The 71,046-nt window shown below is 47.3% G+C and overlaps 2 protein-coding genes across 2 annotated transcripts; both read left to right on the forward strand.

Annotated features, from left to right (window-relative positions):
- The first annotated feature begins 15,471 nt into the window (after positions 1 to 15,471).
- Positions 15,472 to 37,675, forward strand: DET1 (DET1 partner of COP1 E3 ubiquitin ligase). Its single transcript, XM_075007082.1, has 5 exons — positions 15,472 to 15,604; positions 16,401 to 17,496; positions 23,861 to 24,051; positions 26,330 to 26,521; positions 32,210 to 37,675. The coding sequence occupies exons 2-5, from the start codon at positions 16,414 to 16,416 to the stop codon at positions 32,397 to 32,399; spliced, it is 1,656 nt and encodes a 551-aa protein (XP_074863183.1). The 5' UTR covers positions 15,472 to 15,604; positions 16,401 to 16,413; the 3' UTR covers positions 32,400 to 37,675.
- Positions 37,676 to 56,260: 18,585 nt separating this feature from the next.
- On the forward strand, positions 56,261 to 65,769 carry MRPL46 (mitochondrial ribosomal protein L46). The gene is made up of 4 exons (XM_075006978.1): positions 56,261 to 56,620; positions 59,809 to 60,001; positions 61,629 to 61,802; positions 63,114 to 65,769. The coding sequence occupies exons 1-4, from the start codon at positions 56,276 to 56,278 to the stop codon at positions 63,359 to 63,361; spliced, it is 960 nt and encodes a 319-aa protein (XP_074863079.1). The 5' UTR covers positions 56,261 to 56,275; the 3' UTR covers positions 63,362 to 65,769.
- The last annotated feature ends 5,277 nt before the right edge of the window (positions 65,770 to 71,046 follow it).

A 71,046-nucleotide genomic window follows, 5' to 3' on the forward strand; every position in this document is an offset into this window, starting at 1 on the left:
GGATTACCCGGGGTAGGGGCCAGGCAGTGAACGGCAGCAGCTGCTGCAGGGGATTGCATCTCCACGGCCATCCTCTCTCTTGCCCAGCACTCACCACATGGCGCTCCACCTCAGCCTCCCAGCCTGCTGAGCCCTGCTTCTCTGCAGGTGGCTGGGAGGTCTCCAGCTGCCCAGTGGGGCTCAGTAAGGCTGGAGGATGGGGCACAGCACCCATGGTGAGTGCAGGGCGGGGGAGGGAGGCCATGGACAGGTGATGGCCTGTGGCTTCTACTGCCACCTGCTCACCCTCTGCCCTGGTAACCCCCATGCAGGCTTGCTGGGAAGGGAAGCAGGGATCAGGGTAGGAGTGGAGTGGGGAAGGGTGACCCATCGGGGGGAAGTGTTCCCACCACTTGCACACCTCCCCTACCCCCTGCATATGGGTCTAGTCCCTATAAATGCTGCTTTGGGCTGTTGTCAGTCACACTGGTGCAGGGCCCTGTACTCCTGAGGCCAATCTGCACCAAATAAATAAAAATTCTGCGCACAATATTTTAAAATTCTGCAACACTTTGCAAATTTGGTCAAATAAACATGGTGGCTCCAGTGTGGCGCTGGGGAGCAGAGGCCACTGGCTGCATAGAGGTGGGATATCACTGTGCAGCTCCCACTCCACACACACACACACACCCACACACCAGGGATATGGATTCAGTGGAGAAGCTGCGCCCAACCCTGATAGGCTGCAAGGACCAGGTCTGTCCCAGAAATACCTTGGACCCTGCCCTGCTGCGTGCACCAGGTGTAGGCAGGGAGCTCAGAAAGACAGAATCCAGGTGTGGAGGACTCTAGGTGTGGGTTGAGAAGCTTCTGAGTTGGGCAACCTGGGTGTGGGCAGCCAAGGGGGAAATCTGGGTGTGTGGAGATCTGGATGCACAAGGACGTGTTGTCATGGTTCTAGGTGCAACGATAAAGGGTCTCTGCAGGAGATGGGCCAGTGAGGATGGTTGCAGGGGTGGGGGTCTGTGGAGGTGGTTTGGATGTGTGTCGGGGATACAGCTCAGTGGCGGGAGGGAGGAGCTGGGACGCCTAGTGGGGAACCAGACACTGGGGGAATGGAGCTCAGTGGTGTGGGAATCTAGATACAGTGGGCTGGAGCTCATTAGGGTGGGAATAGAGGTGGCTCATTGGGGTAGTCCAGGTACAGGGGAAGTGGGGCTCATTGCGGGGGTTGTGAGCATGGGCAGATGAGGCTTAGAAGGAGGGTCTGGGTAGGAGGGGGTCTGGATGCACAAGGATTGGATGGATAGGAGAGGAGCTCCCTGTACAGGTATCCCTCCCCTGTAGTCAAGGAGTGATGAATGCAGGAAAAGGGGAGGAGGTAGAGTTTGCAGAGATCCCTGCAGCTGGGGGAGAAATATGGGGGGAGATCTGATGCAGCCCCAGGTACTGTGCAGGAAACAAGAAATCCTGTCTTCCCCAGCCCATCTGGGTCTAGCAGCTGAGTCTGGTGCAAGGTGGGAGCCACCAGCTGAGTCTCTCCATGTCCCTCTCATGCCCCACAGTGATTTACCTCTGTCTGCTTCCCTGGGCACCCAAAACATGCCGCTGGGGAGGGTTGCGTGATTTCTTGTGTGGTTTCCCTTTGCTTCCCTGGCAGAAAGTCATTTTTTTCCTGCGAGGAAGCGAAAAGTTCTGCAGGGAACATAAATTCTGCGCATGTGCAGTGACAGACAATTCCCCCGGGAATAACATTAAACCTGACAGCAGTCTCTCTTGTGCTGTCAGTGTTCCCTCACCTGGTACCCAAGCAACATGAAGGAAACTGAGGCAGGGCAATGCCTACAGGGTTTTTTGCTTGTTTTGGGGGATTTTTTGTTTTGTTTTTGTTTGGTCCAGCTCTGTATATATCTTGGGCTGTCTTAAGTAGAGAGTCATTGTGTTAGAAGCCTTAGCAAATATACAGGGGATTATATACTACCCATGTCCCTAGAGGGAAATACAATAAAACAAGATTGCCATGAGGTCGGTGCTTTGGGAACAGGGGTGATTAAGGTACTAAGGAGTCTATGCAGTTTCTAGGGACCTGGGCAGCTGGCTTGTGAGGTTTCAGTTCTATGAAAAGGTAATAGGCAAAGAATCTGTGCCCAGGAAGTATTCCAGAGAGCCCAAGGAAAAAAAGACAGTGCTAGAGCATACTCAGGCTCAGGAAGCTTAAAGACTAGCAGTCTGGTGTATAGGGCTGAAACACAGCAGCATGGGGAGGGTCTCGTGATTAAAGAAGCTGATTGCTGCTCTGGAGAACTGCGTTCTATCCCACCCCCCACCCGAATTCTCACATCACGCGACGAAAGCCAGTTCACACAAGCTTTTCGTAAGCACTCCCTAATTATGTGTTCCTCATTTACTGGGTGCCTGACTTGAGACCCTGGGATCTGACTTGCAGAAGTGCTGAGCAATCACAGCTACAGATGAAGCCAAGGGGAGCAGTGCTTTGAACAAATAAAATGTGACATAATGCTAAGTAGTGTGAAAAATCAGACCCGGCGCATCTCAGATTTGGTTCTCAAAATTAATGGGTACTTTTGACCTTAACCTCTCTGTGTTTCAATTTCCACTCTGTGAAACAGGTACACCCCTGGATCTTACCAAGGGGTCGTGAAGATAAACTGATGCCTGTGTGTGAAGTACTCAGATGTTACAGCAAGGCACACCACACAAAAGCCCCAGAGGAAATTAATACTTTTGTATTCTGAGCAGCGTTTGAAAAGCTGCAGTAAGGAGGGCTTGGTGTCACACACCGAATGCAGAGGATAAAAGAAGTAGTGAGGAGCTACTCACTCACAGAATGTGCTGGGATTCTGTGGGAAAACAGTAGGTGATCATGTAATTAAGGACTATATCACAGGGCATATGCACAAGGGGAGGCAGCTGAGGCTTGTGCCAAGACCCTGGTCTTCCCCCTAGGGGTTCTGCACTTCTTGGTGGATTTTATTAGGTGCCTCAGAGATTCACATTGGCCCCACCACAGCCTTGGGTCTTTTCAGAGGCAAAGGTCTCTACTTACCAAGCCATTCTCATCATAGGCAAGTGACAAGAGAAGGGAGTAAACCCCCTTCAAAAGGTTCAGACAACCCTGACCTTCCACTAGGGCAGCTTTCCAGGGGAAGGGTGGAGGGAGCCTAGGCTCACCCACTACTTTGGGCTCTACCCCAGGGACTCAGAGGAGAGGCAGATGATGGGGGGTTTCCCCAGCCCCAAACACAGAAGCCTTTCCCTGGGCCACGTCTCCCATCACTTCCCTCTGTACCTGGCTGAGTTGCTTCTCTCTTCCAAAACCGCAGTCCTCCAGCCTCTCTGCCTGGTCCACTCCTCACCTCCTTCACCCTGTCTGCCTAGAAGAAGCCTTTTATGGCAAGCCAGAAATCTTGATCCAGCAGCAGGTGTCTGATTAGCCTTTTTGCTGGAGATTGATTCTTAACGAGCCCCACCTATCTGCCCTGGCTGCTGGGCTGCACTCTGTGAACCAAGGTGGGGAACAAAAAGGCACCGACCCAGCTCCCAGTGTATTTGCCTTCCATTATGCTCTTGAAGCGTGCTGCCTGTGGTCTGCAGCATTGCCTAGCTGGAGTCTGACATTGCCTAGCTCTTGAGTGCTTAACTTTGCATTATTAACATTCTTGAAACACAGCGTTCTAAACATACTCTAACATTTGCATTGTGTAAATCCTTTGTCAGGATCGGAGTCCCACTGTCATAGGCACCAGCACCCTGGGTGCTCTGGCACTGCAGCATCCATGGGGAAAAGTGATGGGTGCTCAGCACTGCTCCTATCATCTCCCTCTCCCATCAGCACATTCCACTTGCTGGCATGTCCCACCTATCAGAGCCACACCCTCCCTGCCCATGACTCTCGCCCGGTGTGATCAGCTGCTTTGCAGTGTGCAGCAGAAGGCGGGGGAGTGAGAGTGCAGCCCGCTTGGGGCACAGAGTGGAGTTGGGCAGGGGTGGGAAGAGGCGGGGAAGGGGTGGCACTGTGAGGAAAGGGATCGAGTGGGGGCAGACCTGGGGGTCCAGCACTTGCTGGCACACTGGAAAGTTGCTGCCCGTACCTGTTGTACTGGGTAATATAGAGATATGTGGATGACATGGTCCCCAGCACAAAGATTAACCTTGTTTTGTACATATGAGCTGTGTCTACACGTGCACACTACTTCGAAGTAGTGGCACTAACTTCGAAATAGCACCCGTCGCGGCTACACGTGTCGGGCGCTATTTCGAAGTTAACTTTGACGTTAGGCGGCGAGACGTCGAAGTCGCTAACCTCATGAGGCGATCGGAATAGCGCCCTACTTCGACGTTCAACGTCGAAGTAGGGACCGTGTAGACGATCCGCGTCCCACAACGTCGAAATTGTGGGGTCCTCCATGGCAGCCATCAGCTGGGGGGTTGAAATACGCTGTCTCTCCAGCCCCTGCGGGGCTCTATGGTCACAGTGTGCAGCAGCCCTTAGCCCAGGGCTTCTGGCTGCTGCTGCTGCAGCGGGGGATTCATGCTGCATGCACAGGGTCTGCAACTCGTTGTCGGCTCTGTGGATCTTGTGCTGTTTAGTGCAAGTGTGTCTGGGAGGGGCCCTTTAAGGGAGCAGCTGGCTGTTGAGTCCGCCCTGTAACCCTGTCTGCAGCTGTGCCTGGCACCCTTATTTCGATGTGTGCTACTTTGGCGTGTAGACGTTCCCTCGCTGCGCCTATTTCGATGTGGTGCTGCGCAATGTCGATGTTGAACATCGACATTGCCAGCCCTGGAGGACGTGTAGACGTTATTCATCGAAATAGCCTATTTCGATGTCGCCACATCGAAATAGGCTACTTCGATGTAGGCTTCACGTGTAGACGTAGCCATAGAGAGTACATTCTAATACCGCCTATTGCCCAGAGGAAGCAGCTGTTGCTCTCTGCCTCCACCTTACAGCAGTCCCTTGAGTTATGTGAAGGTTGCATTCCCATGCACCCTCACAGAAATCGAATTTTGTGTAAGCCGGGGGGTGGCTTTTTCCCCCAGCGGAACGCAGGTAGTGCAGCTGGGAAGCAGCAGGAGCACCTGGAGCTCCTTTTGAAAGATAAGTCCTGGGGTTGGGGTGCAGATGGGGAGGGTTAAGCCTGGCAGTGCGTTGGGCCACAGGGAGTTGGGCAGGGTGATTAAGCCTGGGGTGGGTTAGGGCTGCAGCAGGGGTGGGCGGGTAGAGATAAGCTGGGGCCACATGGCCCTGGGGGGGGTGAGCAGGAGCTGGGCACTGGGGGGTGAGCCAGAGCTGGGTATGGGGGGTGGTGAGCTGGGGCCATGCAGGGTCAGGGTGAACGGGGACTGAGGGGGTTTGAATTGGGGCTGGGGTGGGGCTGAACCGGGGCCACCAGGGATTGAACTGGGGCTGCTGGTGGGGGGTTGAACCAAAGCAGGGGGTGTTCAACCGGGGCTGCATGTGTGGCCCCAGGGCCTGGGGGAGCAGGATTTTGAGTTGTGCTTAACTCTCATTAATGAACACCTTCCCCTCACTGCATGTTGAAAACAAAATGTATATACCAACGTTTCTGTGCCATCCATTAGATGGGAAGTACTCACCATCTCACACCTGGGTACCTGGGAGAGTGGCCCTGCGTCAGATAATACAGATCCTTTGGGACACCATGCAGCCAGGTCCCAATTTCACTAGTAAGGGAGGAAGCATGAGCCTAGCTATTGGGAACTCCAGGAGACACTAGAACCAAGGGCAGCTATTCACAAAGCTCATGGAGTTGGGAGACAGCATGAACCCTCTGAGCCCAATTCACTCATGCAGCTGTGCCGCCACCCCTACAAAGGGGCATGTCGGTTTCCACAAGGCTCTCTGGCAGTGAGCTTGACAAGTGCTGGGGATTGACCCTGGCGTTGTTACTTGTTTGCACCACTTTGGTTCCTTCGTGTGGCCTGCCCAGGGGTGCTGCATTGGGCACCGGACTCAGGTCTCCTAAGATGGGAAAGTCTCTGCAGCACGTAAATGAGGCCTCCAAGCAGGAAATTATTTTGTTTACTGCAGTGAAGCCTTCAGAACTGGGTAGATCTGTGTAAGGGGCCCAGTTACAGGTTTTCCAGTGACTATAGACAGGTTAAATCCAATATCCCTTCTCAAGCTACAGCCATCAGGGCCCCACTCAGCCTGCTGGCCCCAGCCACAAAGAATTTGAGCATTTTCAACATCACACTCGTCTTCCCCCTTCCCCAGTCCCATCTCTCTTTTATATTTACTGCATTTATACCCCAGCTTTATGAAGTAGCTCCAAGTGCCTGCACTGCCTCTGCCAGGAATGCTTAATAAACCACTCAGCCTCCGAAAGAGAGGACAGGCCAGCAGCCGGCAAATGGAAGTCAAAGGACGCCTGACATTGTTCCTTTCAAAGAAAAAAAAAAAAAAAGATGGAGGCGGAAAGGCAAGTGCTCGTCTAGTGCATCTTCTCCGCTCCCGCTTCCTTGCCGCTGCTGCCTGTGTCACTAATGCAAAGGGCGTGAGAGGAAGAGCTGCTAAAAGCCCTGCAGACGCAAGCCTCAGATTGCTGCACAAACCTGAGGAGAAACAAAAAAGCTTTCAAGGCCTTTCAAAACCAGGGAGTGCTGCCCCTCCCGAGCAACCCCTCGCCCACTGGTCATTCCTCAGGTAAAGAAGACACCTACTGGCCAGGCTAACTGGCCTATTATAGCCCCTGCACCATGCACAGACGGGAGGGAAGGTGTGGAGAAAGAGCAAAACAAGGAATGGATTTGATTGAAAAACAGATATTGGTTCAACACAACAAAGCAGCAGAAATGTAGCACTTGAAAGACTAACACAATGATATTGGTTCAGTGCTTACAAGAGGGAGGGAGCTACTGGCTAAAGGCGAGTGTGGTACGGAAAGAGGACAGGTAGCCTGGACACACTCTCTTCTGCTGACGCTCCCCTCTCTTCACCTGCAGCATTCCCTGCAGTTGTTGGCCTGGGCTTTTCCAGCCACCATACAGCAATGCCAAGGCAATTCAGTGCTGACCTCCAGCCGCCCGCTAGTCCAGACCAGGCTCGCCACACAACACTTCCAATACATCCAACTAGTGACCTACAACATTCCCTGCTGCTCTGGTTCTGGGCTCTCCATACACAGCGCTGTCATTGCCCCCTATTTCGGACCCACAACATTCTCCAAGCCTGGGCCCAGGAATCCTGTTGTGCACACACAGCTCTGCCCATGCACCTGAGTGCTGTGACACCCCCTCCTTTTCATGACCCAGGCCTCTTTGGAAAGACACCATTATGAAAAATTGTGTGTGGACCGACGAGCCAGGGGTGAGCTGGACATGGCTTGAAAGAAACATGAGGAGGGCGAGGTGGGTTGGCCCTGAATTAAGGGAAAAGATGGTTTGTGAAGGAATTAGCTGAGGCAATGGCCCGTGTCACCAGAGACATCAGTGTTCCAGGCTCCAGCCTGGCAGAGGAGGCATTTGGGCAGAATACGTTGCGTAGCTTGTTTGTTTGGATGGATGGCTCTGCAGAAAGTCAGTCCTCTGAGAAATGACATCAGTGAATCAGCTCTGATTGCACCTCTCAGCATGTGCAACCCTGAGAGCTGGGGGAAGACTGACCAGGCCTCCAAAGAGTAAAGCAGTGGATAGAACATTTGGGAGGGAATGTGGACCCAGCCTGCAATCCTTGTGCAGGCAAAGCTCTCACTGTCTTCAGGGGGAGTGTGTCCCATGTATGAAAGTACAGTATGGTTGCAGCCATGTCAGTCCCAAGATATTAGAGAGGCAAGGTGGGTGAAGTAATATATTTTATTGGATCAACTTCTGCTGGTGACAGAGATGAGCTATTGAGCCACACTGAGCTCTTCTTTCTCTGTGGTTTGAAAGCTTGTCTTTTTTCACCAACAGAGCTGGATCAGTAACAGGGATTACCTAAGCATGTACTAATGGGGTACAGCGGTGTCCACGCTTGGGAGAATCTTGCCCAGGACTGGCCCCTGTGGAGAGCGGTAATCCGTGAGGGGGTGGTGGAATCTGAGACCTCTCACCACACTGCAGATGAAAAGAGGCAGAGAAGGAGAAAAGAGCGGCAAAAACTGCCGCATGTCCCCCAACAACTGCCCTGTGCCTGCCCCTTCTGTGACAAGACCTGCAGCTCCAGAATCTGGAGCCAGAATGGTTCAGCCCTCAAGGGACTCACAAGTAGGAGGGTCACAGGAAGACATCTGGCTCATTCTCAAGTCACAGCCAAGAGAGAAGACTAAAGGACAGAATTCAGCCCTTAGGCTCGTGTCCCCTTAGAACAATGAGCACGTGACGGCAAGACAAAAGGGGACAGAGAGCGAGCAGTTTAACAAACACAAAGCTGTAGAGGCCAGGCAGCTGCAGTTTCTCACCATGCTGCAGATTGCTTTCCAGCACCCTGCAACATCTGCAGGATCTCTTGGAATCAGAACAACTCACTGGAAAGATGAGGGGTTTTGTTTACTGCGCAGGGCAAACCAGCCTTTGCTCTTCGGTCAAGGGGGTCTCTCAAAATTTCACATGGCTTACTGTGGGGAGAAAAATACAACCTATCAATCACTTAAACTCAACACGGGCCATGAAGTCTAAACTAGACCTGCACTGCTTGGAAATCGTGACCCCCCAGTGTAACAGAGGCAGCTATTTACATGTGGAAAACAGGAGGTCGCATGTGGCTGTCCAGCCTGTGAAGCAAGGTAAACAGCATGTAGTAATACAGTTAGCAAACGGCAGCACAAACCACAGAAACACAGAGCAGGAGAGCAGACACATTCACTTCCTGTCTGGGAAATTTTTGAGTATGCAGAGGTACGCGCAGACTCAGTAGAATTCTTGGTTTCTTCCCTACAAATAATCTTTGCTGGTACAGCACAGGTGAGAAGTAGAAGGGGCAGAAATGGGACAGGTGCCAACCCAGAAATGTGGCAACAACTGAGGTTCAATCAGAAACTATGGGAGAGAGAAATTATTCCCCACGATCAGAATGGATAGAATTACATTGCAATCTGTGTGCAGCTCAACCAGGGATTGAAATACTCCAGTGCTGAATTCAGCTTAACGTGACTCCGTGGCTTATTGTTTCTTGCACCTGTTCTACCACAATCTGCTGGGATGCTGAGCTCCCACTGATGTCATTGACTCACAGGAGCAGGGCCAATATAAGCAGCAATATTTGAAATTGCAGATTAGCTGGAATAGCCTCTTTTGGGTGCATCAGTCCCAAGCCACACTGGTCAAATTGTGTTGTACCAGTATGGCTCCAGCAGTGCCTTCTAATGGACAGTTACCTTCAATCCTGTATGTTTAAATTACTCAAAAGCTGCGTCTACACGTGCACGCTACTTCGAAGTAGCGGCACCAACTTCGACGTTAGGCGGCGAGACGTCGAAGTCGCTAACCTCATGAGGAGATAGGAATAGCGCCCTACTTCGACGTTCAACGTCGAAGTAGGGACTGTGTAGACGATCCGCATCCCGCAACGTCGAAATTGCTGGGTCCTCCATGGCGGCCATCAGCTGGGGGGTTGAGAGATGCTCTCTCTCCAGCCCCTGCGGGGCTCTATGGTCACCGTGGGCAGCAGCCCTTAGCCCAGGGCTTCTGGCTGCTTCTGCGGCAGCTGGGGATCTATGCTGCAGGCACAGGGTCTGCAACCAGTTGTCAGCTCTGTGGATCTTGTGTTGTTTAGTGCAACTGTGTCTGGGAGGGGCCCTTTAAGGGAGCGGCTTGCTGTTGAGTCCGCCCTGTGACCCTGTCTGCAGCTGTGCCTGGCATCCCTATTTCGATGTGTGCTACTTTGACGTGTAGACGTTCCCTCGCTGCGCCTATTTCGATGTTGGGCTGAGCAACGTCGAAGTTGAACATCGACGTTGCTGGCCCTGGAGGACGTGTAGACGTTATTCATCGAAATACACTATTTCGATGTCGCAACATCGAAATAAGCTATTTTGATGTTGGCTGCACGTGTAGACGTAGCCAAAGTTGGCTGGGCCAGGGTGGGGGACAGTTAGCTCTACTTAGTTCCTGTCTGGCTTTGCAGATGTGACAGCTGAGTACCCCTCTGAGTCTATTGGTGCTTCTGGTGCCCAGCATTTTCAAATGTCTGCCCACTACAAGAAAAGAGAGATGATTCTTTGTTGGAAAAAAACCTGACTCCAAATTCCTGCTTTGTTTGTTTCCCTCTCTCTGCCTCTCAGTCTATTTTGGGAGGAAGGTATTTGCAGAGAGGCACTTTACAATAATTGTTTCTTTCCCGCAGATCCATGCAGCACCAGGAACATTTTTACAGCTCACTATGTCTTTACTTCAGAGAATATAGAGACAGAATCTGCAGTTCATTTCAGGGCCAGACTTGCAAGTGGAGAGGCAGCCAACAAAAGAGGCTGGTGGGAAGGGAAGATAAATGGGGCTGTGAGTTGTCTCTCCCTTTCGTCCCCAGTGGGGAGGTTGATGGAGATTAGAGTGGCCCATGATCTTTTCTGTTTGTCCGCCTGCCACGCACCATATTCTGAAATATGAATGGTATCACTTCTTTGCTATATCACTGCCCTGTAGGATCATTTAAGTGTAAGCTGAATCCCATGAAGAATACACCATAAAATAGATTGATCAGGAAATTATGTCCTTCTGCAAACAAGTGGCTCTGAAAACCTAAAGGCCATGAGTCAGTTTTCAGCTCAGTGTTTTTCCTATTTCTCTTTCATTTTCCGGTGTTTCTGTCCAGCAGCCAGCTGGACACAAAGGCAGAAGTTACAACACAGAGGTGTATCCTGAAGTCTGCAGACTGGTGAGAAGAACAGCACATTTCTTGTGCTGATATGAATGTTATTCCAACTAGTCCTTGGTGGAGGCCTGCATCGGAAACAGCCTGAGCTCTAGAATGAGATGTCCCAATGTAATGACTTATGGCTTCATGTGTGTGAGTGATGCAGATCTCTGGTAGATGAGAGAGCATGGGGAAAAAGGAAAAGAAAATTCTGCTCTCCAGCCCATTGTACTGAAGCTGACCTCAGGAAATACCCCATCTCAATCTGCAACCTTATCTAATTGCTGCTTCCCTCCCACAAAACAGTGTTAATTGAGGACAAGGAACTGCCAGAAATGAATGGTAGCAGGAAGCGTATCCTATCTTTACAACACTCCTTGACTATTGTCACTGGCCATTAACTAGAATGCAAAGCTGAGATACACGAAGCAAGAAGCAAGGGTGACACCAAGCGACAGAAGAGAGACCCTCTCTGTTCTACTACCCACACTACAAGGGTGCATGCATGAAGGAATCCATCTGATTATCAGGAATAAGAAGATATTTCATCAAAACTGAGGGAAAAGGAGTGCCCAGTCTAGGAGGAAGGAGAGAGATGGCACAGATAATATTATGCATTAGTGTAGTCTAATCTCAGTGATGAGAGGGCAGGAAGGAATCGCAGTTCACGTCCACATGAAAAACTACCCCAAAAGGCTTCCTTGTTAGGTTCCCACCACAGAGGCCAAGGATTAATTGGGCCCTGAAGATGAGCTCATCTGCCACACCTTGAAATGGCTCATCAATAGAGGATCTGACAACTGGGAACACATTTGCCTGGTGTTGCCTGCAATGGTGAGCTCTAGAAGCTTCCATCTTGAGCACTGCTGGAACCTGTATTTTTCATTGGCACAACATTCACATTTTTTATACTAATGGTCAAAATGCCAAACCCTTGGGACTGCATTGTATTCGGATAACAATACATCAACTGCATCCACTGGGGATTGGGTTGGGGCACAGTTCAGGCTGCATTATTTCTGTTATGTTTAATTACCAACAAGCCTGCAACCACACTTGCTGAATTAAATGCACAATACTCAATGGGCACCTTGTAGAACCTCTCACTGAGAGCAGAGAGATACTCCAACTACCGAAGGAAGGGGTCAAACAGAGAAAAGGTTTTCAAAGCTGTGACGCTTTTCACCTCTTCACTGATGGACCAGGTGACAATGCGACAGTACACACCTGACTTTTCTCTTTGGAGGTGGCCAGGCTTCCCAGCATGCTCTGCTCAGAAACATGCAGGTCTCCCTCTCACACACACACAGAGATACACATCTCATACAGCTGGAAGGGACCTCAGGAGGTCATCAAGTCCAGTCCCCTGCCATCCTGGCAGGACCAAGCAACATCCCCTGACAGATTTTTTTTTAAATCTATTTGCCCCAGACCCTAAAAGGCCTCTTCAGGGATTGAACTCAGAATCCTACATTTAGCAGGCCAGTGCTCAAGCCACCAACTCACATATTTTTCCAAAGAGCCATTTTGAATTAGAAAAACAGTTATTCTTCTTGACTGCTAATCTATTCCCAAGCGGCAATTAGGAATGTGATAATCTTCCTGAGAGTGAGGCAAAGCTGGGGACCCTCAGGGATGGCGGGGTGGGGCAGGATTCCCCTACAAGACCTCATTTCAAAGGGTGATGTGGAAGAGCATTTGAAGGATGGAGGAGCATGATTCCCTGACTAGAATGGCAGTGAAATGGGGCACAGTGTCCACCCCCCCCAAGACTAAGTAGCAGCCTTTTCTGCATTCAGGTTGTACAAAACTTTTCGGCAGCAATAGTACTTTACCAGGAAGGGAGATAATGGCAGAAAGTGAAGGGTCAGGAAGGCTCTATCGTGGACAACCCATGACAGATGGCCCGAAGAAAGCAGCAGCAAGGCACTCCAGGAGGGAGATGGTGCATCCATCCCAGTCCTGAGGGTAACAGAAGAAGGGGAAACATCTACAAACACATTTTGGAAAGACACATTTGTGACAAGATATAATTGAATGCATGTGTGTATCCCCGTTAAGTGGTATCATTTGAAAACTAATATCTCAATGGTTAATAATATTGCACTGGAATGTACGTAGTGATGCTGTGTGTAAAGTTATGAAATTCCACCCCCAAAATGTTAAAGGCACATGTTTAAAGTCATGTAGTCATTAGGTAAAGCTGATCGAGAAGCTCAAACAAAGGGATATATGCTTACCTCAATTTCAGTGGCAACTTCTGTGGAGGGACAAAAGGGAAACAGTGATCATGTGACTGCTCCCCACAATTCCACCATGTGCCACCTGTAGCTCGGGGAGAGCCCCACTTTTTCCCCACCCCCACCCTACCCCAGTTCCTTCCCCATCCCATCCTACCCTTTCCCCTATACTTCCCTCCCAAGCAACACAGTCTGGGGGATTACCAGGGAACCTGGTGCTGGTAGCAGGCGTCAGTCCCCAGTCCTGCTCTCACCTACAGTGGTGTGGGAAAGCAGAGCAACCTAGTCCCAGCCTGCTCTCCTCCTGAGGCTTCCAAGTACATCACTCCACTTCCTGCTGCCAGTGAATGTTGTGGGGGGGATGGGGGCGGCAATCACTGTTGATGGCATCGGGACCCAGCCCGCAGCTAGTTTCCCAGGCTGCATCGCTTGGGTGTTGGGGCTAGGGGCAGGGGTGGAGCTGTTCCCCACACTCACTGGCAGCAGGAAGTGGAGCAACAATTGGGAGCTGGGGGAGCAGAGTCATCTGGGGCAAGGTCACTCTGCTTTCTGCTTCTGCTGCTGGTAAGTGCAGGGGCAGGCCCAAGTCCTGCTGCCAGCACCAGCTCCCCCTCCCAGCTAGTGACCTGGGCTGCCTTTGGCCCCACAGGGCCCCAAAGCTTGGGGCCTGAGGCAGCTCTGCCTGCTGGGTGCTGGCCCGTTGTCCCTCAACCCTCTGTCTCCTTCGTATCTCCCTACATATCACCCATGTTCAATTTGCATATAAGCTGTAATAAACGGAATACTCAGACAGAGGGAAGAGAAGGTATAGGTGAAAGACACCTGCCATGCCAAGGGGCTTGATGTCTACTTGCTCTCTTTATATAAGGGTCACTCTCTAGGTATGCCATTTCAAAGTATGACTGAACTATACAAATGAGAGGCAAACCACCCCAAGTTCTCTTCCCCTATCTGCTACTCTGGAACCTAAGAAGACAAAAAAATCTAGCTCTTTGACCCCGGGAAGAATCCTGACCTGCAGGTTAGTCAGTAAGGTTCTTGGAAGGATATTGTAAGAATTTTACCTTGAACCAAGCCTTGTTTGTAAAGTTTAGTATGGTACCTTTATTCTTACAAACATTTCTTATTTAATTCCGTAATACTTATACTCTTAACTTGTACTCACTATCTCTTTGTAGTTAAATAAACTTGTTTTTGTTCTTTAATCTAATTAAGCTAGTATTGTGAAGAATGTAGATAACGCCTAGTTAAGCTAAAAATTACTACATATTGCTCCTTTACAGCTGTGGTTCTCAAACTTTTGTGATATTGACCTCTTTCTCACAGGAACCCTCTAAGTGAAACCCCCTTTATAAATTAAAATCACATTCATATACATTTAGAAGCATTATAAAAGCTGGAAGCAAAGCAGGATGTTGGGTGGAGGCTGACAGTTCACAACCTGCCCCTCACAGCTATGCAACACCCTTAGAGGTACCAACCCCCAGTTTGAGAACCTCTGCTTTATAGGGACAACAGACCTTTGTTATCTCAGTTGCCAGGAGAAGACAGTGCATTTGGGATAGAAGGGGAGGAAATTCCGGGATTGGGTATGTCTTGGGGTTACAGTGCATATGGTAACCAAGGCTGCTGGAAACCAGAGGGTAGCTGGTATTTGTTGATGGGCTGTTGCAATCAGAATGGCTGGCTAATGGGTGTGGCCTGCATGCTCTTTGGCTGTTTGTGAGGTGCCCAGATTAAGAGCCACAACAACAAAGCTTTGTGTGGTTCTCCTGGAGGAAGGACAGGGATGATGCAGCCTCTCGCTACGCTGGGTTGCACCACGAAATGTCATACAACGGTGATAAAGACCGCAGTATTCATGCAGAAACCTGGGTCCCAATAGGCAATCCAGAGACTGAATACCCCAGCTGATGGGCACTGAGACTGGGCACCTGGGGCAGTACCAAGCCTGGATGGGGTTTGCCCTATAACGCCATGCCTAGCCCAGCCAGATGCACTTCAGAGTCTGCTTGCAACACGTCATGGTAGGAATGCAGGAGGACTAGGATGGGCACTGCACCCTGGGCAGGAAGGTATAGGCAAAGGGGGTGCCTGGCATGCGTGGGGGGCAGGGCTGTCTCTGCAGGGATGCAGTCAGGGGGTGCCCTGCCAAAGGGGAGTGCAGCCAACTGAGCTACCTCTAGAGAGTACCCTGGGGGGAGGAAGGTCTGGGAGAGCTCTGCCTGCTGGGGATGGCGCCCATTTGGCATCTCGCCCAGCTGGGGTGGTTGCCATGGTGACCGGCGGGGCTGGCCCAACCCTCGCAGGCAGCTCCGCAGAGCCCTTTGATCTCCCCAGCCCCGCGGTGACTCCTCCGGCCGCCAGGGGCCGCTCTCCGTGCCGCCGGCGGCTGGCGCGGCTCTCTGCCTGCCGCCACGCGCCGGAAGCGCTGCCGGGCCGGCGCGGTACCCTCTTGCCTTCGTCACCAAGGCTGAGGCGTTGTTCGCAGCGGTGCGTTGGCGGAAAGATGGCGGCGGCCATGGAGTGAGCGGAGGGCGGAGGCGTCGGGACCCCGCTGCGGCTCGGAGAGGTGAGGAGACGCGCGATGCCCACTAGCTTCCCCGGCTCCTGCCGCCTTGGAGGGCCGGCAAGCTGCAGCCTCTCTGCCGCCCCCCTCCCCCCCCCCGGTCCTGGGCGCCTCCCACCCCCGGGCCCTGACATGGGACCCCTCTCAGCAGGTCTGTCCGGAGCGCCCCCCTCTGGGGTCTTAGCTGCGTTACTATCGCGGCGGCCCTGCAGGGCCTCCTGAGGGTGAGTGGGGACCTACGCAGTATTGTGAAACGGGGGCCCCTGTGCCGAACCACAGCCCTGAGAGGAGTGTGCGAGTGGGGTGGGGTGTGGGAGGGTGAGTGAGTGAGTGAAAGAGATTTAAAGATCTGAATTTATAATCTTCAGCAACACACTAATATTTTTAAAGCCAATTTTTTACTAAGGTCCTGTGACTGACATAGTAAAACTGACACTATAACACTTGTTAACTGGCTTCCTTACAACGTGAATGACTTTTTCACACGTTCAGTGGTCTGCTGTTAGGCCTGTTTTAGAAGGCGTTTTCACTTTTAATTCAACTAGCTCATCTCTGGAGGGAGACTCACCAGGCAGTGTCACATAAGGAGGATAGGAAGAGGTGGATTGGTGGATGTTAAGACCCAGTGGTGCCCCAAATTTTTGGGTGACTTTTGTAGTTTAGTTTTTTTTGCATATGGGTAAAGGTTGTCTTATGTCCACAGGAAACCCCCTGCCATTTCCCCCACATGCCTGTTGTGGTATAGATTCTGCTGTTCCCTGTCCAGTCCAGTGACCTGTTTGTTTCCTTCCCTCCCAAGGGACGATGAAGTGATGGATCATGATGCTCCGACTATCAGGCCCCGCAGAATCCAGAACCAAAATGTCATCCACCGCCTGGAGCGCAGAAGGATCACCTCCGGTAAAGCTGGCACCCACTGGCACCAGGTCCGGGTCTTCCACCAGAATGTCTTCCCCAACTTCACTGTGGTCAATGTTGAGAAGCCGCCCTGCTTCCTGCGCAAGTTCTCCCCTGATGGACGCTACTTCATCGCCTTCTCCTCAGACCAGACCTCCTTGGAGATCTATGAGTACCAGGGGTGCCAGGCAGCAGAGGATCTCCTGCAGGGCTATGAGGGAGAGATCTTGGCTAATGGCAATGACCAAAGATCTATCAACATCCGTGGGCGACTCTTTGAACGTTTCTTTGTCTTGCTGCATATCACCAGCGTAGCCTCCAATGGTGAACACTTGAACCGCGAGTGCAGTTTGTTCACAGATGACTGTCGCTATGTGATTGTTGGCTCTGCTGCCTATCTGCCTGAAGAACCTCACCCTCCGTTTTTTGAGGTTTATCGCAACAGTGAGTCAGTGACTCCTAATCCCAGGTCCCCTTTGGAGGACTATTCTCTGCATATCATTGATCTTCACACAGGTAGACTGTGTGACACAAGAACATTCAAATGTGACAAAGTCATCTTGTCTCACAACCAGGGCCTATATTTGTACAAAAATATCTTGGCTATTCTTTCTGTGCAGCAGCAGACTATTCATGTTTTTCAGGTGACGCCTGAGGGTACATTCATTGACGTACGGACGATTGGCCGCTTTTGCTACGAGGACGATCTCTTGACCCTGTCGGCTGTCTATCCAGAAGTGCAACGGGACACTCAGACAGGGATGGCAAATCCATACAAAGAGCCCTTCATAAATTCTTTGAAACACCGACTGTTGGTGTACCTGTGGAGGAGGGCAGAGCAGGATGGGAGTGCAATGGCAAAAAGGAGGTTTTTCCAATACTTTGATCAGTTGAGGCAGCTGCGCATGTGGAAGATGCAGCTGTTGGATGAGAGCCATCTGTTTATTAAATACACCAGTGAAGATGTGGTCACGTTGCGGGTGACAGACCCTTCACAGGTAGGGCCTGTCCTCTTGAGGGGCAGATCATTGCTTTGTTGAAATTATTCTCATGTAGGATATTGTATGCTACATTTCTGGTCGAAATGCTGATTTGGGTCCTTGAGGGATGGGTAGAAATATGCTTTTAGGACTGCCACAATATATAATTTGGCTCTTGTGTGAAGCCTCTGATATTTTTGGATGGTATTTAATAAGATTCCCCCCCTTACTCACAATGTCCAGACTTAACAGGAGTAAGACCAATGTGGTTATCCAGTTTTATCTTCCAGCAAATGCAGGAGCCTAGACTCTTTTTGTTTATAGTTTGGTGATCGGGATCAGGGGCCTATTATGCCTGGCATTGTACAAGTACAGGCTAAAAACAGTCTCCGATTAAGATTGTAAATTTCTCAGTGACAGAATTTCCACCTCCCTTCAGAGATTGTTGCACAGCTTAATAGAACTCATTATTGGTACTTGTTCTATAAAACTAATTCTGAATGTTTCTTCTAATTATATTTAATTGCAACCTAGTGGTATCATGCTATGTATTGTAACTTTTTTCCATCTTTCTTATGTATACGTTTCAGTTACCTGCAGTGAGTCATCCAGTCATTGCCCAGTCCTGTATTTGATGTCTTACACAAACTATACAATTAGTTTTAAAAATTAGTTTATGATCTCAATCCCTCCAGCCTAATGATTATTTTGTTCCTTTTTCCCATTCTCACTGGTTTCTTTCTAGTGAAGTGGTGCCCAGACCTAAGCAGTGCTTCAGAGGCAGTCATGCCAAAATAATATAAAGGATTGTTAACTTTGCTACTTGGTGGCCTAAGGACTCTGCATGTTCCACCCCAACTGACCCTTTTTTCTTGCCATATTATATTGCATAGTTGGATTTCCAAGCCATTACTGTTTTCCAGACACTTATCTCTCATTATGTATGTTTCGAGTATTTTTCAGCTGTAAGAGCTGGCTTTTTTCCAACCCGAATTTCACTTTTTCTATTTGCAGTTCTAATCTCTCAAGCCTCTTAGTGTCTTTCTTTCCTGGAAGGTATTTTCAACTCCCAATTATTCCTGGGAGAATGCTGCACCAAATATTTAAAAATTCTGCAAACAATATTTTAAAATTCTGTATGTTTTATTTGTCAAAATAATAATCATGCTAGTTTCAATTATTTTAGTAATTTATTTCCAAATATCTTTCAGTAAGTGTACTGAAAAAAAATCAGGAAATGTTTTTTGACAAATGGATTCCTTAGTAGCATTATAAGTTCAGAACTTGGAAGGCTAAAGTGCAAAATACAATACATTTCTGGATTATACTTTAAATGTATTGGCTGCACGCATCTGAAGCAGTGCAAAGGCTCCCCTTTGGGGAGTTGCGGGTAACAGAAAAACTGAGGGAGAGGGAAGTAATTGCTGGGAAGGAGCCTGAGAGTGAGCCTGGAGCATTGTTTGAAGTGGGTGGGAGAAATCTGAAACAGGTTTGTTTATTTTTTGTTGGGGGTGGGGCTAATTGTTAGGGAGTTGGTGAGCCTCCCCCATACAGACTGTGGCTGAACCCTTGCTTCTCCCATTAATTCAAGGCACGTCTGCACCTGTTCTTGTGTGTCCCTGTGCCCCACTCCCCGTTCAGTCAGACATATCTGCAAATGTCCCCAGTAGCCCTATACTGCTACTCCTCTCTGGCCCCATGTGGCCCTGCACCCTCACTCATCCAGGCATAGTAGCCCTTATTGCCATGTGTTCCTGCACATTCTTCTCACCTGTGGTCTTGCACCCCCCAGTCCACTGCAGCTCAGTGTAGTCACCACATAAATCCCTGCATCTTTCTCCTTACTAGCTATTACGAACTCCAGATTGTGAGAACCCTGCTCCCCAACAGTCCCATGTGCCCTGCTCTTTTTGTCCCCCCGCAACCCCTGCCTTCTTACCTGGCCCCACATCTGCTCCCTCCCATGCCATGGGTGGTTGACCTGGCCCATAAGTCACCTTCCTTGTCTTTTGATACCATATCAGCCACTGGTGGGCAAAAAATGCAATTGTAGCATGATGCTCATATGGCCTCCCTTCACCTCCCCATCAGTATCAATTATTTTTCAGGAGAAAAAAATGTATCCTCTGGTGTCTCTAACTCATATATTGTTTACTTTTCCCTCCAGGTCAGTAATGAGGTTAAATTATGTCCGCTCTAATGCCAATCTCTGTGTGAGACATCTCTCCCTGCACTCCATAATACGATACGATATTTATTATTGCCTTTTTTTCCCTAGAGATCTTCAGTTTTCAATCCGTGTGCGATTGGTTTGAGGCTACTTTGTTTTTAATCTACTTAATTCCTTTCATCTGCTTATTTTACAATTCTATTAAAATTGTCTGGCAAGAACCCTTTCTAAACTTGTAGTGCTGTTTGTTGTTCACTGTTCAGTTTTTTCCTGCAAGTTTAGTGACTCTCTTGTTGTTGCCCTCAATATTGGTTCCTTTGTTTTTCTAGGGCTAACCATTGGAATGAAGGGATGGTAGCTGTCTGCTTTGAAGCTTTTTTTCTTTGTTACTTCTCCCATTGTGCACATACATTAGTCTGCTGTAGAGTCACAAAGAATGGTAGATTGTGTGCACTGTTTATTGTTGTAAAGTCATTGAGGACTGAGATGCTTTTGTAAAGCAGCATTGAAATATTTGTTTACCAAATACACCAAACAACATGGATATAGTGAAGATATTGGGGCCCACGTTATTGCTCATGGAGTATTGTGTTCTATCAGTAGCCAATAATACTGTAAGCCTTCCTGATTAGGTGAATGCAACCATTTCTCTTAGATGTGGACTTTGACAGGTGTTTGTGACCATTCACTGCAATGCTTTTGTCAGAGTTGCCTCCCTACTCTGACGCTTTTGAGGGCAGAAAGTGGCGGGGGTGGGGGCAGCAAAAACCTTAAAAATACCTTGGATCTATAGGATCTGCTTAAAAAAAGCTCCCCAAGGTCAAGGATCACCTGACCCTGGGAAACAGCTGCCACCACCCAAGTGAGAGAACCCTTCTTTAAAACCCAGGAAGACACACTTGGGATGTCTCCCTTTAGGGTAACCCCAACCTCTTAGGAGAGAGCTTGGAAACAAAGAGCTGTAATCTGATAGCTGACCGTTCAGTCGAAGGCATGAATATACACAGGTTCTTCTCTAGGACTCAGGAATCAAATCATTGCCTTAAAAAACATAATTTATTCACGAAACAAGAGATGGAAAAATACCAAGAAATTACCTGAATATACCTAGTTTCTGGATGTAATAACTCACAATATTCCAGGTGCAGCACAGAGAATTACCTTCCTGGGTTTCAGTTTAGAAGTTACAGAGTACAGGGGAAAGAATCAAATCATTAGCCAGCCTGAGAAGTTCTTCAGTTTCAAAATAACCATAAGCTGATCACATCTAATTAGACATTTCTTTTCTACTTACGTATCCATGCTCTGATTGTGGTGTGGCCGGGATATTTACTGGATTCATCCTCATTTTCAGTCTCTCTGCTCCAGCCACACACCCAACAACACCCCCTTGCCCTGTTGTAGTTGTTCTCAGTTCAAAAGAATTTCTCTTCCTTCCATTGGCTTACCTGATCATCCCCCTCAGAGAGATGCCTCTGAAGGTTAACCCTTTACCAGCATTCATTCATGACAGCTCTCTAGACTGCTTCCATTTGAAGACTTCTTAAATTTCACAGCTAATGCAGATTGTGGCTGGCTCGAAGCTTCACAGGCTGGCAGTAGACTACATTAGTTCTTCAGGAGATGCACTTAGCATCCCATTGGTTTTTGGGCTCTGTTCCAGATATTGACTTTGATCTCCGAAGCTCTGTGTAAGTTCAGGCTACGTGATCAGCTGAAACATTCAAGGTAACTGGCTAACAGGTTTGGGATTTAAGCACCTGTGGCAAGCTGTTCTGTGCATAGGGCTCTCAGTTGTGGAAAGCCTTTCCCTTTCCTCTGATTTGAGGGGGCCAGTGCTTGCTGATAATTAAGCCCACCTCATATCCTAGGTTTTGCATGAGGAGAGTTTGGGTGGGTTGGTATTTAGGATATTGGGAATTTGGTACATTGAAAAATAAAAGTTAGTTTTAATTTTTATTATAATTCATGAAAAGGTTATCTTTACAATGCTGTACATGAAGCCTGAGGTTTGATAAACACGTATAGATTTAAACAAACAAAAAGTAGTACAAAGGAAAACAAAAATGGTCATGTTTTAGATCTACCAACATGGCCACAAGGTCCCTTCTGCCATTTCCACTGCTCAAGGATGGTTTCTATGGCAGCCGTAAGAGGGTTCTATATTTAGTGAAAATTCTGTTCTTCCCTCTGCATTTTAATATAAACTTTCCTTTGTTCGATTATGCAGTGAGGCCTAAAATTATGATACAGTTTAATATCTGATAGTGATGGAGCGAGAGCCATTTTGGTCTGTATTCTATCAAAACAAAAGCAGTCAAATAGCACTTTCAAGACTAACAAAATGATTTATTAGGTGATGAGCTTTTGTGGGACAGACCCACTTTTTCAGACCACTTCTCAAAAGTGAGTCTGTCCCACGAAAGCTCATCACCTAATAAATCATTTTGTTAATCTTGAAAGTGCTACTTGACTGCTTTTTTTTGTTTTGATAGAATATCTAAGTCTGATCTCTTTTTTTTCCCTGCTTTCATTGGGATCTGAGCCTTACATTGGCAGTAATGTGGACTAGATGATTTAGTAGGTTCTAGCACAAGTAGTGAGAACCTATACTGAAAGTGCAGAAGATGAATTATTTCTTCATATGGATCTAGATATGAAGTGTTGACTGTTAGCTATGTCTTTACCTAACATAGTCCAAGTATAGAATAACATCCTACACTGGAACAAGTGGCTCTAAAATGTAAGTTGAGAAAAAGTTTTTCCAAATTAGCACAGTCCATAGATGCACAATTGCAGTAAATCTAGTGCTCCCTGTAAAAGAAATACCTTCCAATTGTAATTTTGCAATTTTTAAAGTGGTAAATATTTGTACAGGTTTGAATTGAGGGTAGTCAAATCCTTCTCCTTCCCTATGCACTTCAACCCTATGGCCCAGAAAGAATTTTTTTTTCCAGGAGGTGGTGATTTAGCTAATATTTCAGGTGGTTGGGAGTAATATGTGGCTATTTGTTAGCCATCCATTTACCCTCATTTTCTGAATAGTCTAAGTACCCTGTGTTAGTAACAGTTTTCGTGAGAGAGAAAAGTGGGTAGCATGAACCATCTTCTCCAAAACTAACTCAGCTCTGTAGCGAGCCATGGGCTTGGTGTAGTGATAATCTATAAACTCCATCTTCTTTTGAGAGACTCATCTAAGTTCTTCCCACATTCTTCTCCCCGTCCAGGGAGAAGTCTTGAGATGTGTCTGCAACTGGGCATTTTTTGTGAAACTAGGCCAGACTTGCATTATGGGTATATCAAAGTGGAGTCCATAGGTTGGGAATATATTCAGGCCTTCCCAAGTATCTAATATAAATGGAAATCCTAAGGTCTGAGTTCATCAGGATTTACAAAGGTGCTACTCTGTCACTTTGTGTTATTCGCAGTCACGCATGTGTCTGGTATCTGGGATTGCAAGTTAGTGCCTGTATCAACTGAGTAACCTTATCTAAGGAAGGATTTACTGCAGAAGTGTCTGAGTCATGTTTTGGATTTACAGTTGCAAAGGCATCTGGAAGTTCTTGGATGTGAGTGTCAGTATTAAAAATAAATAGTTACTGTCTTCCAGGCTTTCATTTGTATACCAGCATAGTACCTCAAGGGCAAAAGCTCTTGCAGGCAATGTTGGAACACAATGCACTAAAAATATCTCCTCTCTGCATGTTGGAAATATTAAGAGGGGGAAGACAATAAATGCCAACAACAACAACAACATCCCCCCCCACAAAAAAAAAAAAACGCTTTCAGCTCTTCACATTCAGGAAATGCATTTGTTGCCAGCCAGCACCTGGTTTAAAATCATTTCCCCAGCAGGAAAGAAAATTAAGTCTGCCACTCTAAAAAGCATTTTATATTTGGTGGGAAGTGAGGAAGAGAAAACAGAAATATTGACATTCAATTTGACGTGAAAAATGGAAAGCATATTAAGTTCCCTTTATAAATAATTGCACTGTGGTGAATAGGTTGGATAATCTGGTGTTCTTTGAGGTATTTGAATAGCATAGTGAATTTGTATAGTGAATGTGAGATTCTCCTACATTACAGGGTGATTGTAAGTCATTTTTATGTGTTTATTGTATGTATGGAGGGAGGGATTCCCAACTAACATAGACCCTGTATTGTCTCTTTTCACTCTGCTGGAAAAAGCAATAACTCTGCTACTCTTCGCAGCCTTCATTCTTCGTCGTGTACAACATGGTGACCACAGAGGTTATTGCTGTGTTCGAGAACACTTCAGATGAGCTACTGGAGCTCTTTGAGAACTTCTGTGACCTCTTCAGGAATGCCACCCTACACAGTGAGGCCGTCCAGTTTCCCTGCTCAGCTTCCAGTAACAACTTTGCCAGACAGATCCAGCGCCGGTGAGCCATTCGGAGCATGTGTTATACCATATAGGTACATGCTCACACTGCCAGCCCAAGGCCAGTATCAAGTAGCTGTGGCAACCTTGAGAAACCTATCTCATTAGTGACTGTCTGTTGTTTGGGTCCATTCTGAACATGGCACATCTCAGCACAGCCTGAAGGTTCTGAAATCTGCTGAACACACAAGGCTGTGCAGAGTGTGCTTGTATTTTACAGTCAGTGTCTTGTTTGGCCTTCCATGCAAATGATAGACCTACGTTAGAAAGTATACAGGGATAATCTAAGCACCCAGCCCAAGGGGAAAGATTTCTGAGGGAAGACCACTGACAGCACACCTTGTGCTGTGATTTTTTTTTTCCTGAATAGCTGAAGCCCAAAGCAAGGATTGGTTAAACTAGAAATGTCACCACATTTCGGATTTATTTTGTCAGACAGGTTTCTCCAAATGTAATATGTATAAAGCTGTGCTTGTGGCATTTTCTACGAGTTCAGCAAAAAATATGGTGTTCCTTTTTTCAGTTGGACCCTCCTTTCGAGTGTGAGGGTTTAACTGATTAGTCTAGTGTCAGTGAAAGTGGAGTGAGATATAAACGTAAACAAGTCTTCTAAAATTCTTTTAAATAGACAGAGGTAATGTTTCTAAAATGAGTTCCTAGGAATATGTGGTGATCCAGAGCCCCTTGTACTTCCCACATCTTACTTAACTTTAGCCTAACTATATAGTGACCATTTCTGCCATTGCAAGTGAATCTCCTCAGCCTACTGCCTGGCAGTCAGAGCCAATGGGGCATCTTATGGGGTGATATGGTGCTTTTTAAATAAGTAAACATGACGAGCCCTTGCCCTCAGCATTTACAATCCGTTGCAAACTGTTCTTGATAAATGGCCCTTATAGTGCTGGTCTTATAAAGGTTGGATCACACCAGCAGAAAGATCAAATTTTGCTCACTAACTCGTGGTAAAAAAAACAAACAAAACACTCCAGATAAATCTTTTCACAGGATGGAACTTTTCAGACTGTGTTGCGCTAAACAGCTGCAGGCTTCTCTTCAAGGTTCTTCTACTAGTTTCTTCCCTTTATGCAATCAAAACATAATGGCTGCAGAGAGATGGATTTCCAAGTCATCCTTCAACCTCAGGAATTTAGCTGTTACTGTACACCCTTTGGGCTTCACTTACAATGTTTACAATCCTTGCGGTAAAGCTCGATTGATTGATAAGATGCTAATCCATCTCTCCCCATTTCTGATCCTTTATTTTTCCTGTACTGCAGAGCAGCTGTAGCCCAGATCTTATGGAATGGCAAGTTCCTATCCACTTGTCAGTTCCAAAACAGAATAGGAGCACTGATTGTGAAGCTGGCAAAAGGTCAGCAGAATTGAGAAGGATGATGTACACTCATTCCTCGTTTAATGAGTACTCTACTTACAAGTATTCACTAAAACGAGGGATGCATATACTTACCACTGGTCATTATCCGAGTGAACTTCCCCCCACTCATACGAGCCGGCTGTGGGGTCCCTGGCTGGTGCGTGGGGAGACCTGCGGCTGGAGCCGAGCCGGCCGTGGGGTCCCTGGCTGGGGCATGGGAAGATCCTCAGTCCTGCCCAGCCCGATCCCAACCCTCCCTCTGTAGCGACTCCCTGCGCATCCCCTCCTGCCCTCACCCCGCCCCTCCCTGTCCCAACATTTCCCCAGCCCACAGCTCCCTGCGCATCCCCCTCCCGCCACCAGCTCACTCCTAACATCCACCCCATCCCCTTCTGAACCTCCCTGCTCGCTGTACCCGCCCTCCCCCACCAGGTACCTCTGCTGCAGCCGGGAGGAACAAGCCACCACCTTGTCCACAGGTTCCCCCTGCAGGTTTTAACCCTCCCTCCCATTCATGGTCCTAAACTGCCCCCACCTTTAACCCTCTCCATCCCCTACCCCCAGACCAAGGTTCACTTATCTTTCCAAAGCAGCGCCACCTGCTGCCTCTCCTTCAAGGAGTTTGGAGCACTAGGAGCCAATCAGACACGTTTACGTGTATTTTAACGGTAATTTAATGCCCCTCTTACGAGTTTTTGCCTACGAGCAGGAAGTTGGGAACCAATTGTGCTCGTATAGCGAAGGATGAGTGTGTTAGATGAAGTATAATTTCTGAGGTTAGTATTGTCAGTTTTTAAACTGCTGCTATTTTTATTTCTGTTGTTTCTGGCCTTTTCAAACACTAATGTACCTACGTTATGCCTGTGTGCTTTGCAAATAAAATCTGTCCCTTTGTCTGTTCCAGGTTTAAGGACACTATTGTGAATGCAAAGTATGGAGGGCACACAGAGGCTGTGCGTAGGCTGCTGGGTCAGCTCCCAATCAGCGCTCAGTCTTACAGCGGCAGCCCCTACCTTGACCTCTCCCTCTTCAGTTATGATGACAAGTGGGTGTCAGTCATGGAACGGCCAAAGACATGTGGGGATCATCCCATCAGGTATGAAGAAGAGTCAGAAAATTACACATGGCTGGGACTGAATGTGTGTTTCTCAGAAAGGTACATGTGTGTTAGCTGTGTCTCAGACTGTCATGTACATATAGGGTGTTTGCCTTTTCCTCACTGTCCCATTTGATCAAAGTAGTGGCTGAATTATTCTAGAAGACCAATAAATTGGGGAGCTCTGCCTTTCCTCTCTTATGGACGGTATCTCTTTTACGTATGCACATTTACATTTATCTTTTCCAAAATTGGAGCTGAAGCACATTGGCTATGTTGGGAGGCAGAAATAGGTAGTGAAACTTGAACTGCCTCTAATAAGAACACTCAAATTCTCCCTCTTCTCAGATTCCATCCTTTTAATAGAATCATAGGTCTGGAAGGGAGGTCTAAAGGTCCTCTAGTCAAGTCTCCTACACTCTTGGCAGGACCAAGTATTAGCTAGACCAGGAATGGGCAACCAGGAATAATAGGTGGGCCATATAAGTGGCCCTCCTTCACCTCAGTGGGCTGCAGCAACCTGTGGCCCATTGGGGGTCCAGCTGTGACCGTGTGTCCCCCTGTATGCATCCTCCCCCACATTTCTTGCACACCAGAGCCCCATACTCATCTGCTCTTCCCCCTCCCTGCCAGTACTTTTGGAGCATATGAATTGCCTGATTCACACATTATCCCCACTCCAGCTGTTTGCAACATTTGAGCTCTGGGAAGAAGTGGGGATGAGTGCTCTCAAAAAGTGCTGGGAGGGAGGCTTAGCAAGTGTGAGGCTCCCATGTCCTGATGCGTGAGAGGTGCATGGGCGAGGGAGCCAGCCTGGGGACTTGAAGGTTGCCTCCCACTGATCTAGACCATTCCTGACAGGTGGTTGTCTAACTCTTAAAAAATTTCCCATGATGGAGAGTCCCCACCCTCCCTAGGCAACTTATTCCAGTGTTTGCCTAGCCTGATTATTAGGAAGCATTTCCTAATGTGCAACCTAAACCTCTCTTGCTGCAATTTTGCTATGTGACAGGCAACATGTTGTGGGAGCAATATATGAGTCTGCTTTACTGGGTAAAGTAAATGCTCATTTTGGGAGTTGGGGCTGGCTAGCACTCATACAGGTCTGTTTTATTGAAATACCTTTAAGTCCTGTGACTACAATGGATGGTGTAAGATGCAACCTATGGCATTGTCAACAGTGGTTTGACCGTCTCCATAGATACTGTGTTGGCTGTAATGTGACTTAGAAAGCAAAGTCATCTTTCACTATGAACTTGGTAAGCTATAATGCATAGAACACTTGCACAGCAGAAGCTTCAGTCAGATCTAATGGCCATTCTACTTATTTATGTCTGTGCCTTAGTGGTAGTTGGCATGTGCCCAACATTCTGTAGAGGGCATGCACAAATTGTTTCTGTTTATTGGGCACAGCAATAGATTTCAAGAATAGCTGTTTGGAATCTGGCACTTCCCCACCGGATTTGAAATGTCTGGAAGATCTTACTTTGGGTCTAAATATGTTGACTGTCCCAAGGTAGAATCTTAGTGCTTGAAGAATGAAATAAATCCTACATTTTTTAAGAGCATCCAAGAGTTAATATTGTGCTCTGTGAGTGCCCTACCATCAATGTTTTCATCTGTCCAGAGAGATGGGAAACAGGTCATAACTATCAACTTTACTGCGGTCTGTAGTATTCCCTCCTGCATCATGCACACTAGCCTGCCTAAGAGTTTGAAATGTCACCATTCATATACAGATAATTCCCAAATCATAGCTATCTAATTTATTTCCTGTGTATGGTTTGGTTTGATCTCAAACTCTGTGCTATTTACAGAGAGAGAGCTGCCTCTTTTCCTGTCACTGTACTTGAAGTTGAGGTCTTACTGAGTGGTGGTTGTCTGCATCCACCAACATTTGTGCAGCTCTACAGACAAAAAGGAACAGGACTGCAGACATTTGCTGTGGTCACGTCTTCTGTAGTAAACAAAGCAAACTGTCTTCTCCTCTCTTCTCTGAGTAGACGGGCCGCTTTGTGCTTTAGAAGACTAGATTATAAGATGCCAGAGTCAATCAGACCTTGCACAGGGGTTTGGAACTGTGTGTGTGTGGGGGGGCTCCTGCTTCTCTACTGCCTGCTTGTGGTATACAGGGCAGTTCAGTAGCAAAAGTAACCTTTAACAGCTGGAAAACTGCTGCCGTTTTTCTCTCACACAAGACAGTGATTAATGAGATACAACAGCCACCCATCATGCAGAAAATGGTTTTGAAGTAAAGATATTTTAGCTTTATTTTCTGATTATTGGTAATGTAGAATTTACAGTGACGGTTCCATGCCCCCGGTTTTGGCACAAAGGCCATCAGCAGCCCAAGGTACCATTAATCTCTGTTTTATTTACTGTGTGTGTCACATGGTTTGAGGTGTCATGGCTTTGTCTACACTTAGTCAGAGATTGACGCTGCAGGGATTGATCTGGGCATGATTTAGCAGGTGTAGTAGGGACATGCTAAATCAATCACTCATTGCTCTTCTGTTGACCTCTGTACTCCAGAGGATCTTGACTAAGGGAAGCCAATGGGAGAGTTTCTCCCATCAACCTCCCACTGCGGGACCAGTGCCACAATTCAGCTTAAAGTCCATTGACTCTGGCTGTGCTATTCGTAGAGTGGAATTTGTGTATTGTGAGTCGACTTTCTTCCTGGGGTAGGCCTGCCCATAGTTGTGTTCTGCACAAACTCAGCACACACTTGTACTTCTGTTAGCTGATTTCCTCCCTCTTCTTGGTTTTACTCTCTCTCTTTCCTTGGAAGGCTGCACCAGTCCCCTCTCTCAGCTGCTGGAGTGGCTATCTTCCTGCCTCATGGCCTATTTGCTGATGGAATGGGTTTAGGGCTTTTCTGTCGGCATGTGTTTACGAGAGGCTTGGCAGCAAATTCACCACAGGGAGCTACAAACCCTGTGGGACAGATGCACGGGCTGCCAAATCCTTAGCATTGTAACTTCTAGCTTACAGAACTAAAGCTCGAAAATCCAGAGAGCTAATAAGGAGCCTTCCGAAAGAAGTGGTTGCAGATAAATTTACCATTCTTGTACAATTTGAAAAGCCTGGTCTTGTTTTTATTGACAAAGGTCTTGTATTTCAGTGCCTAGTTTCGCCACAGAGTGAGAGTCCATGGAAATGGCCTCTGATTGCAGAGCACTTTTAAAATACCAAACTGAGCACATCTTTGAGATTACCTGAGATTACAGGGAATTCATCCTGAGTGCATTAAATTACCTTGAATTATGGAGAAAGAAGTGTGGCCTACGGGCTGCTCCAGTTAGCAACTGACGCCCCATGTTCCTAGTTCTGAGTAGGAGGGAGCTTTTTGGAAAGCCAACTATGAAGATTGTAGTGCTTTTCCTTAGTTCTTATATGTAATTGTCAGGCAGGTTGCTTGGCACTTTCGTTCTGGTGAGGAGAGAGATTGGAGAGGAGAATAGCACACTAGAAAAATGGGAGGAATTTAGCAAGCTGCATCATCAAAACCTGGAGGGTTTCAGATATTGAAAGAATCTATCTGGAGCTATTGCTGCCAGTCCAAGACCTGTGAATGTATCAGGCTTGCAGGTGGTGTCGGGAAGAATGTGTTCTGATACAAAAAACAGTGGTGAGCTGAAACCAGAAGCAAATGCAAACAGCCAAAATATTCAAGGCAGGATGGAAATGGAGGCAGATGGGGACACAATGACCATCAGAAGTTTCTGCTCAGAAAAGGTCATAATTGTTGAGCTAATTTCCAGGACAGGGCTGCTGGGTTCTTGTAGTAACAGGTGACCATTTGGTTTCCAAATTATCTGAAAACCCCACCAAAGCAGTAGATAGACAGAGAAGTTGCAGAGATCCCTATGTTCTCCTAGGCATGAAGAAGTGCAGCTTGAAACAGCATCACCCTTGAGTATGAAGAGGAAACAACTAACAAAGGGAGGGCAAGGCAGAACCCCCTTCAAAGTCAGCCAAAACTGCTCTGCACATGGGCCATAAAGTCATGGAAGAGCACTGCCTACTTATCTGAACCACCTCACAGAGCACTCCAGGTTTGGGGAGCAAGGGATCGTTCTGAGTCTCAGAGGTAGATCTCTGTATGATGGTACATTGGCCAATTATTTCCCTTTCCAGATTACCCACATTTGCTATGATTACTGCATCTGGCCATTAAGCAACTTTCTCCTAGACCAGTGGTTCCCAACCATTTTGAGACAGGGACCCATCTTGACAATGCACTTTGTGACCCAAAGCAATTCAAAACCGGGGGTTGGGGCATGGGGAGGAGTTCTCCCCTGGGAAGAATGCACCCTCCATGCCCCCCAGCTTAAAGCCGTCTCAGCTAGGGTGCCAGATTTTTAGAAAACTTGTGTGGAACAGGCAGCCCTACCCGTGGGGTCCCCAGCCAGGGCTGTCTGTCCCCCATAAAATTCCAAAAACCTGGGCGGGGGCAGGGACCCTGGCAGCCTTAGAGCTGGGAACCAGCTGGGGTGCAGAGCCCTAGCCGGCAGCCTCCACCACTGCCCCTCTGTCACCAGGCTTAAGCCTCTCTCAGCTCCCCCCGTCCCCTTACTTACCTCACACAAGTTCTGCATGCTGCTGCTGCTCCCTACTGCTCCTTCACTGGGCCCCTGCACGTCCTCTGTGCAGCTTCCCGCAGCCCTCCTACTCCCTTCCCCAACCTGCAGCGCAAGCAATTCCCCGCCCTGCCATGCTGCAATGGGACTCAGTTCAGTTGGTTTAATGGCCAGATCTCTCCTGCTGGCTGTTAAACTGAGTTTCATTTCAAGCAGCAGGGCAGGGACTGGAGGAGTGAGTTGTGGCAGAACTGCAAATGGCTCCTTAAGAGCCACATGCAGCTTCGAGCTGCCCAGTCTGCAACCCTTACCAAAGTTAATCACGACCTGTAGGCTGGGAATCCCTGTCCTAGACTATTGCAATGCAAACTGTCATTGGAAATCTGCAAGTGACTGTGAAGTCTGGCTTGAGTAGTGTAGTCTGTGGTTTAAGGCACTCTAGAGGCAAATCATCTCTGGTAGCTCTCTTGCCACTTCTGAATGGGGACACATAGAGGGAAAGTGGGGAGGTTAGGAGTAGCCAAGTCAAACAGCAGCCATGTAACGTTGTGCAGTCTCTTTGGTAGGTCAGGACAAAGATTTCATTCTCACAACTGGAGAGCAAAGGCTATTGTTTGAAAGTTACTAGAAAGAATGGGTCTGTTTTCTCATTTGCTCGTGTGTAACTCTCATTATGACTATGGGAGATGTTTGCGTCAGTGGAATGATAGGGAGCCAGTGTGTATTGTGTAGCGATAAAACTTTTCCTTTTTAGCTGTGGGTCCAGCAAACGGAACCCACAAAAGTGAAATCCAGCCTTTTGCAAGAGGCTTCTCTGGCGTGTGTCACTAAAAGACGTTAGTGTTAAAATTTAAAAGTGTCTACCCAGGAAGTGTCTTTCCCTGTGTGACCTTCTATCATTTATATTGCTTGGTCAATGCTACTTCTTGGCCAGGGCAGACTGAGCATGTCGCAGCATCTTGCCAGCAAGCCTTTGGGTAAATATGAGGGAAGGAATAAGAGGTAGTCATCAATGGGACCTGATCCTTTTCATGCAGAGTCCAAGATGGCAAAACCAGTGAGCAGAATAGATATAACCAACATTCTCTGTTTCTCTTCCATATAGATTTTATGCCCGGGATTCTGGCCTCCTGAAGTTTGAAATCCAAGCAGGACTCTTGGGTCGACCCATCAATCACACAGTACGACGCCTGGTTGCATTCACCTTCCACCCCTTTGAGCCCTTCGCTATCTCAGTGCAACGGACAAATGCAGAATATGTTGTTAATTTCCACATGAGGCACAGCTGTACATAGGACAATATTGTGCTGAGGCAGCTGCTGCCTAATGGACACACCAAAGTCAGACACTCATGCCTTCTTGGAAACCAAACCATTGCTCACATAAGACCTGGAAGCCCTATGCAGCCAGCATTCTTTCCCTGGGCTTGCAGCTGACACAAGCCATTGAAAGGGAAATCCCATTGTTCTTCTCAAGAAGCCACCTTGATTGATTAATCTTGTGATAATTTCTTTGCTATAGGTACCATTCAGTTCATACTGCCAAAACCTCTTATTTAATTAAACCCTTTCTTTTCCCCACAAGGATTGGTGAACAAAAAGTAGCTGAGAGTCATTTTCTTCCAAACAGTGACTCCTTTCCTCTTGCTTTGTCTGTTTTGCAATAGCAAAGACAGAATTCTCCACATATACCAAATGTTCCCTTCTGTACCAGTGCCCTTTTACCTATTCAAGACAAGTAGTCCATCTTACAAAGAGGGTAGAAGCCATGCTGGTGGGTTTTAATTTGAACCTTCACTGTTACAGTGAAATGAAACTCGCTTTTGTTGTGATTCACACCATACACTCAAGCCATGCCAATATGCAGGGCAGTGGGGAGAAAGGTTTCTGTTATAGTAGGGCAATCTAGTTGTTAGAGCAGATCACTGGAATCAGAGGATGTGGTTTTTGTTCCTGACTTATGCAAGTCACTTAATTTTTGTGCCTTAGTTTCCAACTGTAAAATGAGGACAAGACTGAGCTACCTTCTGTAAAGCACTTTGAGCTCCTCATGAAAGGTGGTAGGTATCAACGGAGGGGAACTAGGAGAGCTGACTGCATGCCTAACGTGTGAGCTGATGACTAGGATAGGAAGATTGGTAGCTAGAAGTGGGAATGCTTGAGAGGGGCTTGGAACGTGATACCAGATTTCTCCATGGTACCTCAGTTAGGGAGAAGAGCTGTATGCACCAGGAATGTCCCCCCAGTGGTATGTCATCCTCTTCCCTCATCTTGCTTCTGCTCACTGGGTGGTAAAGAGTCTCTGGTGCATACCAGGTGCATGAATGTGGAGAATGACTTGTGGCGTGCATCCATGTCTTTCCCATGGCTTCAGGAGATGCTCAGACTGTAAGGTTATAGTCAGCAGGGAAGAACAGGATTAGACCTGAAGCTGATTCCAGGGTGTCTTTCTGCATGTTTGTTTGAGGCTAGACATTGTGCTTGCCATTTTCCTGCAGCTAGAGGACAGCTTTGTTGGATTTTGCACTGGGTTCAGGGGAGATGTAGATTCATTTATTGCTGGGAGCTTGTAGTTAAGGTCTGACTTTGACTTAACGTGGCCCACCCTCTCCTGCTTCACACCCTATTCTCAGGCAATGTCTACACTACAAGATAAATTTGTATTTACAGCAGTAAGCTCGATATTACAACATCACTGTCTTCACTTTAAATACCATTGGCTTGGTTTAGGGAGCGCTAATATTGATATCATAACCTCATTGAAACCAGCTGGGTGTAGCATCAAATTTGAATTTAAAAGTCCAAATGAAGCCCTGTGTGGAAGCACCCTGTCTTAAAATTGAGCTCATTAGCCTCCATTGGTGTCCCATGTGTATCCCACAATGCCCCACAGTACTTTGCTGTGGCCACTTCCACTCTGCTGCTCTCCAGCTGCACAGAAATTAGGTAACAGGAAGCTCGCAAATTTGAATTCAGCACCAGGAAGCCCATGGCTGTGGGTCATCCTTGTATGAAGGCTGAGAAACTTCTTTCTTTGATATCAGCGCTGTGAGTGCATCTACCCATTCAAAATAGCCTCAACATGAAGTTAATGGTTCTATCTTTATCTCTGCAAGCTGAGCACTTGGGTGGTTTTTTTTTTCTTTCTCCCACTACTCGCTCCAGCCCCTGCCCCGTTGCACCACGTGGCAGCTGGGGTGTTGGGACAGGAAATGTCATGCATCATGGAAGAGAGGCTGAGAAACTTCTTCTCTGTGGTTTACATTTGTGGAGGGGCCCCCCTGCCTCCCTCAGAAGTGCCATGCAGTCAGGGTCTTTCCCACGCCCAACCAGAGCATGTGGCTAGCCCCTGACCCAATAAAAGGACATGCCTGCTGTTCAGTGCAGATCATGCTGCCAGGGAGCAATATGTCCTGGATGGTGCAATGAGGGCACCGAGGGGTGTGGCTGGGGAGACCATTTCAACTGGCTCTGCAGCCAGGGTCCTCACACCCTCCACACAAAAAGATATACAGGGAACAATTTCAACTGCCCATCATCCTCCAGTCCACCCAACCTCACCTCCCCATGGGATGTGGCGTTCAGCATCCTGACAGTTGGCACTGGCACCCCCACCAGAGCACCATTGCTTGTTGAAATTTGGTGAGCCCCAACCCCTGTGTTGGACAACTCTGCATAGCGTAAGGGGAAGCCAAAAATCTTTTCCCTAACCTTTTTTATTGTCTTTCTTCAAGCTTTGTCCCCCTTAACACAGGGAAGAGAGGGTGGAGGGTCAGTTGTGAAGACACAGACACCTTGCTGCACTGTAAGCCCATTGCACACACATGCTGCTTTTTGTAAAATTTTTGCTATTTCAGTTATGAATAGAGATTTCAGTCCAATCCCATTTTGGAAGCCCAATATCTTTTTCCTAGCCCCCTTAATACAGGGAAGAGTAGGTGGAGGGCCAGTTGAGAAGACCCAGAGTGCTGGGTGATCCCAGGACATAGAAGCTGTGTAATGGACTGGGAAGCCAAAAACCTTGCCTCAAAAAATCTTTTTTCAAAACCTTTACTGTTCTTCTCTTTCTTCAAGGTTTGCATTGTTCCTGAATTATTTTCAGGGATCATATGTAATCAAGGGATGGGGGACAGTGGCTGGAGGGCCAGTTGAGAAGACTCAGACACCTGCTGCTTATTGTAAAATCTTTGATAATTCAGTTATAGCTACAGTTATAAAAAAACAATTCAGTTGTAGAAGCAGGCGATTTCAGTTAATATGGTATCTTTGTTGATGCCCACTTTTCTTTCCTTTCTCCTGGCAAAAATGGCCTTTTGCTTTCGGTGGGAGAGGAATGAGGGCAGTGCAATGTGGGAAGATTACATCAGATACCCCCAACCACTGGCGGGGCATTTTTTTCCCATGCTGCACTAGTGAAAATACCCAGAATGCTACGGGGCTGAGGGAACTGTGGATAGGTTCCCACAATGCACTGCTGCAGCAAGCAATGTTTGGCGATTGAGTGCAGCAGCAATAAGTTGATTTTTGTGGGGAGCATGTGGGGAGGTGAGGGTACCTCAGTTTGAATTTATAAAACACAGCATTACAAAGTTGATTTTAATAAATCAGAATTTGTCTCATAGTGTAGACATAGCCTCCGTGAGAACTGGGCCAGGGGTGCTAGTGGATGGCTCCATGGGATTGAAGCACAACTAACTGGGTGTGTTACTGTAAGTTTGAAGCAGGTTTGACTTCTACATTGAAATGTCTGCAAAATGAGCTGCTGGCCTAGAATCTGGAAGATGTACATCTAAATGCCTCTGAGTGTGAGCTGGCTCAGGCTTTAAAGTGCTGACTTTCCCTTGATCTGAAGATCACTTCATTGTTGGCTGCAGTTGTACTACCAGGTAACACATGACCTTTCTTGAAACCTGTGGATCCTACATGTATGCGTGTTGCTAGGGCACGTTGTCAGCTTAGGCAACACAGGATAGATGAAAGGTGCTGCATTGACCCTGGAAAGCTCTCTTCTCTGCACATGATGGGCTGTGACAGGTCCATGAAGGTGCTGCACTCAAAGGAAAGCTCTTTAGATTGAAAGCCCATTCACACCTTCATGTGTGCCTGCTGAAGATACCAGAAACAGCCAGTTGTGGCCACTTGTCTACCGAGAAAGTCCTGAGGTCACAAGCTCATCTGACACGCCACTGAATAGCCACCACACAATCTTATTTTTGTCACTATTGCCCTGGACAGGCTTCACATCCCACCCCAGATTCCTTGAGCCACCCTGATGTTTACTGCCTTCAGTCTCATTCTTTTCCTCTACTTTTGTTCCCCTCCTTTCATACAAACATAACCCATCTCAGCCCTGACCAAAGCAAATTTTACATAAGGATCTCCAAGCGCTCTTACAAAAGCAAGCAAGCATTGCTGCCATTTTAATGGATATTCGGATTAAATGATTTAAATGAACCTGTGTAAATTGACTATAGAATGGACATCCAGTTCTACCCAGGAGCTCATCTGCATTTATGCAGGATTCCGGAGAGCTTTCAGAGCCTGGTTATGGAAAATGTAATCCTAGGGGAAGAATAGATATTTCTTTGTCTTCTTTCCTAGGGTGCTTGCTGATGGGAAGTTTCTCAGGGCTGTTACAAATGACTTCAGGTTGGAGGCCACTTGCTGGGGGAGGTGTCAGGACATGCATACAGTAGTGCCTCATTCCTCTCCAGCCCTGAACACTATTTCATGGTCTTAGAATCTTTCACCTACAATCTCTTTCTCAAACTCTCTCTATTAGAGCTCCAAGCAGGGAGTCTTCGCACATTGTCTCCTGCTTGAGAAAACGCACTGTAGCAGATGGATAACTGAGTTATCTGCTTCCTCTCTCTTGTACTCTCTCGTTCACCATAAGTTCACCTTCATTACCCTTTTCCATTGTTTATGTATCCTTCTGTCTTGCCCAAAGTTCTCAACAGTTCCCATTAACTCCTTGATGCCACAAGCTGGCATTTCCACATGCTGGTACTCTAGATGGGATGGACTAGTGTTTGCAAGAATATCTGTTTTGTGTTGATATTGTTTCCCTTAAGTGGTATAAGTAAAAACCATCTTCCCTGGTCTGCCATCAATTTGTGTAACAACGGGTGAGTCCCTTCCCCTCCCCCTGCCTCAGTTTCCTTCCCTGTAAATGGATTCAGCAACGTAAACTCACTTCTGCAATGCACTTTTGCTTCTGTGGCGGAAAAGTACAAGATGAGTGCTAAATATGGTCTTAATGTGCTTCTGGAGGAATAGATTGATGGTTATGACAAGTATGAACTGCTGTGGGGCAGCACTGGTGATCCTGGGGCCATGGCTGCTATATTTTATATCTCCAATGAAGAGTTAATGTTACCAACAGGAGTGTACTCAAAAGAAAAGCCTGTCTCATTCTCATACTTGAAATTGTGATTTTTTTATTTAAGACACATGAAGTAGGGGGGAAAAGAGGAGCAGTGTATCTTTTCTACTTACTATTTTTGCTAGGTTAGGATGAGAACTTGTTAACAACACAAGAGAAATACCAGAATAAACAAAAACTTGTTTTAAGTGTCTGACTTGTATCCTCTTTCCAAGATCTCCCAGCAGACCTCAGTGGTAACTTAAATCCTTTCATAAAAAAAAAGCAGTGTTTGTCTTGAGGAGTTATGACTTCTATGTGTAAATATGTCTGCATAAAGTCTACTCAAAGTAATTCATTGTGCTGAAATTTCATCTTAGAGTGGGTTACATGCTGCTGCAGGCTCATCTGCACGGACAAAGCTGTGCGCTAAAGGCAAAACTGGCATGCACTTCTCCTGTTTTCGTTTTCAAGTTGCCAGCCCTACCTGTGGACACAGACTTTTTTCATTGGCTGGTCCCTAGGGCCTCCTATGGCAGGCGTGGCCAACCAGTTAGAGAGTAAGAGCCAAAATAGCTGTGAATAGAGTACAAAGAGCCATGTATTACATAGTTATTTTACCTAGCTAGATAAAAATAAGTATATGGTATGTGGCTCAATGCCATACCCTTCCCCCCAGAGCCAGGCACTCTCAACCCCCCTGAGATTGGGCACTCTAACCCAATCCCCCTCCCCTCCTCCAGATCCAGGCAGCTCCAGCTGCTCCACTCAAATCCAATGCCCTCCCCCTCCCTCAGAGCCAAGTCCCCCCAGCCCCTGCCTGCTCTAACCCAATCCAACTTCCCTCCCCCAGAGCCAGGCACCTCCACTCTCCCCCACCCACTGCTCTAAGCCAATACCCATTATGCCTGGGACTCAATGGAGCCGCCACCACATGCTTCTCCCTTGAGGCGCTGGAGAGCGTGTGCAGCGTGGCAGTGAGCAGTCCAGGCACATGGCTCTGAGCAGGAGCTGCGTTTCATTGATCAAAGAGCTGAATGCCATGTTAGCCACGCCATCCTATGGCTATTCACTCCTTTCCCTGAGCCAAAGTGAGCGGCTTTGCAGGACTTGTCACACTGTCTAGCGTGGGTCAAAAATACTGGTGGGGTTTGTTTGGATGTATTTATTTTTTTACTGCGTGGTCCTCCCAGAGGGAATGTGCCTAGGCAGAGCTTGAACAGTGGCTGCTAACATGCAAATTGGTCCTAGCTGAGGGTCCCTCAGCCTTGGATTTCTCACTGATCTGCTGCCCTGGGAACTCGATAGCAATGCTGTGTGTGCACCTCCACACTCAGTCTCAAGCATGAGAGCACCAGAGGGGTCAATGACTTTACTTCCTGCGCCCTTTCCCTCTTTTGTGTCTGGTTCTTTATTCCCAGTTTCTCTTGAGCTTTGTGTGAGAGTGACCCCACAGAAACCCTTTGGCACTGAACACTCCTCGGTTCAGTTCTGAACTAACTGGCAGAAAAACTCATGCCCTTGGTTAACAATGGATCTGCTTCACCCTTTCTGTGACTTCAGCCATCTTTGATCTGGCAGACAATCAAAATAAGATTGGGTCGGCCGCGTGAGGATTCCATACAACTGTATTAAGTGATGAGCTCAAGGAGTCTTCGTGGGCTTAAAAATGCAGCCAGTTCTATACCTGTATGTTCACCTAAAGATAGATGTCTTCTCAATACACCTTTCAGTTAACCTTCAAGCACTGACTCTTTCCTCCATTTGTACCCTGTTCCTTGGCTTTGGCTCCCTTGCAGTCCCAGAGTAATTACAATAGCTTCCATTTGTTCACATGTTATCCAGTGTATCTGGTAAGCTTGTTTAGAATTTTTCTGACACGGGGGGGAAGAAACAAGTTTGGGACTTTGCAATATTTTTAAATCCTTCCTGTCTCTTGTATCAGATCCTTCTGTGGGAACCATTTCACTCTGGGGGAAAGGCGAAGCAATCACTGAGACCTAGTGAAACCCAGACTGCTCCTGCTAAACATTTTTGTTTTTAATTCAGAAGAGTGAACATAGAAAAAGTTTTGTGATCAATAAATCATGTTCTAAGTGTGATGGTCGTGTGTTCTTGTTACTCATGCAGAGTTAAGATCCAGGTTGTTCATTTGTTCTTGTACCTTTCTGTCTCCCGGGCATCATGTTAAAGGTTGTTTTCTTGTTGAAGTAATTGTGAGAAATGTTTGGCTAAAAGAAGGAAATGGGGCAAGGAAGACCGCTACAAACTTCAGTGCTGCAGAAATGTGTGCTCTGGTGAGTTGTACAAAGTGAACTCTTATTGAGGTAAGAAATCTGCATGACCACCCAGCTGTGGTGGCTGCTTTGTGAAGTAACTCCAAAACTACCGCTACGTTTTGGATGGGAGTCTGTCTTTTCCAGTGCTCAACTTTAGTTGGCATGCCGGAAAATGAGCTCTGCCTTTGATCAGAGAAATATTGGTATGAACGCGCTGAATTGTATGTGGGTTTTTCTTATGTGATGAGTTAAACACACAGGCTTTACGACTCTAGCACCCAGAAAACAATGAGATGTGTGGGTAACTAGCAGCACAGCAGTAGATTTGTAGGGTGCTGTACATATGACGAAGGGCTAGTGAGTTCTAACAGAGCTGTACGGCACCTACTTACACTCATTTGGAGGCTGGTAATCATAATCCATGTATCCAAACTTAAACTGATCTGACAATGTCATGTTTTAGGGCTCTTCTGTAATGTTAGATTAGCGTGTTGGATTTGCTGCACTTATCTTAGGAGATTGCAGGCTTGGAAGCTGTACTGAGTCTTGTGGGTGGGTACAGGCATGCCCTAAAAGCTGGCTTCCAGATAGACAGCTGCTGCTGGTAGCCTTCTCTTGCATCTCTGCACAGTTTTGCTGTTCTTTCAGTGTCTTCCCTTTTGTTTTGCCACTCTGGCAGCTGGTGAAATCTGCTCTTAGAACCTCTTCTATTTCCTGTGGTTCATCCGCCTGACAGAATCACCATCTGCTTTGCAATGACTGGACTGCCAAATGCATGGAGGAATTCAGGAAAAAAGTTTGTTCATGCACTGGGGTTGGGGAGATAGCTGATTTGCCAGCTGCTTGGTGAGCTTAGCAGAACCTACTTGAGCTTAGAGAAGAGACCAGTGGGAGAATCCAGTGATAATTTAGGAGATTCAAAGGGCTTGGATGCCAGTCCCTGGGACTGAGTGAGGCCTTATGGAAACTGAAATGAGACAGTGTGAAGCTAGAAGAAACCTTAAATGCGTCTAGCCTTAAAAACTCCAGTGCCCTAGAAGAGACTTATGCCTGGTGTCATGAGCCTTAGAAGTGGACATTCTCTTTGACGGGTTGCTAACTTTCAGGGATCAGATGAATTTAACAGTTCTTAATTTTTGATCAGTAACATGCTTGGTAGTGGTTATCCCTCTTCTTTGGTTGGAAGCGCTCCAAATGCGTTCATTATGTACCAGCTGCAGGTTAGGACAACGTGAGAGGCATCTTGAAGGATAGCCCTTCACAGGGCATCTGGCTTTCCCCTGGGGGACTCACCAGGCCTCTGATCCTGGACACCCCTCTCAGACTTTTCTACTTGGGATTATCCTGAGAAGCAAGCCCCACTCTTGGGGACTCTCCTCTCTCTCTCCTGCCAAATCACTCCCTCTGCCTTCCTGGGGCTGCTATAGGCCTTGGCTGCAAAGCAAAGTAGCAGCAGGAGACAATAAAACCTAGCTCACTGTGGCTCCTATTCTCTGTTCCTTATGACCCCAATCCCCTGGTTTCAGTGCTTTGTGTGAGGCAGGAGGAATCAGGCCCTTCAATGCAAGGAGTATGGCTGCTTGCATTTTCCTAGTTGGCCTGGGAGGAGTGGTGCTGACGTGTGCCTGAAGCCACAAGCCATTTGGCTGACTGCCAGGGCATGGCACGTGGTGGCTGGAGGTAAAGTTGAGGTGTGTGAATGTCTGCTCTGGGCCAGATGTGTGCACATACTGCTGTACCCAAGTTGGCCTTCAGGTGGCTCAGCCTGCAGTGGGTTTCTCACCAGTAAGAAAGCAGGATGATTGGTGAGGAGAAAGGGAGAACCTGGTCTGGAACGGAACAAATGTAACTGAGCGAAAGGAGGGGAGCCAGCCATCTCCAGAGACATCTGCCTGCCAGTCACAGGCAGATTTGATTTAGAGCGCTAATAGCAGTAGCTGGATGTGTAGTGCATCCCCTCTGAGAGCTACTGCTGTCTCGGAGCTGGTCATTTGATAGCTCCTCAGTGCTCTGAAAAAGTCTGCAAAGGCGTAAGCCAGAACAATGCTGGGATTAGCTGGACCTTCTGCCCTTGGAGAGCACACAGGGATATGCAGCTTTTACCCCTCCCCCCCAACTCAGGATTGAGCTCTTAGTAATCACAGTAACCATGACAACCAGAAGAGACAGGCGGCAAAAGCAGCTATCAACATGGCAACGTCCTCGGCCCAGGGCAACAAACCCAGTTAAAACAGCTACTTGGAGAGGAAAGAGCGGCCACCAAATAGCCTGGGCTCTTCTAGGGAGAGGGTGCAGCAACACATGCAGAGCAGTCATATGTGGCAGATGTCATTACCCACCCTTCCAGGGGGTGTCTGTGCATGGCTCCAATGCTTGTTGAGCCTGCCCAGGTGGGATGCCACAGCCTGAGCTAGGCGACAGCAGGCTTGGACTAACCTGCTACTCTGAGCAACCTGTGCGAGGACAATGCCTGAGAATGGGGCTAGCCAACCCTGAAGAGAGCCCTCTCGCTGCCTTGGAGCAGGCGCTTAGGACACTGCTGTTTGCAAGGGCCAAAGAGCTGCTGCTGGAACTATGCTAATGCTTTCTACATGGGGGTTAATAGCTCCAGAATTGGGCTGATCAGCCACCAATGGACTCACAAATAGGAGGGTGACATGAAAATGTCCTACTCATTGAGTGACTACCAAGAAGTAGCTAGTGCCACCCACAGGGTCAGCCCCCCGACTCACGCTCTTGGTGCCTGTTCTCTGTTCTCCCCTCCAGAGGTGGTTTTCAGGTTAGACATGTAGAGAGCTAGCTGGGGCACTGTTTCCTTCCCAGCACAGCATGGATTAAAAACAAGGGACAAGCATGTGAATTCATTCCGTTTTAAGGGCTAAAATATGGGCACTTTAAGAGGGAGAAGGAAAGTAGCAGTTGGCAGCCAAAGGGGTCTGCTTTCCAATCCCTTGCCTAATTTGTTTCCTCTCTCAGCTCATGGTGTGCTGATTAAGGAAAAGGTGAGACTGACCTGAAGGCCTGAAAGTCTTTTAAAGTTAGCCAGGGCCGAGAGCCAAAGATGATTTTTCTTTTAAAGCTGTAATTCTATATAACTGCTGTGAATCTCTTTTCTAGCCCTCTCCTCACTTCTCTCACTGATGACCATTATTTTGAAGAATAAAATCCCTATTCTGCCTCACCTGCTTCTTTCAAAACAAGCTTTAAGTTAAAGAGGAGTCTGTATGAGAGCCTGGCAGGCTTGGAAGCAGAGAGCTGGAAGTCTCTCTTGGTGCCAGGGCCTTTTTAAACCCAGCTGTGGCTTACCCTACCCTTCAATGGTCATTCTTTGCCATCTGAGGAATGAGTTGGGTGTGAAAGTGTTTGCTTTCACCCACATCTCACACAACACCAGCGCAGGTGGTGGCAATTTCAGCAGAGGACAAGGATGGACTAGCTGCTGCTGATCAGAGCCTTTGAGAAGGGAGCTTTTATTCTCCCTGCTGCTGTTCTGTGGCTAAATGGCAAAAGTCAGTCTGGCTCTCATGGCTGGCACGAAACAGACTCTGTATCAACATGCACATTGGTAAAGTCAGGTTTGGTGCAGGCTGATGCCAGAGTGTCTGTTAGAGGAGGGGAGGGAAAGGGAGAATAAGGAAAAAGCTGTGGAAAATACAGCCTCTTCTCCTATATGGTAGTTAGTGGAGGAAGCAAGGATGAGTGATTTAAAATGGACCAAAATTGGAAGCTGTTATGCAAACATAGGATGTGAACCTAAGCCACTTCTCTCTTTCACTTTGGCTTTCCCAATCAGAACCCTAAGGGTAGAGTTTTTGCAAATCCTAGACTTGCTCTGATTTTGTTTAGTTCTTGAGTAGGGATTCCCCCCACCCCAGCAGCATTTATGCTGCTCCTGCTGTGTGTCATGCTGACAAAAATCCATCTCTGTAAAGACAAGCAAAGGCAGACAGATCCTTGTGGAAACCCCCATGAATTTTCCCTTAGCTCAGACTTTTGGGGCATTTCCAAACCCAAGGGGAAGGGAAAGGAAAAGGAAAGGTGTTTGGGTGTCACTTCCACATAGAAAAAGTGAAATTGAGAAGCATGTTGGAAGTTAAATTACCAATGGGATAGCCAGGCCCATATTAAAGGCAGCTCAGGGAAATCAGGCTCTTTATGCTATCAGCTGTGCATAAACTCTCAGCTGCCTTTTTTTTTGGTTCTGGGAAGGGTGAGTTGGAAGAGCAGATTTATTCCTTGCTAGGGAAGGGGAAGGAGTTGTTTGAATAGCTGTAAGACCTTGCAATATAATTACTGCTTCAGCAGTCCCTAGTTGTACAGCCAGACGCTTGTACTGACAGTGATGGCTCTAGAGTGTGAGTTGGAGACTCAGCCTAGGAGAAGATCTGGACAGTTAAGGCAGCATGTAACCACCCAGTTCCTGTACTTTGCTCCCAGACTGCTCTCTTCTTGAGCTGTTCCTGTTTCATTCCCTCCATCTTTGCTTAGGATTCACTTCCATACCCCCTGCATTTTCTCTGCCTAGCTTCTCTAGAACAGCAGCTCTAAGCTGGCAAGTCCCAGGATGGCCTGGAGATAGTAAAGTTACTGCAGCTTTTCAGTTGGCGTAAGATTTCAGTTCAGGTAGCTTGAGCACATGTAGACTATCCAGCACTCCGCAGATGTGGAGCCCACTGAGGGAAGAATCATAAGCACCTGAGAAACAAACAGTGAGAGGGAGGGGGCCAGAGGGACAGGAGAGATTTGCCACTCTCTCTCTAGGAGGGCTGAGAACACAATGCTTCCTCCTACACTGGTGCTCCATTTTCTCACCATCTGTTGTTTAGCTGTCCAGCGGGTGCTTGAGTAATCACAGATAAAATGAAAATAGCCGTTGTTTGCCCACTTCTCTTGACGCCCCTCCTCAGGAAAAATGTGCTGCCCATCCTCACCATTATCTTGGGAACTCGGATGTTGCTAGTTAGCTGAAAAGCAAAACCTCCAAGTACTCGCAGCTGTTGAGTGCCAATTAATGCCTGAGCCTCTTCCTAGGGAGTGGAGAGCATTAGGAAAGCAAGAAAACAATAGAAAGGCACTTGACCTAATTTGGCCTCTGAGGTTTCTCCCTGAGAACTTGGAAAAGAAGAGAGATGAGGAAGGTAAAGAGGTTTGCGTTGGGTTAGTATCAATGCTTTGTTTGCTGACTGGAGAATATTTATGCTGCAGTCTCAGTGCACAGAAAGGAAAGAGTCTTTGACCTCATTTGAACCTCCTGATCCCCTCCAGCCTGTAGGGAGATTCACAAAGATTTGTAATGTCCAACCACAGGGTTAATTTGATGTACCTTCTATAACTGAGCATAGATTTGGCCCACTGCTACTTTGCCACTGTAAAGGAGTACAGTTCTATTGCAGCATTCCTGGGGCTGACTCAGGCTACGAGTATTCCCACAGGGGGCAACAAGGGAAAGCTAAGATGCTCCTACCAGATGCAGACATTGCGCTGAAGTAACACACCCCAGCTACTGCAGTTTATTGGCAGTGGAAGCCCTGGACTCTTCTCCTTCTTACTTAAGGGCAGCTGGTGCCAGCAATTAAAGGACATCAATATTTGATTGATCAGTTGAAACATGCAAAGGAATTGGAATTGATGACTCGTCACCAGCAACCATTTATGGCTGAACTACAAAGGAAATAGTGAATCACTGGTTCACCAAACACTGACCATTGCTCAAGCTCCAGGGATGCAAATGGCTTAGTGCAAGGGCTGAGAAGGGGGGATTTCCATTGTACAGCAGTGCAGTGTGATGGGGGGAGTTGCTATGGCTTTCCTGCAGAGCACCAAGCAGAGCTGCACAAGGGACACTTGGGCACCTCAGTTCAGTCAAACATTCCTGCTAATAAGCATGCAGAAAGATGCCTAATACTTGATACTGTTAAGCTGCTTCATGCAACCTTACATTAGGCAAGGCAGAAACAAGGGAAATGGAACGATCCATCACCCAAGCCTCAAGGAAAGCCATCTAAACTTTCAAAACCAAAAAGCAGTCAAGTAGCACTTTTTGTTTTGATAGTATATAGACCAGCATGGCTTTCTCTCTGTTCCAGTTTAAACTTGTAAATCCTGTCAGCAGACAAACTGGATTTTAATCAACAGTTGCAATGGAATTTTAAATAAATTCTGTAATTAAGTGTTCCTGGAAGCCATTCCTAACCCAACCGAAGAAACTGAGAACCACTCTAAAAGATCTGCAACAGACTTATCTGTCAAAACAAAAAAGCAGTCCAGTAGCACTTTAAAGACTAACAAAATAGTTTATTAGGGGATGAGCTTTTGTGGGACAGACCCACTTCTTCAGACCATAGCCAGACCAGAACAGACTCAATATTTAAGGCACAGAGAACCAAAAATAGTAATCTAGGTTGACAAATCAGAAAAATATTATCAAGGTGAGCAAATAATTTATTTTTCTGATTTCTCAATCTTGATTACTATTTTTGGTTCTCTGTGCCTTAAATATTGAGTCTGTTCTGATATGGCTATGGGCTGAAGAAGTGGGTCTGTCACACAAAAGCTCATCCCCTAATAAACTACTTTGTTAGTCTTTAAAGTGCTGCTGGACTACATTTTTGTTTTGATAGTATATAGACCAGCACAGCTATCTCTCAGACTTATCTGTAGTACAGTGTCTGAAGCTGTCCCATAAAAAGGGAGTAAGAGTCCCATTTGGATACCATTATGCTCTCACTCACAGCTAAAAGCTGCAGCACAGGTCTAAGCTTTGCAGCAGGCCAAGAGTTAAAGATGCAGCACTCAGGAGTCCTCTGCTCTTGCATTCACCCTTTGAGCAATTGGCCTGTGCTCAGATTGTGTTTTGTGGCTCTTCCTCTCTGTTTTTCAGCAATGAAGTCAAAGAGAAAGCAAGTGGATTTGAATTCATAAACATGTTCTGTAGCTGATGCATTGTTTGCAAGCCCATGAAGATTATGCTGAGCTGGGGGACTGGAAGAGAAGCAAACAACTCAAGATGTTCTATATGGCCAGCTAATGAACAGATGGAAAGGTAATGCCAGGTACACAGGGAATCAGAGAGCAAGGCAAACATCAATATTGGACAGGAATAGAGAAACAGGCACTGGGGCGAAACAGAACAGCAGAGATGAAAACTTCTTCACTGCGCGCACACAGTGAAAAACATTTGTTGGACTCACATGTCTTTCAAAAATGCTGAGGAATCAGTGTTAAATGCCCCTGGATTCATAATAGCTGGAGTGAGGGACAGACCAAGATTTACTCTAGATATGGCCTGGACCGCCAGAGGGTATATGTGATAAGTGTATGACTTAATACAGACCTCCCCTGTGACTTCTTATTTTTCACTCCTTTCCACGATTTATTTATTCCAGTAGCACTGGAATGAGCATCACAGAACTGACTTGTGTTAAAAAGTGACAATTTAGTTTACTCAAGTACACATATCATCATAAAAGCCTGCACCCATTCAGCATCAGTTTAGAACTATGCCATTTCTTTGCTGGATAGTGGATGTACATGTTCTGTGACACTGCTAAATTCTCACAATTATTTGCTGAACACAGCACTAAAAGAGCAAGCTTTGATGCTGGTTTTACCCATCTCTCCATGCATGTGCTTCCTGGTTATTAAACCACACTTAATACTTTTCTCTAGGGTCTATAGAGCTCCAACCACACAGCCAAGTTATTTCGAGATAACAGCTGGTTTTTGAAATAACTTCACTGTTGTCTACACGACACAACTATTTCAAAATAGTGAGCATGTTATTTGAAAATCAAACCTCATTGCAGGAGGAATCATGCCTATGTTGAAACAGGTGCTGATAAGATGCAGAATAGCACTTATTTCAAAGCAAGAGCTATTCCCTGTCTTAAATAAGTGCTATGGTACAGGCTATCTATTTGGAAATAGCAGAGTGCTATTTTGAAATACACTTTTGTATGTAGTGACCCTACTTTGGGATTGCTATTCTGGAATAGCTTATTTTGAAATTCAGCTGCTGTGTAGACATAGCTTAACTGACTCAGCAGCCTGCCTGGACAGCTTGGAAGTCAACAGAACCCTTGGGGGCAGAAGGAAAAAACCTCTCCTGTTTCTGATTAACTCAAATCCATGGAGAGCCTCTTCCCTCAGCTTCCAGTTTTACCCCTACTTTAAAACAACTTACCTACTGCCCAAATACACAAACCCAGCTGAAACGAGGCTGGAGTCATTTAAGCCATGATTTATTGTCATCAGTTAAATATAGCCCAATAGGGTCTTCTGAACAGCCTGATTTCCTCTTACAAAACCACGAACCGGTTAAATACTGCCTTGTTGCTATGGCATCCTCTCTCTTTAAAAGGAAAGAGAATAGCTAATTACACTATTAGAGAAACTACAGAGGAAGCAAAAGGAAAGAGAAATAATGGAATGGAGAAGCCTAGATTCATGCTAGACATGGAAGATGGATCAAAGGAGAATTTGTGCCCATTAACATTCCTTACAGAGATGAAGCACTTGCCCAACATTTGACACATGCTTCTTTCTGTTCCTCCTGGAGCAGGACTAGGCTAATCAGCAAACTTCTGTCTGCCAGGAAGACACCTTGGTTAAGCAACACTCCAGAGCAGGGGTGGGCAATAATTTTTGCCAGGGGGCCACACCATGAATTTTGGAATAGGGTCAGGGGCCACATTTTTCTTATTAAAGAAATTAATCATTAATCACCAGCTATTTCAGAGGCAGGCAAGATAGAGCCGGCGAGCTGGATCCCACCAGATCTAAGCATTAGGTGGGCTGAAGCTGGCCCATAGGCTGCATCTTGCCCACCCTGCTCCGGAGTGTCCTTAGTCTATGAGATTTCCCTGGCTGAAACTGAAATAGGTGGTAGCATCTAGCAGGTATATTCCAGGCAGATAGATCCTGGTTTATGCCTGTCTCTAGCCACTGGCAATATTGGGCCTGCCTTAGCATTTTAAATCTTGTGGGCAGCATTTGGTTCTTCCTTGGGCCTCCTAACCCCCCACTTACCCTCCCCCTTCAAACACTGACACTGCAAGTGGCATGAGAGAGACAGGACTGAAAATACTGCATGCAATGGTGAGTGGAAATAATGTACCAGCTACTGTATGCACATTTGACAGCACTAGCTATTTATGGAGTTGGCACACTGACAGCAATGATGCAGAAGATTAAAGCTGGCAAGATTCCTGCTTCAGAAGAACTGGGGTTTTATATGCGTAAATACACCAATAGGCCAATTACAACTAACACAAAACACCACAACAGAACAAATCTTACAGCAGCAATGACTTAAGATTCCTCCATTCAGCACAGCTGGACAAGCTGGCTATTTTGCATGCCTCTCATGTGGCAGTGCTGGTCTCTGCTTGGGAACACCAGGCTTTGTAAGCTAGATGGAGAGAAGAGATTCTCCACATCCAGCTTCTAAACCTCTATGAAGATAAAAGGGAGAAGAACAAAATCTGCTATTGATTGCAAGAGGGCCCCTTCCCAATGAAGAGTAGCAGCATCTGATTCTTCAAGAGCCACATACCACAGTAACAGGAGGAAAGCAGCAGTTGAGAAAAGAACAATCCAAACCCTTCCAGAAAGCCACTAGACATGGCCATCAAAAATACCAAAACATTTTAATTTATTAGCTTTATTGATGAGGCTTCCTACTCAAATAGTAAATACAGGCTCACTAGGCTACACACCAGTGTTGTACCCATTTTCCACAATTCTTTAAGGAAACATTTCCTAGGAACATGCCCTGCCAAGATCAAAAGGCAAAATTCAAAACCAGTTCACAGTGCACCAAGCTGACACGGCACATGGTGTCCCCTTTCCGCTCCTGTCTCAGACTCTTCGTACTTTCCGGGGACGGCAGCCATTATGAGGAACCGGAGTATTGTCTGTGATGGAGATGATCTCCAACCCCCCCATGGTCAACCCCTGGATGGCAGGCTGAAAAAGCAAGAGAGTGGACATTAAACCACATGCTGCATCATTGTACAAACAGCATAGACTATCAGTTTGGAACAGAACAATCAACATTTCATTGCAATAGTCTAAAGAATCAGGAAGAACCATTTAGCCCCAGCTGGTCCATTCCTCCGAGCTAGTGCAGGACTGTTTCTCTCCAGTGATTTGCTACTCTACTTTGAAGTGACCTAAACAATTTGGCTTTTACTCACTCCCTTAGTAGGACAGATTCTTCTTTTGTGATTGCTTTGGGGTGACAAAAATTCTCTGCAGCCCCTCTCTCCACCTCGGTTTCACACAAGAAGGATAACAAGCATAATTTGATAGGTCTGAATAAAAAATCCTGCAGTCCCTGTAGAAAGCAACAAACAGATGAGGGCCCACGCCCATGAAGAGGAATTTTAGGCACTTACCACACGCCCAGGGCCCAGGCCTTTCATCACCACTCGCACATGGGACACGCCCTTCCTACAGGCTTTCTGTGGGGAGAAAAGATTTTTCAGTGGGGAGGGGAGGCAGGTCAAAGGGTGCCTATCACAGCTAGCGTCAGTCTCTGTCTCTAAAGGGATTAATCCCTTTCATCTACTTTTGAAAGCTTCTTCCGACAGAAAGGAAGAGGGAATCAAGGATGGTTCCAGGGAGATAAACACAGAGATCACTTGACAAAGCCAGGGATTTGAGGAAGAATAGGAAATGCGTGACCAGGGACAGATTCAATGAAACCCTGTGTACAGAGAGGAAAGGGGAGCTGAGAGACAAAGCTGTTTTAGATCACCAGATGAGGCTGCGGATGGTATGTACTTTTAAGGCTGGTAGTTGATCAAATTAGAGAGGTCCTAAAAGAATTTCAAAGCAACAAATCTTATCTCAGAGCAGATCATTTCTCCTAATGTGTGGCAGCACTGCCATCTAGTGGAGATCTCCAGCCCTCGCTGATGGTTCATGTTAAAAGTCAGCTATGCTTACAAATGCTATAACCCCAGCACTTCGGGGCTTGTCTGCACTTAACACGCTGCATCAGCACAGCTGTACCACTGAAGCACTTCAGTGAAGACACTACCAATGCCAACAGGAGGGCTTCTTCCATTGCTGTAGGGACTCCCACTCCCCAAGAGATTAAGTTGATTTAACTACATTGTTCAGGGGTGTGGATTTTTCACACCCTTAGCAATATAGTTATACATATCTACATAGTTATGTAATTCCCTAGTGTAGATCAGGCTGATGGGAGGGGTTCTCCTGCTGACAATCTACCCTCCCAAGAGGCAGAAGCTGGGTTGATGGAAGAATTCTCCTTTCATCTAGCACCATACACACCACGGGTTCAGATGGCATAACATCATCTTTTGGGTGTGGATTTTTCACACTTGAAAACAAGACCAATGTGTATTTCCACTATAGGCAAAGCCTCAGGATTACAGGGAGAGACGTTAATTTCTAATACTGGCTGTTTGTGAGGCATAACTATGCATCACTGATTTAGTGTTCTAAGAATGTGTCCCTGATGTGGTAAAAGAGTGACGGAAATGGTTTAGATGAAGAAAAACTAATTGGAACACATTGTTCTTCCCACAATGGGAAAGAAAACTCCAGAGACTAAAGGGTTAACTAGAGGAATGACAGCCAATTCAGAAAGGGGGATACTTGGGGTTTAGTCTCATTGTTCTTCATTCTGCAGGACACAGGCAACCTCATCTTCCTTCACTCATCATGGAAGAATGTAGGTTCTTTTAGAAACGTTTACGCTAGACCCCCAGGACCAGTTATTAAACAAGGGGTGCAACTGGTACATAGATGTGCAATGGTGTAATATTTTGCAAGTCTTCCTACCCCTCACACCTGCTTGGTTTGTGTTTAGATTTCCTTTCCCTTTTCAGTCTTCTTGAAAAGAAAAGTCTCAGCTGAAACTTGGATGAATCAGAGCAAAAGCTGTTCTCAAGTCAGAGCCACAACTCTGCACAAGATAAGAATTTCTTGCCCTGGATGCAGAAATGAAATGGAACCATTGTGTCTCATAGCACAGCTGCCATCTTATCAATGAGCAACACAGCTTATGACACCATCAGTAGGCGAAAGGGAAGTCATGGGCCAACATGTTTCCCTCTGGGCTTGAGACTCAAGTGAAACATTTAAATCAGTAGTTACAACTACGACACTGTGCCAACTGGAACCCAAGGATGGGATAGGAAGTGACTCACATTTCTCCACTACAACCACTGTATTTGCATTTAGAGCTCCCATTTCACATACAACTTATTCCTCTCCAAGAAAACAAAAGAAGCAATGTGTACAAAAGGCCTGTACTGCTCATATACACAGGAAATGGGGGATTCTGTAGCTATCTACTAGCAGAAGACAGAAATGGTAGCAGGAAGCAGAACTTCCTACTCTTCCTTGTCCTACTGAGGATAATGTACATCTCCCAACAGAGCCCATTCACAAATGCATTCTGTTGGCAATCATTCTACTGCTGGCACTCCTCTGATCTCAGCAAAAGCAGCCCCAACCAAACAATGACTAGTTAAGACTCACCACTGCTGCTGCAAGGCCTGCAGTCTGTGCTGCAACACTGGAGGACTTCTTGGCATTTTTAAATCCCTCTGTGCCACAGGATGCATGGGCAATAGACAAGTTGTTAGGGCTGATGACCTGGACATGGGTGCTGGGGATGAGAAAAAGGAAGGCAAGAAGATGTAAGAAATGAATTCTCCCATCTTTCCTTGCTCTGATTGTCTTCATGGTCATCCAGAATGGCCCCTCACCCCACTTCAACACTACAGCACTACAGGCCAATTGTTCTCAACCAGGGTATGCAGAAATCTTCTGGTGTTAGTGGCAGGGCAGGGGAGTGTGTACATCCAGATTTTGCCTAGTTTTATAACGGGCAACATAAAAAGCACCAGCAAAGTCAGTACAAACTAGAAGTTCATACATTGACTTTATGCTCCTCTATATACGGAAGTGAAGTACAATATTTATATTCTAATTGACATATTATACACTTACGTTAAATTGAGAATGTAAGAATTTTTTTAGTAATAGTGTGCTGAGACACTCTTGTATTTTTATGCCTAACTGTGTGAGCAAGTGGTTTTAAAGTCAGCTGAATTCCATGAGTATGCAAGACAAATCAGACTCCTGAAAGGAGTACAATAGTTTGGAAAGTTGAGACCCACTGCTCTAGGCAATTGTAGAAAGCTCTGCATCACCGCTGGTTTGTCTTACTAGTGTGGCAGAATGAGAGACTGTACTGTTTTTTGGGGCAATATACCTGCTGAGAATTGCTCAGATGGGGATTAATCTTTCCAGACCCACTTCCTCACTCCATATGATTCACCACCTCTGCTTCTTTTAAAATGTTAGGGATCGGTAAGGAACTGGTGAACAAGATGGCAGCTGTTCAACAGCTTCATAGCTATACTGCAACAATGTAGAACAGGAAATAAGACTGCTGTGTCCCATTAAAACTGCCTGTAGAATTGGGGGGCGGGATTGGGGGGAACAGTGAAAGAAGCAATTACCCATACTGGAATTTGGTCAAAACATGTGATCAACAGCTTTACTTCTGTGAAAGGCACTGAGTTAATGGCCTTGGTGTCACATTCTCCATTACAGGTGGCACTGAAGCACTGCTTTGGTACTCGCAAGAAAGAACCATCTCCTGAGTCACCAACACCACTTCCCCAACTTTTCCACAGAGGCCTCTCATGCTGCCAAGGTCAGGGCTCGGCTGCTTAGCTTCTGCGTTCCAAGCACACAGTGGTACTGCTGCAGACCCTTTTACATATGACCCATATAGCAAACTAATTGTGTCTTACTTGTTGAAGGTAGCTTTGATGTGAGCAATTGGGATATCTTCATATTTCTTCCCACCCCAAGTCAAGGAACTTTCTTGTCCTGGAACTGGGGGAAAAAGGCTGAAAAGTAAAATAAGAGCAATCAAATACTTGCAATATCACTACCATGCAAAGACAATTTTTAATACAGTCTTGGAATTTGGAAAAAAAAAATGTGGATCAAATGCTACCAAACAAAGCTCAGAACTTCTTATACAAACTGTGTCTGTGATTGTCAAGTCACTTGCTTTTCTTACTTTACTAAAAACTGCTTGAGGTGATTTACCTCCTGATGAGAGACCAATGAAGGGATTTTACACCACAGCTTGGTCTGGAGCTGTACAGGATGCCTCACCTGAAATCACTCTTGTTTTGATTCTCTGTCACCTTAGTTGCAACACTTTCTGTATTCTCTGTAAGTCCCTGAAACCTCTGGAAACTTGTGTGCATGCCACGAAACAAGGAAACATTGCAACCACTAGATGAAAGAAGTGGGAGAAATAGATTAGGATTTCAGTTACACAACAGTCTTTATCTTTTGCCATCCTCACATTAGACCTCCAACAGAATATTTGTCACACAGGAAACAACCAAAGCTATTTGCTGACTGCAGGGCTATCTGAAACAATCACCACCAGGGTTCTTCAGTTGCCGTGAGGAACAAAATAATAACCACCTTAGGAGCATTATAAAAATAAACCAGTGGGTAACTAAGGACTGTTTTCACAATAAAAACAAACTTAACCAGCATCTTGAGAGTGCACAAGAAACAGAAATGGAAAGGGACTGAGCTAGGTTCACTGGCCAGGATCTAGGGAGGAGCAAAGGCAAACACACACTGAAATGAGCACTGAGGTACTCTGTAAAAATCTTTTTAGTAGTATATAGAAATGGATTTTACATGTTTCTCTAATTTAACTACTATCTTGACAACATTCATTCTGAAGAGACACTCAACTGAGAGAAGAAGTTTGAAAATAAGACTCTGCATCAGTAAAACAATATCCTTGCCCAATCATGTCCTGCCAAGCCTATGCTATGCCCTAGGAGTCTCCACCTCACCCCCTGGATTTCTCTATTGGCCTGGATTCTGCACCAGGCTTCCACTGACATGGAAACAGCAGCTACATGACACAGTATGGCATTGTTACAAGTAGAGTTGAGAAGGAGGAAGCACTTATTAAGCACATGCAGCTTCAATAATTTACTTAATTCTACCCTAAACAACTGCTTATTGCAAAGCCCTTCCCCATGCGTATCAGAGATGCTGAACTTGTGTAGCTAAAAAGGTTCCATTAGTAGGAGAACAACTAGATTTCTGTTGTACCTCAGGCATTGTTTATACCAGGGTGAAGTAAGCTGCAGTGGTAGGGCCTCAAGGCTGTATATAGGAGCAGCACATGAAGATAGTGTGGTTGCACTGGGAACAGAATACAGTAATCCCCCAAGATACGCAAGGGTTGCATTCTATGCAACCCTTGTGTACCCCAAAATTTGTGTAACTTGGGAACTTGGGTGGTGGGTGGGGTGTGGCGGTGGGTGTTAAGCCTGGGATCGGTTAGTGCTGCCAGAGGGGAAGAGGGGGTGTCGCTGACCCGGGTCTGCAGAGGTTGGGGCCTGGGTGCACAGTGGTGGCTGAAGCCAGGCCACGTGGTGGCACTCGGGAAGAGTTGGCTGCTGCCAGCTCTGTTCCCCTTTGACAAGGGGATCTCCTTCCTGCTGCACCTTGGCGTATCTTGAGGATTTACTGAATACAGTATGAAAAATGGGTCAGCCACATAAGAGCAGGGTCACATACTCTTACTCTATTACAAATGACCATATGTAATCAGAGGGAGCCTAGCCTGAATCCACAGGCATGAAGGTCAGAACAAATGTTTTATTTGCTCTCTCAGCAAGCTGGCTCCAGAATCAAGAAAGATGAGAGCAGCAGAGAAGACCCACAGTGCCAGTTTAGTGCAGGCACTGCTTGGAGTTCAGCCATTCCAAACCCAGCAGGAAAAGCCATCCCTAGGGAGTTGTGGTCAGCCTAGAGCTGGGACTCCAGTGCACTGTGCAACTCCCCCTCCCATACACCACCCATTCCGTGCAACGCCCCCCGTCACATGCACCGCCCATCGCCCCAGCCATCCCGTGCACCTCCCCCGCCATGCACCTCCCATCGGCCTGGCCATTCCGTGCACCTCCCCCCCCCATATGCAACTCCCATCACCCCGACCATTCCATGCACCTCCCATCGCCCCGGCCATTCCGTGCAACTCCCCCCCCCCCAACATGCACCTCCCATCGCCCCGGCCATTCCGTGCAACTCCCGCCCCCCAACATGCACCTCCCATCGCCCCGGCCATTCCGTGCACCTCCCCCGCCATGCACCTCCCATCGGCCTGGCCATTCCGTGCACCTCCCCCGCCATGCACCTCCCATCGGCCTGGCCATTCCGTGCACCTCCCCCCCCCCATATGCAACTCCCATCACCCCGACCATTCCATGCACTTCCCACCCCCCCTGCACCTCCCATCGCCCCGGCCATCCCGTGCACCTCCCCCACCATACACCTCCCCCGCACCCAGCGCCCGGCCGTCCCGCACACAACTTCTAACGTGCCCCGGAGAACAACCCCTTCGGCGTCCCGCGCCGACCCCCTTCTCCCCCAGGTACCCGAATCCGGCTCCTAGGAACCGCTGCCAGGTAACCACCAGCACCCGGGACATGGCCCTTCTCAGCGACCGTCCGGCCCGCCCAGCCCGAGGGACGGGCAGAAAGGTCAGCGCTGTGCATTGTGGCCTACGGGAGGAAAGATGGCGGCGGCGGCTGGACGGTTGGGTGGGAGCCGCGGTGCATTGTGGTCTGGCGGAGGAAAAGATGGCGGCCCCCATACAGCGCGCCCTGTACGGTGGCGGGGGGCGATGGAGGTGGGCGCTTGGCTCTCGCTGCCTGTCCGCCTCGGTCGTGCCCCGGTGGCGGCTGCTGGGGGCCTTGTGCCTGCAGAGGCCGCCTCGCATCACGCAGGCCCTGAGCCCGGCGCAGGAGGAGATGGCGCGGCTGATGCACCAGGTAGTCGGGGCGGGGGAGCGCCTGGCGCGGCGCGGGGTGGGGCGCGGGCACCCCACAGAACCGGGGGGGCAGAGGGCCGGCTGGGGCGGTGCTGCATCCTGTCGCTCGCCTCGCCGGGAAGCCCCAGCGCTGACGCTGGCCCTGTGCTGCGTTGCCCCCGAGGAGACTGTCGGCTGCCCCCTTGTGCAGCTCAGGACGAGCCCGGGCTGGCAGCTTGAAGTGCCTATGGACTGGGACCCACCTGAAAGACTCCTCCGCCTACAGTGCAAATAGCGTTCAGAGCACAAAGCTGAAACCCAAGCTAAAAGGCTCTCTCTGTATCTGGGCAAGATGCAGGCATCACCCCCCCACCCCGCAGTAGCTGGTACCCTTGGTGCACAAATTGTGGGGTGAGGGTCCAGTGGGTTTTAATGTGCACCTTAGATGATTAGCATGGCCCTTTCTTGCTTTGTGTGCTATAATGGTGCGGCCCTGAGAAGTTTCCTGTCAGGGATAGCAGAGTAGGTAGCATGCTAGGGGTGTCCTTTGAGTAATCACTGAATTCCACGCTTCTGCAAAATGTTAATGGGCACTGAGATTCTATGGTGACTTGATGGTAACAGAACCCTCTCCCCTGTGACACAGTACTGAGTGAGATGCTGGGCTATAGTTCTACAAGGTGACAGCTGCTGGGACCCCATTCTTTAAATACCCCTCTGAAACCCCGCCCCCCCCCATTCATGCATCTGGTGAAGCGGGTCTTTGCCCATGAAAGTTCATGCTCCAAAATATCTGTTAGTCTGTAAGGTGCCACCAGGCTTCTTGTTGTTCACAAAGCTTTCAATTTTTATATGCATTTTATTTTCAGACTTCAAAAGTGTGCAAATGCGTTTGTATAGCGAACATACAACTATACTTACAGTGGTCTAGTATCCTTATGTCTGCAACGACTTGAACCCTGGATCCTCAGATGAAAAGTCTGATGCTCTACAGTTGGTAAAGCATCTGAGTTTTCATCTGAGGGCCCAGAGTTAAAGTCCCTAGTGAGGCAAGAGCTCATTTTCCCCCTCTGCTACATGGCCTGGGCCTTTCTGCCACACCTACCCTCTACTTAATCTTCAGTATTAGTATGATCTCTGTGCACAGTGAAAGCTTAGTTTTGTGGGATAGCATTTAAACCAGGGGTTTGCAACCTGTGGCTGTGGAGCCATACACAAACATTTCAGTCCTTCATTGTGGCTCCCAACACAATAATTGTAAAGTGGTGTTCAAAAAAACCTCCTGATTATTTTCGATACATGGTGAACATCTAAAAGCCTAACAATGGATAACTCATATCTAAATAACAAACTATGTGATCTCAAAACATTGGATAACTCCCCCTTTAATGTGTGCAGTAGATTATGGGATATAACACTGTGTCTGTGTTTTGGTGGTGTTGCTGCTAAAGTCTTAATTTTGAAAAGGAAAAGGAAGCTTGTGGCATTCCTGCTGAGAAGGGCAACACACATTTTAATAAAAAAAAAAGTGAAATTAAGTCTGAAGTAAAATTAGCATAATTAAAGTGTTTGAGAGTGAAAGCCAGTACAAACATGTGCATGTAAAGTGCGAGGAAACAGAATATGTAAAAAGTTGTGAATATCCAGGAGTAAACGTATCATATTACAAATAATTGTGTGTGTGTGTGTGTGTGTGTGTTGTTTTTAAAATAGGAGTTACATAAAGTGAGATTTGATGTTATTTAAGGACCATCTCATATTAACATGCATTGCAGTTCTTGAATTACACCCATCCCTGGTTTTAACAAGTACTTTACTAACGAGTACTCGCTAAAACGAGGAACGTATATACCTACCTTTATTCACTATATGAGTGAACTTCCCCCTGCTTATATGAGCAAGGTCCCTGGCTGGGGAGCGCGGAGACCTGCAGCTTGAGCCTTCTCCTTCCCTTCCCTCAGGCATGCAGCTGTCTGACAGCCCTGTGGCTGGAGGAAGAGAGGGAGAAGGCTCTTAGCCTGGTTCCCTCCCCTGAAATGGCAGGAAGGTGAAACTGACCAGCCATGAGTTTCCCAGCCTGCAAGCAAGCAGTGGGGAGACTGGAACCAGCCTGCCCCTGTTTCCCAGCTCCTGCCACTCTGGGAGCCAGGAAACTGACCAGCCTTGGTGGTTCCTGGGTCCCCTTTCCTTGCAGGAAAATTCAAATTAGGCAGGGGTTGTAGGAACAACCCCTGGGTAACTTGAGGGTTGACTGTATTAGACACCCCTGCTGCCCCCTTCCCGCCCTGCAGTCCTCCCCCTTGGCCAGGTTTAACCCCCCCTCCAGCAGCCCCAAACTGCCCCCAGCTTTACACCCCTCCAGCAGCCCCAAACCGTCCCTAGATTTACATCCCCCAGCAGCCCCAACCTGCCCCCAACCTTACAGCCCCAAACTTCCCCCAGTCTTCGACCTCCTCCCCCTGCATCCCTCAACAGCCCCAGCCTTAGACACTCTTCCTCCTGCAGCCTCTTCACTGGGACTGCTAGGCTGGGTGGCTCCCCCAGCCCTCTGGCTGCCAGCAATTAACTCAAATGTCAAGGTTTTAGGACCTAGGCATAAGGTAATTGCTGCCATCTCCAGCGGCTCTCTCTATTGATAGATATCTGCCTGAGGCAGTAGAGTTACGAAACTGCAAATGGCTTCTTTAACAGCCCCATGCAGCTGGGAACTGCCCAGCGGGTGACCTTTAGCAAATCTAATGGAACTCATGTTTGAGTCCTGGCCCATAGATTGGGAATCTCTGCACTACATACACACTCTGCATCCTATTTCTGGTGCAAAACTATTTAAATACATCAGAAAAGTACCTAAACTCAGCTGTTTTATGTCATGTTACAAGCACTTGGAATGAATTGGAGACTTTTGCATGTATTTTAATGGGAATTTAGTGTTGCTCTTATGAGTTTTCGCCTACGAGAGAAATTTGGGAACCAATTGTGCTTGCATAGCGAGGGATGAGTGTATTTTGCTTTCTGACTCCCGGTTCTCTCATGGGAGAGAAATTATTCGCCAGCATAAAGAAATTAACACACAACCTGCTTGTGGCAATCAGAAATGCTTTATTCTCTGCATGGGACCCAAGGGTAACAGTGGTGGTAACTGTGACCTGTAGTGAAGCTCTTGATGAGCCAAAAGCTATACATGACAATTCTCTATTATGACTGTTCCAGATAGAAGTGGAGCATAGCCACTTTTCAGATCATGAGATCCAGCACTTGGCAGAAGAGGAGCAGCTACAGAAGATGAAAGACAACATTCATGATGACGAAACAGAATTTGAGCAAACTATTATGCTGACCCAAGACCTAGAGGATATCTGGGAACAGAAATTACAACAGTTCAAACCTGGCCCACGACTAACAGGTTCTGATCCAAGTTCTCTCAGCTCAGAAGAGAGAATAAGGCCTCTCTGCTCTTTCTGAACATGGTTGACTTTGGTACAATAGATTGGAGGGGAGGCAGGGTGCAGAGCCCTCAAATGGAGTGAACATCTTGACCCCCATGGCCCCTTTCAGTTATTTATAGGAGAGGTTAGCTGGTCCGTGAAGGGAGCTGTGCTCTATTCCTTTTCTCCCAGAACCTTTGAGTGAGTATAGAGTAGGAAGGCTGAGTATTCTATCTTTATAAGAAAAACTAAGATTAGCTTAAATCCCTTCACAAAAACTCACAACACTACATAAATGTTGATTGAGTCATTAGGCAGTGAGATGAAATAGAGACTTAAGCAACATGTTTTAAATGATCTTTTTAAAAAAAAAAAGCATCTAAAGAGCAATCCCTCTTTCACCTTTGAGGCATGACTGAAAATCAATGCGTTTTGTCAGGATCCCAGGTGACACGTATTTTCTTGTATCTAGATTCTTATCTTGCTTATCACCATACGATCTGAGCACCTTCCAGTAGTGCATTAAGCAGGATGACTGTCATATGGCATTTGCTCTCCCATCATCTCTCAGAGGGAGAAGCGTGTATAAGTGAATGTCTTGAGAACATAAGAATAGCCATAGGGAGTCAGAACAGTGGTTGTTCTAGCTCAGTATCCTGTATTCTGATACGGGCAACTGCAGGTGTCCTGGATGGAATGGACAGCAAGAACAAATCAATTTTGAGTGACTTCTCCCCTGCTCGATGTTCACAGCCTCTGCAGCTTGAGGTTTAGGGACACCTGGAACATGGGATTGCATCCCTGGATCCATATTCATGAACTTTCCCAATTTTTTAACCCCATTATACTTTTGGCCTTCATGACATCTCATGGCAATGAGTTCTGAAGGTTGACTTGTTTATTGTGTGAAGTACTGTATGTTAATGTCATCAGGTGAACCCTAACTCTTGTGTTATGAGAAGAGGTGAATAACATTTCCCTATTCACTTTATCTACACCATTCATGAGTCTATAGACCTCTAGTGTATCCCCCTTTAGTGTCTCCTTTTCTAAGAGCAACAGTCCAAATCTTTTTCATATCTGCTTGTATGGAAGCTACCATACCCCTAATCACTTTCATTGTCCTTCTCTGCACCTTTTTCCAGTTCTACTGTATCTTTTTTGAGGTGGTGTGACCAGAACTGTATAGAGTCAGTCTGAATGTACCATGGGTTTTTAGTGGCGTTATGGTATTTTCTGTTGTATTATCTATCTCTTTCCTAATGGTTCCTAAAACTCTGTTAACTTCTTTGACTGCCACTGCACATTGAGCAGGTATCTTATTTTGGGAGTTTTTTTATTATTATTAATATGCCCATTATACATCTGTGCTACAGAAGGCAGGATCAAAGAAACGTGCTTTGTATTTGGAGTGGAAAGGAGCTATATTTCTTGGAGTTTATTCCACAGTCTTGGAGAAGGTTCCTAGAGTTGATGAGAGCATTTGTGTCTAAGCACAGCTTAGAATTGTTCCATATGTTCTTGTTGTCTGGGGACCGAAAAAGAGGAAGGCTTGGGCTCTACTGGATGACTCATCTGTCTCTGGAATCAACTCTCTCTTGGCAGATGCTGATAAGAGCAATGACCGGACATCTTTGAACAGGAAGCTGGACAGGAACCTGATGCTCCTGGTCAAAGAGAAGGTTGGCAGCCAAGAGCTGTGGCTTCTACCTCAAGCAGATTGGCAGGCTGGGGAGACATTGAGAAGCACTGCAGAGCGAGCCTTGGCTGCTCTCTCAGGTGAGTCATCTGCTGGGTAGCTGCTGCTGCCACCACTTCTTGTTCCAATTTCTTTCTCTTGTGCCACTTTGGGGATATTGTCAGCTCATAGTAACAGAGCCTCATTAGACACCATTAGGGTTGCTCCGTTAAATAAAGGACATGCAGCTGCCAGTGGGGTGGCTTGAACCCATTGAAATCTCTGATTAGGGTCGTGTCTGGGTAAAGTTGCTGGGAAGCCTATGGGTATTATCCATTGCATGGAGAGGAGTCTTGCATTCTAGCTCACCTGCTTGTGTACATGACTGTATAGGGGGTCCTGAATGCCTAAGTCTGTGTGTCCAGGCACTACACCTGTAGCTGCATGTTGCAGTGTAAGACAAGCCGTTTCCATGCTTACCACTGCACTAAGTACCGAGGTGCTGCAGAGAGACTTCAGTGGTGGGGGAGCAGAAGGATTCTGCACAACTATAGGTAGTAGCGTGGGCAGAAGAACTGCTGCTTGCCATGTGACGAGCAAGTGTAGGGTGTATACCTGGGACGTTCAGGCATGTGTAGGACACCTTACGCAGCAAAGCCGTGCCTCACCATGTACCCTATGTATTCCCTTGCAAGGGAGCGTGTGCAGTCTCTGTACTCACCATGCCACCATAAATGTAGATGTATTCTAAGAATCAAACTTTGCTCTTGGCAGCTGAGTTGAACTTGGCCCCTTGAGTTGTTCAGTGCGGCTATGCAGATTTGCAGTGTTTCAGCCCCAGGGGATCGCTATGGAAGGGTACTCATTATTGGGAGATCAAGGGCTTTTAGCTGTACCATACACACAGCCCATTAGCAGCCAAGTATAGAATCTCTGTTGAAAGTGGGACCAATCCCAACTAAATCATCTCAGCCAAGTCTTTGTCAAGCCAGGAATTAAAAACTTGAGGGCTGGAGATTCTACCACCTCCACAGGTAACCCAAACCTAGGTAACATAAAGCCTGTCTTCAGTAAGGTCACTTCTTGCTTCCCAGCAGGTGAGCACTGTGGAAGCAGTGTAGTTAGCCTGAGATTGCAAGTGGCCACTGTATGATCCCTAGAACCACACTACCTGTAGCCAGTCCTTGGGAGGGGTTGTTGGACCCCAAAGGAGGGAGGGTTGTTGGACTCCCTCAGAGGGAGTTCTGGCACAGCGTAGACCTGTGGGAGGGGATGTTGTTACTAGAAGAAGAAAACCTGAGGTTGCCTTTGCTGTCCCTTTGTTACCCCTTGGATGTAACAGCTGCTGTCATCATGTGAGCTGATCTTGTGCTTTATTTTCTTTTCTCTTCTGGATCCCTGGGATCTCACAGGAAACATCCAGGCCAAATTCCTAGGGAATGCACCATGCGGATTTTATAAGTACAAGTTCCCCAAAGCCTTCAGGACAGAGGGCAGTGTGGGAGCCAAAATCTTCTTCTTCAAAGCCCTTCTCCAGAACGGGGACCTGCTCCGGACAGAGAGGAGAGGAGACTATGTGTGGGTCAGTAAAGCAGAGCTGGGGGATTACTTGAAACCAGACTACTTAAGACAAGTCACGAGATTTTTGATGGACCAGTAAAAGACAAGGCTGGGCTCTAAGCCAAAGGGGAGGACAAAAAAAATTACTTCAAATAGGTGCACAGACAATATTAGTATTGCCTGGGTGTACAAAATGTGGCTTCTGAGCCTGAGGAAGAATCCAGCCTCCCACTGTTTTGTTCCTCTTCTCTGGGCCTGTCCCAAATAAATACTAAAACCTCCAAATGAAGATCTCCCTGAAGAGTGTGCTTGTGTTGTATCCTCCTCAAACGCCCCAAGGACTATCCTTTTCGCCCTTCCCAGCCATGCTATTCACTAGGCCTGCGGTATCTCTCTTCACTGGATCCGTGTAGTTGCCTGAAGCACATAGGGTCTTGCTGAAAAGCTATACTATTCCTTTCGCATCTGTTCTTCCATAAGAGGAGCAGTGCTTGGGCTCCCTTTACTTGCTTAGGTGAGATGAGGCAATGTTAGTGGAACAAAAAGATTTACCAATTGACTGCCTTGGGAAACCTGGCAAGGCCTTTTTTTTTTTTTAAAGTTCCCCATTTTTAAACTGTACATCCAAACCTCCAAGTCCTTCCTCTCTTTCTGGGTTGTTGTGGCCCTTCTGGGAAGGAGGTGCACCTGTTAGTGTGCAGGGGAATAGCACTCACTTGTTCCCTAAGGAATTGGGCTCTCATTGGCCTGGACTGTAGGAAGCCTGTATCTTCAGTAACATGCTGGCCCCTGTTGTACACATTGAGGAGCCTAGGCCCCTTTAACAGACTGGAGGGGCCTTTGACCTCTCAAGAGGCATGCAGTCACTGCAATGTATCTCGTAAATGGGAACTCTTCTGTGCCAGTGCTATGTATTAGTTTGTGGCATCTGTGCCTCAGTATATCTGAGTGGCCTCCAGGATATGGTGGCTGAGGGCAAACTGTCCGCTCAGCTAAATGGAGCATTGAGGCTTTGTGGTGAGCCATGAGAAGATCTTCAAACTGCTTTGTCTCAGCAAGAGTTCCCTTTGAAACCCCTCTGCTCCTGTAGGCTCCAGCTTAGATTTCACATGAAGATGAAGCCATTAGAAGCATTGGTGGTATAGTGGTGAGCAGAGCTGCCTTCCTAGCAGTTGACCTGCGTTCAATTCCCAGCCAATGCAGTGATGTCCTTTATTTGGTTGGGAGCTGGTTGAATTTCAGTCGCATTGTCAGTGAAAGTATCTGGACGCAGTCCTGTTAGTCATGCGTCTGACATAGTCTTTGTCCACGAAAGCTTCTTTCAACAGTACTTGGTCCTGCCACTGGGGCAGGGGGCTGGACTCTGGCCTCTTGAGGTCCCCTTCCAGTCCTAGTGTTCTATGATTACTGACTCTCCTGAGAAGTGGAAGATGGCTAATTTTTTTAATATGGAAAAAAATACAGCACCATAAACTGCTTTTGATTTTTGGATTTCTGAGTTTAGGCAAATGCTCCTTCTATGACTCTAACCAAGGGCTCTTATCTATGAGTGACCCACTTAAGACAAGGTATGGGTGAGATAATCCGGGAAGGCTGTAAAATAGAACTCATTCATTGTCTCAGGATCATGCTTATTTCTTTCCCCAAAGTGAATTAACATAAATCAACACTAGAAACTGACAGATGAAGGGTGCAAAAGTCCCCCTGCAAATGGACTTACATATTAGAATGCTCGAGATGGGTTTCTTGGGGAGACTTTTTTTTGGAAAAGGAATAAGATTCTGAAATACTGACATCCATTCTTACAGCATTATTACTCCTAAGCTCCAGAATATGGAAATGTACCTCCTGGAGATATATGGAGGATATGCACCCAGAGAGATACTTTAGCTTCTACCAGCACAATAAGAATTTCAATACAGAATACACCCCTTTTGGACTCATTTTCTAAATGGATATATAATCTGATACTACTTCAACCTTCCTTTCAGATGGAAAAGATGCATATCTACCCTTGTCTGGGTGGACTCCTTACGTTACATAGGGCTAGGAGCTATAGTTAAAAGCCTTCAGATATATGGCTTTGAGCAAATGATGGTGGGGCCATTTACAGCATGCTCAGAACTCCAGTAATTAAGTTATCACCCAAAACCATCTTTATTTCAGGTGGGAGAGGGAAGAAGATTATTTCCCAAACATTAGCGCACCTCTCCTACAATAAAACCTCACTCAGCTGCTGGGCTAGGTACTTTCACTCTGTATGATTCTTGCTTTGCTTCTAAACAGCAATTCAGTATATAAAGATATTTGTTCAGATCTATCACTTGAATTCACCAAGCAACGCTTTTGTAATATTTACAGCATCTAGTGCTGAGTCCAGAGATGTTGGTAATCAGTACAGATACCAGACCCCATGAAGGGGGAATATAGCTGAACTCCTGTGTGACTTGTGGGGGTGAAGTTAAGAAATGAGGTCCAAGGAGGAGACGTGGAATAAAACTTGGCACAGAAACAAGGGGATGTGGCCTGTTTGTCTGTTTCTTGTGTGTGTTGCATCACAGGCAGGGTGGAAGACTGTTGTTGGACTATTTGCATCAAAGTCTGATTGGAAAACTAAGAGTTACTACTATATAAGAAAGCGACACTTGGTAGCTGAAGCTGGGCTCCCCTTATCTTCCTTTACATCGCACTGCACCCCCTTAACCACCGAGAGTTGTTCACATGTCGTGTTTGATAGAAGAGTGTTATGCAATCGGGGTGATCCAGTAACCTGCAAGCTTCTTTTCAATCCTATGTGGGTAAACAGAATCAACTGGCTTCCCTAGGAATGGTTCAGTGCTTTGTATGGCCCACTCTGCGGCCCAGCTGTCAGGGAGGCTGTTGAGAAGGAAAATTGACAGTTTTCATTGTAGGGCTATCTAGTGGAGGATTGGTTTGCGCCCAGTTTTTCTCTGGCTACAGCTCACTTGTGAAGGCAAGCGAAGAGGACATTCCTCTGAGAAATTCCTGAGCTTCGTGTCATGGTTTTGCTGCAAACTACTTGACTGAACTAGCCGTTTTAGACACTGTGACAGGGTAAGGCGGTGGGGTGGGGGTGGTGAGTACAAGAAGGAAAAGCAGGGCTGGCAAAGAAGCAGAGTGGGAACAGCTGGGGTGGAAGCAGCCCTGGGCCAGCTGGTCCCACTTAAGGCTGCCTTTAAAAACCCCTTTGCCCAGTGAGAGAGTAGGGTAGTAGAGGAGAATGTAGAAAGCAAGAGGAGAGAAGCAAGGGTCCCCCCTCCCTCACCCGGCCCACCCCAGCAGCACTTGAGGAGGGGAGGAGTACTTAGCAGTGAGGGATTAAGGCACCTGTCCAGGTGGCCCTGACATTTGGCATGAGGCTGGAACAGACTGATCACACAGGGAGAGCTGATCCAGGAGGGAGAACATACTATTGCTGCTGCCACCACTAACTGGAGGAGGAGGTGGTATACAGGGGAATCACCTGGGGAAGTGGCCCAGGAAGAAGAGCTGCGGTGTCCAGGGCAAGGGGAGCCCTTCCCCACCAGTAGCAGCCACACAGGGTCCCTGGGCCAGAACCTGGAATGAGTGGCCGGGGCCTAGGTTCCCTCCAGACTGCCATCTTCCCCTCCCACCCACCCCTATCTCAAGAAGGGCAACAGTGTCCTGGCTGTGGGGCTAGTGGACTGAACAGAGGACCAGAGCCCAGGCCCAAGATTAGCCTTACCACAACAGCAATGTTTTTCAGCTTCAGCAGTTATTTTGGAGAGACCTTTCCAAGGGACAGTCCTAGGCCCAGGCTCAACAAAGATCAGGTCAACCTCCATTGGCAAGGGAGACCAAGAACACTCACTATGAAGACTTACTGACATGGAGGGTCCAAGAACTAAAATTCACAGGGAAGAAAAAATATTTTCCCTTTCCTCTATGCGTGTGTCCAGGAACCAGTGGTCTGTGGGGGTCAGAGCATGAGCTCTAGAGCAGACTATGCAGGGTTAAGAAGATGAGTACAGTTAGTTTGAGACTACAGTGAGTCACTTTGTCTCCAGGAGTTCTTCCCCTTCTCTGTCAGAGGGAATCCACTCTGGTGGGCCAGGTCAGAGCAACGCACCCCTCTGCCAGGAAGTGGAGGGGTGAAGACAGAAGTATAAAGGCAGGAGCTGAGAGCTCAGTTGGGAGTTGGCTGCTGAAGGACCCAGATGCTTCCCCAAACTCCTGCCAGGGAGGCTTGTCCATGCTACAGGAAGAGAGTAACTGGCCAGGACCCCGAGACTGCTGGCAAACCCAGGAGACTGGCCAAGACCACTGCCAGTTCTGGACCCGGAGCTGCTGGAAGCCCTGCCAGAGACTGAGTTCCTGGAAGATCCAGAGGTGCTGGTCCCAAGCCAGGTATGTCCACCAAGAGAAGGGGGTAGTAGCCCAGGGACAGCTGACCCTGAGCTGGCTGAAGAAGTGGGGAGAAAGCAGGACAGCGTGCCAGTCTGTTAGGGCCCTGGACTGGGATGCAGTGGAGCAGGCAAGCCTGTGCATCCCTGCTCCTCCACCCTGCCCCCCACCCCCACAGCAATGGGCGGCACTCTTCCTCTGCTGCTCTAGGCAATGTGCCTGGGCTTGTTGGCTCTGCCAGAGCGAGGATACCCAGCTGATATTGTTTGTTGCCCCACCCTGCACCAGGGCCTGCTGACTATTGCTTGGCATGAGCAAAGGCCTGGATGCCTGGAACTCTTGATACTGTGGTTTTGCCCTGCCCTATATAAGGGCCTGGGATGCACTGATTGCTGCTTGGCCTGACCATAGACCTGAGCACTCAGGCTGATTACTGACCTGCCCTAAACCAAGGCCCAGGCACAGTGACTATTGTTTGGATTGACCAGTAGCCAGACCCTTGGACTGATTAGTGTTCTGTGCTGATGCAGGGCCTGGGCCAGACTGTTCACCCCCTTTACCTGCTTGTAGTGAGACAGTTTGGCCTTCCACTGACCCAGAAGAGAATCGGGGTGCTGGCCCGATCCCTCACAGAGACCTGTAAGGCACGATCCTTGGAGCCTGATTCTTTGGGACTGTTGTGCTGGGGAAAAGTCCTGCACTGCCACCCCTGCTCTCCTCCTGTCCTTCCACTTGTGCAGCAGGAGAAAGTGAAGCTTCCATTGCAAACGTGCTCAAGCTTGTGTGTATGGACCATTTCTGCAAGGGCAGAGCAGTCTCCAGGGCTCATGCAGGCCTCAGTCCCTTCTTTGCCAATATGGGCAATGCTGTATGTTGGTGGTGATGGGTTAATGATGTAGACAGCCTGGAGCTGGCTAGTTTGAGCAGCAGTATGCAGTGTGACAGGAGCTAATCTGTCGTTCCTGGGCCGTAGCATGGGCCCATTCTGCTCAGCTGAGCTGGGAAGGATAAGATCTTTTCATTGAACTGGGAGAAACAGCCTAAGTAAGTCCTGTCCTTTGCCCTCGGCTATGGGTATCTCTCTGCTCTGTCCCTGCTTTTGGGAAAGGAAAGCGAAAATGAGTGTTTTGGCTGCCATTCAGCCCTAGGGTTCTTTCTTCTTCAGTGTCCCCATCCCCCAGTGATGTGCAGAAAGCCATGCCAAGGGATCCTTCATGTATTATTGCATTAACCCTTCCATCCTAGCAAGTCTGAGAACTGTGGGTTCATGACTGATAGCATCTAGGCCAGCGTTTCTGCTAACTTTTTTCCATTCTTGTGCAGAATAAATTTTCCTAAGTGCACCAGCCGTGCACAGATGTGCACCATCCATATAAACACATGCTGCTGGCCGTGGACACTCTGGTAATCTGCTGGGCAGCATTTGCACCACTCTTGGGCAACTGCCAGTGTGCTTAGCTTATCGGGATCACTGGCCTAGACCACACCCAGGTTTCCCTGCCTTATTCCTGCATTTTCAACCTCAGAATTCCTGTTGTGTGAAATGTTAGGGGTTAACCTGTGTGGTGTGGGCTGGACCTACAGGCTTCTTGCCAGCATCTTGGTTGAGTCTCGGCTATTGTTTTTTTTCAGATATCTGTTGGTACTTTGTAAGGTTCCCTGTGCACCCTGTTTTCCTTGCTGGAACCAAGAGAGAGGAGGAGGGAGAGAACTCTAGATTTTTGTCCATTTCATTCTAACTGCATGTGTTCCCTGTATTTTGCTTGTGTTGAAAGTTCTGTACCCTAAGAAATCTGATGCACTTCATATGGGGGTGTCTCTGACCCCTGATAGCATTTCTGAGCTCTGCCCAGTCTTCCCATAAGCTGGTGCAGAAAGCCTGCAAAAGGAGCATGTCTGTTGTCCTGAGTAAAGCAAATTTCACTCCTTGCAGCCCAGTGGCACCATTGGGTAAGGATTTAAAAGCCTGATTTAGGTGTCACAGAATCGCAGAATCATAGGGCTGGAAGGGACCTCAGGAGGTCATCTAGTCCAGCCCCCTGCTTCAAGAAGGATCACCACTGGCAACTGTTTACCTAGTCTTGCTAGTGCTTAGCTGATACTTTTTTCCCTGCAGCATGAAACCTTCCATATAACCTGTCATGGTTGGCTGGTTGTGAGGGACGGGAATTTGGGCCAGTCGTGGCTGGAGAGGAGTTACAGCAGATAATTATTTCCTAGGTGTCTGGCTGGTGGCCTTGCCCACATACCCAGGATCTAACTGATCACCCCCCTATATGGGTCAGGATGGAATTTTCTCCAGGGTTAGATTTGCAGAAGCCTGGGGGATTTTTGTCCCCCACAGTAGAGGGGCACAGGTCACTTGCAGGTTTAAACTGGTGTAAGTGGTGAATTCCCCTATAACTTGAAGTCTTTACATCATGATTTGAGGATTTCAGTAACTCAGCCAAAGTTTAGGGACTGAGTACAGCAGTGGGTGAGCAAGTGTCTGACCTGAGATGAGTAGGTCAGACTCCCTGACCATGATGGTTTCTTTTGACCTCAAAGTCTGAGTCTGTATCTTCCACACACACCCGGCTCACTAAAGGTATCAATCTCAGTGGGAGGCAATTTGAGCGAGATGTTTCAGGGCAGGGGATGTCTTGGATCTGACTCTCTGAGGACAGTTTTCTCTTTAAGAACTTGGAATGATCTGGTTATTACTTCATTCTGCCTTGAGTGCATGGCCTACTGAGGGCCTTTGCAGCCCTACATGTCTATGATTCTATCTGTACTGCTCTTCAGCGGACAAGTGAATCCAAGTGGAGTCCAGCTGGGTTTCCTGGGCCATCCATAAGTGTCTTGTAAGACAGGGACAGAGGGCATGTAATGAAATTTAAAAGGCGGGGGGGGGGCAGGTAATGCAAACCAGACACAAGGAAAGATGTTTTTTGCACAATGTGCGATTAGCTAGGAATGCATTAACCCAAGGAGTCGGTCATAAAAGGAGCTTAGCAAGATTCCAGAAAGGACGGGGCTCTGTATGGATAACAGCTCTAGGTATTGCTATAATTGATAACCTGTCTTTGGAAGGACTGTTAAATCTGTTGCTTATTGGTTTTAGCCCATCTCTAACTATAATGATCAGAATGAGACCTATGACTGGGACAGATTATCCAGCTTCTGCCCCCTGCAGGGTTCTGATACGTTCCTCAGAAGCATCTGTTACTGGCCACTGCCAGAGCCAGGATAGGACTGGGTGGTCTTGGGGGTTGATCCAGTCTGGCTGTTCCTGTGTATCGGTCAGTAGCATTGGTGGTGTCATTGCCCTGGCCGTGTGTGTTTGTGTGGCCTTGGAGCACAGTGTGTTCCCTGCTTGCCTCCTCGTTTATCAAAGTAATTACACACACTCTCCTTTCA

The sequence above is a fragment of the Carettochelys insculpta genome, chromosome 12 (genome assembly GCF_033958435.1).
Source record: "Carettochelys insculpta isolate YL-2023 chromosome 12, ASM3395843v1, whole genome shotgun sequence".
In the NCBI taxonomy this organism is placed as follows: domain Eukaryota; kingdom Metazoa; phylum Chordata; order Testudines; family Carettochelyidae; genus Carettochelys; species Carettochelys insculpta.

What these genes read in the sequence shown, in the direction of transcription:
- MRPL46 (XM_075006978.1), top strand. Translation starts at nt 56,276, where the DNA reads ATGGCCCTTCTCAGCGACCGTCCGGCCCGCCCAGCCCGAGGGACGGGC. An exon ending in TGGCGCGGCTGATGCACCAG is followed by an intron (nt 56,621 to 59,808) that starts GTAGTCGGGGCG and finishes TGACTGTTCCAG; the next exon opens with ATAGAAGTGGAGCATAGCCA. An exon ending in ACCTGGCCCACGACTAACAG is followed by an intron (nt 60,002 to 61,628) that starts GTTCTGATCCAA and finishes CTCTCTTGGCAG; the next exon opens with ATGCTGATAAGAGCAATGAC.
- DET1 (XM_075007082.1), top strand. Translation starts at nt 16,414, where the DNA reads ATGGATCATGATGCTCCGACTATCAGGCCCCGCAGAATCCAGAACCAA. An exon ending in GCCAGACAGATCCAGCGCCG is followed by an intron (nt 24,052 to 26,329) that starts GTGAGCCATTCG and finishes TGTCTGTTCCAG; the next exon opens with GTTTAAGGACACTATTGTGA. An exon ending in TGTGGGGATCATCCCATCAG is followed by an intron (nt 26,522 to 32,209) that starts GTATGAAGAAGA and finishes TCTTCCATATAG; the next exon opens with ATTTTATGCCCGGGATTCTG.